This window comes from Myotis daubentonii, chromosome 17 (genome assembly GCF_963259705.1).
Source record: "Myotis daubentonii chromosome 17, mMyoDau2.1, whole genome shotgun sequence".
NCBI lineage: Eukaryota > Metazoa > Chordata > Mammalia > Chiroptera > Vespertilionidae > Myotis > Myotis daubentonii.
In genome coordinates this window covers 12,138,450-12,210,538 of record NC_081856.1, presented here as the reverse complement: position 1 = coordinate 12,210,538, position 72,089 = coordinate 12,138,450, and the positions used below count along the sequence as shown (strand labels likewise).

At 38.0% G+C, this 72,089-nt stretch overlaps 1 long non-coding RNA gene across 2 annotated transcripts; it reads left to right on the top strand.

The window, feature by feature from the left end:
• Positions 1-45,765: 45,765 nt before the first annotated feature.
• Positions 45,766-63,545, top strand: LOC132219987 (uncharacterized). 2 transcript variants are annotated; one of them, XR_009449659.1, is made up of 4 exons: positions 45,766-46,089; positions 52,223-52,313; positions 58,602-58,669; positions 59,196-63,545. It is a non-coding gene; the product is annotated as an uncharacterized LOC132219987 (long non-coding RNA). The 2 variants fall into 2 exon arrangements; XR_009449658.1 differs by lacking the exons at positions 58,602-58,669; positions 59,196-63,545 and adding an exon at positions 53,160-53,421 and having other exon boundaries at positions 45,772-46,089.
• Positions 63,546-72,089: the final 8,544 nt, after the last annotated feature.

Here is a 72,089-nt window from a genome sequence, read left to right as displayed (position 1 = left end):
CCCAGTGCACAAAATTCATGCGTGGAGGGTGTCCCTCAGCCTGGCCTGCACCCTCTCCAATCTGGGACCCCTCGAAGGATGTCCTACTGCCAGTTTACAGGGATCGGGCCTAAGCCGGCAGTCGGACATCCCTCTCACAATCTGGGACTGCTGGCTCCTAACCACTCACCTGCCTGCCTGATTGCTCCTAACCACTCTGCCTGCCAGCCTGCTCACCCCCAACTGCCCCCCCTGTGCCAGTGTGCTCACCCCCAACTGCCCCCCCCTGCCGGCCTGCTTGCCCCCAGCTGGCCCCCTCTGCTGGTCTGCTTAACCCCAATGGCCCCGCCCTCCATCAGCCTGATCACCCACAACTGCCATCCCCTCTTGGCCTCTAACCACCTCTACCTCGGCCCCGCCACCATGACTTTGTCCAGAAGAATGTCCAGAAGGTCTCCCAGTGTAATTAGCATATTACCCTTTTATTAGTATAGATAGAGGCCTGGTGCATGGGTAGGGGCAGGCTGGTTTGCCCTGAAGGGTGTCCCGGATCAGGGTGAAGGTCCTGCTGGGGTGACTGGCCAGCCTAGGTGAGGGTATGAGGGCCATTTTCAGGCTGGCCACACCCCCTTCAGGCTGGGGTTCCCCACTGGGGTGCCTGGCCAGCCTGGGTGAGGGGCTGATGGCTGTTTGCAGGCTTGTCAAGCTCCCCAGCGGGACCCTCACCCCATGGGGGTGTGGCCAGCCTGGGGGAGGGAATGAGGGCTGTATTCAGGCTGCCCACAGCCCCTTCAGGGTGGGGGTGTCCTGCTGGAATGCCTGATCAGCCTGGGTGAGGGGCTGAGGGCCATTTTCAGGCTGTCCACGCCCCTTGGTGACTCAAGCTCCCAGCCTCTCCTTTTTAACTTTTTTTTTTTCCAGCCCCTCCTTGAGTGGAGGCCAGGGCAGGCTGGAAGCAGGTATCTGGGATTTATTTATCTTCTATAATTGAAACTTTGTAGCCTTGAGCAGAGTGCAGGGCCGGCCAGGGCAGGCAGGAAGTTTGGCTTCCTCCATCACCGGGGGCAACCCAAGCCTCCTGCTCACTCCAGCTCCATGGCCACAGCCATCTTAGTTGGGTTAAATTGCATACTCTTCCTAATTGGCTAGTGGGTGTAGCAGAGTGGTAGAGTGATGGTTAATTTGCATGTTACTCTTTTATTAGATAGGATATATATACTTTTTTCACAATGTTTTTTTCAGAAACATTTTGTGTCAGTCATTGAAAGCTGCTGAGCACATAGTTCTTGCCATCTTTGATAGCTGAATGGATTACAGAAGATGTGGTAAATATATACACAATGGAATATATCTCTGTTTTCTGTTCTCTTAACCCTTAACCAATGCCAGCCATTGTCCACTTAAACTATTATTTGTGTGTTTTTTTAGCTCTCATTCTGCTGGCATTCTGTTCTAAAACAATTAATCTCATTATTTATTATGAGAAACTATTTATTTTCATAGCACATTTGTAAAAGTAATTCACATTTTAAAATAAGATTTATGTCAGGGCTCATAAAAAATGACTTTTCATTACACTGAGAGAAAACAAATTGTAAGCATTGTTCATTCAACAAATATGTGCCCACTCCCCAAAGATAACAACTTTTAATTGTTCATGTTCTAATTCTTCTAAAGTCAGTTTTTAAAAAGCTGTGGATGACAGCTAACTTTTAGATTTAATCATCAGGCACTCTGATAGCATTGAGTTCCCTTTCTGTCTCCCACTCCTTCCAGTGCAGTTTCAACGCCCTTTTCCACCTCTCTATTGGGAAATATTGTTTCTTAAGTAATTTACATGTAAACAGTCATTTTCTATTTCTTCAATCAAAGGCATTATCTTTCTTCTTAACTTTGGATTATAAAGATAATAAAATCTATCTCTCTCTTATTGCTAAAGCAGTTTAATTTAACCATATTTACTTTTACATTTTAAATGACTTGTTACAATAATTACTTATATGCTTAGGCTATCGGTTCATTCAACTAGCTAAAAATCAACAAATATGTATGCATGATTATGTTTGGCCATTGTTATTATAGCCTTAGATGTTTGACTATTTAATATTGCAAAACCAAGGATTAAGATTCATTTTCTTTATTTTAACAGGTTTGTTTTTCATTTTCTTGGGGTTCTAATTGCCTTCTGTTAGTGCATTCTCATACTATTTCTGGAATAAATTAGGGTATTTCCTTTATCATCCACTTTATATTCTATGAGAAATATGGATTGTAAATTTGGGTTGGATAACGGTGGAAACAAGAACAGTTAGGAAGCGGCTGTCCTGTACAGGCTGAAATATAAAGGAAGCTTGAATGACAATAGCGGCAGTAGGATCAGCTGGAATCCATCATTATTATGCGTAAAACAGCTGGAGGCCCATGCTCTCCATCTAGTGTGGCAGTAGCATCCTTTTGCATAGAAAATATTGCACAATATCATTCTATTTCCTCTTATGCAGGTCCTAGTTTAGAGATTATACAGCCACCCTAGGTCACAGGGATTTCACAACTGACAAATGTGGTGAGTACGCGCCCGCGCGCGCGTGCGCGCGCACGCGCGCGCACACACACACACACACACACACACACACACACACACACACAAATTCACACCTCTATTGTATTTTTAATAGCTGCACTAACATTTTATTTGTTTTTTTTTTTAATTAAGTTATGGGGATAAAAAAATCCCTGAGTTATCATGGAGTAGGTGCTTTTTACAATATGCATCCTTCATAGAGAGTAATTAATTGAAGTATGTATGTATTGGCGGGTGTAGTGGTTAGTATTTGTAAAGGATGACCTTGACATGGTTTATGAGGCCTCCAAAGCAATTACTCTAGAAACTGAAATAGAAAACAATGGCAAAAAGCAGATAGAACTGCGTGAGTTAGTCTGAATCCCAGACACCGCTCCACAGCATTGGATGACAGTTAACTTTTAATGAGAGAAGGCATGAGGTAATTAAAACTTGCCATACAATTATGAAAGAGAATATAATGTAGCCATCTTGCTATGCAATAGAAAAAAAGAAAAGACATTTTCTGAAAACTTGCCTGATGCTCTGTCATCTGAAACTATTCTTTATGAGAGCAGGGTGAAGGTCAAGGAGGTATCTCAACTCCATCAATCCTTTGGACAGTTACAAATGACCTTTCGCTTTCCATAAGACATTCAATATTCTGAATTGGAGGGATACATTTTTCTGTGTTTAGAAAATGGCAAAATTGAAACCTTTCCCATTGCAGGAGGTGCACCTAGGTAGACTCTTGAACAGCCTGTTCACTCCCAAAGCTTGTTCAAGCTATGACCTCATTTGCATTAACCACCTAATCTACAGGCAAATGTCAGTTTTATGTTCATCAACAGAAATTGTTCTACTTGTAAATAATTTTTGCTCAAGTTTTAAAAAAACACTACATTGGCCTGTTAGCGAATGATAATACCTCCTTTAAAATACATGAGTCATTTTTGACTTCAGAAATATAGTCCACAAGTATTGAATTTACATTAGAAAACTAATAAGGGGAATGGAAGCAAGTTCTTAATTCTTGAATCTTTTTCATGTCTGTTATTCTTTTAAAATGGTTATTTGGAGTAACAAAATACATTTAAAATTTTCAGTTCAGAACTAAGAATTTTGCTCTAACGAATTCAGATTTCTACAATACTTACTTTTCCTTCGTTTTCCATATAAAAGGTCACAGTAATCAAACTGTCATCAACTTCTGAAATATGTAACAGTACAGCCACTGGCTAAAATTTTCTTTACAGGTACCTTATGATAACACAAGACTTACACTATACTTATGAATAACTGCCCTGCGACATGTAGTTACAAAGTTATAAGTATTAAAAATGTGTGTGACACCAGTTCAAAGAGTAAGACACTTTGTTTTTCACTTATTTACTTAATTATTCCTTTAATAAAGAATTATTAGGTCTCTTCTATGTGCTGGAGATTGCTCTGGGCACTGGGGTATATTCAGGGGACAGGATGGAGAGCATCCCTGCCTGTGTTGAGGTCTCATTGGGGACAGATGAAGAAATATATAAGCAAACACATAAAGAATATTATTCCAAATACCGCTCAGTCCTTCGGAAAACATGGAAGAGGGTAAAGGATAGGTAAAGCAAATTCAGAGCAGAGGAGTCCTTTTTACACAGTGTGGTCAGGGAAACTTTGAATAAAGTGTGTACTCTTGCCCGCAAGGCTATTAGAATTGAGAAACAAATGTATGCCATCTAATGAGTAATTGATTGAGGTTTTGGTCACTGATTGCATTCTTCCCAAAGCCATTCATACTGATTTTTACTTATTCTCATTATTTACTCTTTTAAAAGGAGAAGGTAGTTTTTGGTCATTGATTAAATCTTACAGACTATAGAACATACTAATTTCCTTCAATTGTTACATAGTCTGCAATACAACTGTACAGAAATTCATTTTTTCATGGGATAACTCTCTAAGTTAAACTTTAGAGGTCAATGTAACAGATGAAGGTTTTCATTTTCTAAATGTCTTTTGTTTTGTTTTTAATTATATGACTTATTGCAAAATTGTCATAAAATTATTCAACATCTCATAATATATTTTACCAAAGAACATGCATTGCTCTAAAATTGTATTTTATTTTTTGGTGATTACATGGTAATTATGTCCTCTTCTCTTAGATTCCTATGTGATATAAAGTCTTCATTCTGAAGGGCAGAGAGAATTTTTGTTGGCCTATAAACATATACAGATAGATAAGACAAACCAAGCAGAATTGACAAAGTAAAATTAAAATATTGAAAAGATTGATGATCATTGATATTCTTAAAAAGTTAAAAACAGTTTTGTAATTTCATTCAAGGAAAATAAGTTTACTCTATGATAAACTGTGATGAGTTCTACTTAGAGTATTGTTGGTTTTATGTTATTTGAGGCAAAGATTGTGTAGAATTATGGATGCAAAATACCATTAGTTGTCTCAGCTCAGAGAAAAAAAAACACTTAAAGTTTCAATGGCAAATTAAATCCAGTTAAGAAAAATAAACTTGAGGATTGAGACTTACTTGTAGCAAGGTCTATTTTCAACAGGAAAAAGTACCAGTACCTCACTCTTTTGTATTTCAGATTGCCTTCCAACCGACAATAATGGTTTTGATTTTTACCCATTGTTAGCTGAGATACAACACAGTCTATTGGCAAACCAGACTCAGGTGATCAGAGATCTCAGCCAGTACCCAAATCTCCTAGTAAGTTCAATGATGCACATCATGAGGCACGAGCAAAACAGTCCTCAGGGATCTCCAGTGCGTTAGGATGCTCTGCGACCCAGATGAAGCCGTGAGATCGTCAATGGGATCATAGAGCCACATCATTTACACGGAGGGAGCCCTTTTGGTTATGACCTGTCTCCATTTTTACTTAGTAACACAGCTCATGTAACATTCTCCGCGGAGCCAGGCAAATTCACACCACAAGCATTTGCAGGTTCCAGGTTTGCAATCCCAGGAGGCATGTCCTGGTGTATTCATAGCTAAGGATCCTCCTGTTAGCAAAACTGAATTTTCTTTTAATGGGAGGTCTATAATTAGCCCGTTTCGAAGAAGATTTGATGGAATCAAATTCTTTCTATCCCTGAGACATCACCGTTCCACTCTCCTCCAACAGGAAGTGTGTGTAAAACTAAATAAATAAATATTTCCCATGAGCAAACTGCTATATTCATTTCAAAGTCTTCATTTCTCGCTCATTGGTAAAAAACAAAATGAGCAAGCAAACAAACAAACACGCTTTTAACGTGGGATACTGGGGGTATTCTCCCAGCATCTATGGGAAGGGCCAGAAATTGTCCCCCTGCACTTCCTCTTGTGCATCAAGAGGGGATCCCATCGCCATCTCCAAATAGGAAGAATCGTTGCAACAAAATCATTAGTACATTGTAAGAACGATAGTGTCATTCCTGCTCTGATGTATTCATCTTGGAGTTTATGAAAAGGGAAATGAGGAAGATAATTTCATCTAGCTACATTTCTGCATAGCTGAATAAAACCTCAGAGAGTGTGTATTGGTCAAGGGTCCAATTTTGCAGTTACAGCACCTGGATTAAAATCTGGCTTTGCTCCATAAACTATGTGATGTCAGAAAAAGCCTTCAAGCTCTGCCTGCTTTCATTCCTACAACTATAAAATGAGGATTATAATTATACTTTATTGATAATGTCATTGCAAGAATTAATATATGTTAGGGCTTTAGAAGCAGCTATTCTAGCAACTAGAAGCCTTTCACTATTCAGTTTTTCTTTCTTTTTATTTTTAAATATATTTTTATTGATTTCAGAGAGGAAGGGAGAGGGAGAGAGAGATAGAAACATCAATGATGAGAGAGAATCATCAATTGGCTACCTCCTGTATGCCCCTATGGGGGATCAAGCTCACAACCCAGGTATGTGCCCTTGACAGAGAATCAAACCGTGACCTCCTTGTTCATAGGCCAATGCTCAACCACTGGCTGGGCTATTCAGTTTTTCTATTTTAACATACAATTATCCTCAGGGAACTTACTCCCACTTCACTTACATGTTGTTGTTTACGTTTCATAAATTTGTTTCTTTATTTTTTCTATTGTGCTATAGTTCTCATTAATAATAATGGGTTAATGACTCTATGGTCATTAACTGGAACATAATATTACTGATGAAAATACTAATATGAATATCAAACTTCATAAAATAATACCATAAGTGTCAATAAAAACATGTCAGTAAAGCTGTGAATTTCTGTAATGATTTTGCAATGAACATAGATTGTAATTATTTTCCGAAAGTAGCTGAGAGAGAAACAAGGTACAAATAAGAAATATGAAATTAGAATCAAACGAATGTATTTTAGCAAACTAAGAATCTGTGTACTCCCAATGTCAAGCATGTCTTAACTATAAAATGTTAGTCATACTTTTTATCTTCAAAGTGCACTTTCTAGTAATCTGATTGAAACACCTAGAACACTTCAAAAAGAAAGCTTTTCTATATTAAATGAATGTTGTCCAAAAAGGTAAAGAAGAGACCAAAACTACAGCAGCATCATTAAAAGCTGCATTTGCTGTAGCTTGTAAAAAATGGCAGACACAGTGCTTCTGGCCTAAGAGGGGTTTGTTGTTTTCTTCATTTTGGTGAAGGTACGGGTAATTATCAATACTTCTGTTTTTGGAGTCATGATACTAAGAACGGTTCTTGGAATCCATTCAAACAGGGCACCAACCACTCAAAAAGAGTCTGTCCTCAATGAGCTCTCTCGATTGCCCTCCAAACAGAATATCCGGAAGGCACCAACAGAGCTTTTACGTATGGTTTTAATGTTAAAAGAAATAGTAAGTCTAGTGTATTAGAATGGACTAAATTTCAGCCACAGCCAACATGAGTACATTTTTCACCTTCCAGAGAGCTCAAGGTTTTGCTTTTCCATCCTAAAGTATGCCTCCTATGGAAAGGCCTCATGCTAGTATGTAAACTGGATAAAATATAAACATTTCTACATGACACTGATATTGTCAGGAAATCCCATTTCTATGCTGTTACACCCAAGTGGCATAACTCAGTAATAAATACAGCATCTCAAAATGCCGGGATCCATACTCTAGGGTCAATATATTATGCTCCTAATGTTGACAATTACATCTGAGCATTTTAAGGAGACAAGCAAATAGCTTGATCAATGACAGCTTAACTCTTCCAAAAAGTTAATTCCATCTTGCAATCTCTGGAGGAAAAACTAAACATATATCAATAGCATATATAGGATGTCCAAAAAAATGTATACACTTTGAATAATGATTAATTCCAATGAGTTAAATCTGAAAAAGAAAGAAACATCAATTGAACTATCAGCTGTTAAGTGTGCATACATTTTGGGGGATACCTAATTTACTATATATGCCATCAGTTGCTGCTAACAAATTACTGCACACCTTGCCAATTAAAACAAAAACTCTTGGTTTCTGTGGATCAGGATTCCAGGCAAGGCTTAGCTGGGTGTCCTGCTGAGGGTCTCCGAAGGCTGCAATCAAATGCCCTCTACCATTTCCATCTGGAGGCTTTACCAGGGAAACATCTGATTTTGAAGTTATTCAGGTTGTCGCAGAGTGCATTGCCTTGCAGCTGAATGACTGAAGTCCTGGTTTTCTTGCAAGCTGTCAGCAAGGGCCCACTTTCAGCTCCTGGGAGGTTACTTGTTCAAGGCTAGCTGGAGGATCTCTCTTTTGACTAATTTGCTCTATAACATAACCTAATCATGAGAATCCTAGCAAGTCGTCTTGAAATTCTAGTGGTTTGAAACAAGTCACACACTCTGCCCAGACTCAAGGGGAGGAGATTTTTACAAAGGTTTGGAGATGAGGCTGTGAGAGTCATCCTAGAATTCTACCTGCCAATATATTATTGGATGTACTAAAAACTGCACCCTTTAATATTTCAGAGTTATGATTTCAGAGGAAGTTAGCAGTTGGATACTCAATTCTTTTTATACAGACTTCTATTATGGTGTTTGCACCCACTTCCAATACTGTCTATCACTTATTAGAACATGCCCATGTTCTAAATTGGGCTATGCAGCGGTTCTCAACCTGTGGGTCGCGACCCCTTCACAGGGGTTGCCTAAAACCATCGGAAAACACATATATAATTACATATTATTTTTGTGATTAATCATTATGCTTTAACTATGTTCAATTTGTAACAATGAAATTGGGGGTCACCACAACATGAGGAACTGTATTAAAGGGTCGCGGCATTAGGAAGGTTGAGAACCACTGGATAAAGTCTCAAAATACTTATTCACTGGTTAAATAAATTTGGACATGTTATTTCTTCATATCTCCCTCTTGGAAATTCATACTTCACATTAACCTTTAAAAGCTCAAGGAAGTTCTGCTAGGAATAAATGAAATAAGTTATTTTACTTGTTATTTTCCAAATTGAAGTGACCATTACACATTAATATCCCATAGGCCTATATGTTATCTTCTTCATATAATCCTTTTATCAAGGTAAGTTAAAATTAATACAAATGTCACAATACTTTCAATAAAGTTATAACTAAGTTAGTTTTGTATAATTCCCCTGCTCCCTGCTTTATAAAAGTTATTTCCTTGATTTAAATGTTCCTTTATCTGTCCTCATCATGAGATTTTATATGTTTATTTTTTAAAGTTATGAAACTTGTGAGACTTATCTATCTTAGGTTGACAGTTCCATAAAAAAAGTAGCCCAAGAGGTAATTATTACACATAGATCTTTGTTAGGTATATGATTGTCTAACCACTATTCTGTACATCTGAAAAGTTAAAACAATAGTACTGAATGTAAACCGCAATTGAAAAATAAAATTTTAAAAATCACATATTTCTCTATACAGAGCTATTTCTGGTAGAAACAAAGTAATGAAATCATGTTTAAAACCACAGGAACAAATACAAATATAAAGGAATAATGTAGTGTGATACATGTCACAACATGCACGAACCTAATAAAGATCGTGCTGAGTGAAAGAAGACAGTCAGGAAGGAACACATATTGTATGAAATGGACAGAAGAGGCAAAGAGATTATTGGTTGCCCAGTGCTGAGGGGGAAAAGGGTATGTGGTTGTCAACAAGCACAATGTTCCTTTCAGGGTGATGTATAATTTTCTAAAATTAGATTGTGGTATAGTTGCACAATTCGAAAAATATACTAAAATGCAACAAACTGTACAACTAAAACAGATAGATTTTCTGGTATGTAAATTACATCTCAATAAAAGGCATATCAAACCCTCCTAGCCCTCCCCCAGATATCATACACAAATAAAGGCATTAGAGCCCTAGCAACTGTGGAAATAACTGTTGATCTAGAAGAAGAATGCCAAAAAACCAGTACTTGAATATCATTTTCTCTAACCATAAGCTCTCTCCATGATTCATGCTTGATCATATTCTCAGCTGGAAATGGTGACATTGAATTATAGATGAACACCTTGAAGCTATGGAGTAAAGAGACAGAATCTCCAAGGTTTGAAGGTGAAACCCAATATTTGGTACAAAAGTTAACTAGAAACATTTCTTAGAAAATACAAATCTATGTTTGTATAGCTTGTATTATTTGTATTTATTGATGGGGGGAAAAAAGCTTTTAAGACTTTCAGTTTTTCTGACCAATTGTCTGCAAAGAGCTCAGGATGTAAGGGTAATAATAGATGTGCTGAAATTCTGTGATACTTTATGAGGACTGCATTCTACTACTTCATTTGTGAAAGTCCATATCCTAGTTTGCCCAGGGAGGTAAGCTGGTATAAACTTAGTGAACTGATGAGTAGGCAATGGAATGGACGAGTGACTAATGCAGAATCTAGAGCTGTGAAGGTAGCTAAAATAATGTTTATGAAATGCCTTTCATTTCTCAAACCAGGTGTCCCATGAATATAGGGTCCTGGATTTGACTGGGCAGTAATTCCACTCTCTGGTGAGAGCATTGCTCACCAAAATGGGTGAATTATCTCTTCCCCAAATACGAAGGTTCCAGCGCAGTAATGTGCTGACAGTGATTATTTACAAAATGTTGTTCTGATCCTTTGAAGTTAATCCAATTCACATGGTTAAAATGTGTATCTCTAGTGACTATTTACCTTGGCTAATACAATCTTTTCATGTTAAATTTATATTTAAAACATTTATGTTAGTGGATTTGTGTAGCTGCTGTTTTACAACCACTGGCTATATGCATAGTAAAAAATGAAAAATGTTAATAATTAGGAAGGCTTTTTCTCTTAATACTCTTGAAAAGATACTTTACACAGATTTTAAAAGTTAACAATTGCAACACTGGCAGAAAGAAAAGAAATAAAACAACTTAAAAAAATGAAAACAGATCTTCCCCAGAAAATATCTGGTTACTTGTTCCCCTATAAACTTTGCTCCTTGGGAGTGTCGATCGTGTTAATGGAGGGAGCAATTTTAAGTTGTAATCAGGATTAAGCCTCCATAAGACTCTTCATTTTTCTTTTCCATTTGATGACAATTTTCTGTAATTAATATCAGAGTTTTTATGTTGTTGTTTTTACATCAACCAACTGCCCTGATATTACAAATAGAACATTGTGCTCTAGCTTTAGGTAAGGAGTAAATTAGGAACAGGTGATTTCTTAATGCCAGTCTTTGCTCACAAAATGTTCGAGATTATGAAACAATATGAGCACATAATTAACAAGGATGTGGAAACACATAGGAGAAAACCCATCTTAACAATGTTTGGTGATTGCTCTGAAATTCCAGTAATTTAAGTGCATCTGGTCCTATGCATTGGCATGAGCACGCCTCAGAATCTAAAAAATTCATTGCAACATATAAGAATCAAGTACATGCCCATTTTCAGATGAATATGTATCTGTTTTACTATTAAAATAAGATTTTATAAAGCACAGTAAAAATCAACCAAATTTTTAATTTTTAAATGAGGTTATTAGTCACAAACATGTATTATTATTTCTAGTTTATATAATACAATACACAACACAAAGAAAATGTTGAATTTTGGCTTTTGTTGCTATAGAAAATAAATAAATAAAAACATTTATATCAAAATATTTTCAGTGGTTATAGTTCATCAGGAGATAAGAAAAACATGTATATTTACTCATATTTCTTTGTTTTACTCATCAATACGTCTATGTTATTGTTGTATAACACAAATGTTTCTGTGATATTTAAAGACAATAAATGTACCCAAATACAGGTTTTGTGATAATTCCTATTTTGAGAACTTTGATTTGACAACTTTTAGAAGCACAAAATAATAGAAATATGAATTTAAAATTAGATATTTTTACTTTTGTCTGAAATAAAATAGTTAAGTGTTTAAATGGATCTAACTGAAAATGAAGTCTAGCTTTTAATAAATAAATGTAATTAATGTATTGACCAATTAAGTATAACTAAACTAAAACAAAGTAATAGAAATCAAGGAATGTTGTGATACAAAGATAAAAAATATCGTTTATTCTGAATTAACAGTCGGAACATGGACATCCTGCATCTGGGTTTTCTTTCAGTAAAATGGGATAATAAACCTAATCATCCACTCAGTCAATATCATACACATCACTGGAATATTTTGATTGTGTGTTAATAGGAAATGAAGGTGTTTTTTTTAAACAGGAAGCAAAATTCATCACTCTTTTTTTTCTTAAAAGAAGCCTTCCTTTGAAAACAAACACTTTCTACTTCTTAAAGAGAGTAGCTTCACCACTTAAAACTTAATAATCTCGAAACAGGAATTATTACATTCATTAAATAAAAATGACCAATATAGAGACAAAGGTGTGAACGGGTTATTTTGTCATAACCACCAAATAAATGTTACTTTCTCCCATAACAACTTTTTAGAAAATAACATTCATAGAAGCACAAGTGAATCTTTTATTAACTTAGTTTAGACAATCCTATTGGCAGTGGCATTATGATTCATTAAAAAAATTTATATTTTTAAAAATTTGTTTTGTGTTATGTTGTCATTTGGCCTTGAACAAAACTTGCTCAGTCTACACATATTTTAACATTTTGTTTTACCAACATTTTGAAATCCCTGCCAAGATTTTTGTTTAAAAATGATTAAATGATTCTAAGTTTGGGGTTTTTAGAATTCCTGAGAGGCCACAGAAGGAAAAAAAAGTCTGAACCTTTTAGGCTTATAAAAAGTTGAAATTTATGCAGTACTTAAATTCGGAGCAGACTCAGTTGAATAGGCTCAGGTTACTGCCTGAAAGTAGTAGAAAAACAAAATATTGCTACTGCAGAAATAAGTTACTCAGTCACTAGGGAATGCCAGGAGAATTTACTTACATTTGAAAGAATATCAAAGAAATCAAACTCAAGAGTTGAAGCTAAACCTGAACAAAGAAATAAATTGCTTCGTGAAAAATAAATAAACAGGTGAGAGGAAATAACTTAACTATGTGTTTTATTTGTTTTTTATAATAAATATATACACAAAATAAAATATTTCTATAAAGTGAACAAAATGTTTTTGTGTTTTTTTCCCCCAGTTCAACTAAACCCTATTTTAGGCAGAGAAACTCATTGTGTGGAATGACCTAAATATTGGAATTGAATTCCAACACCTCTTTTTATTTATTTAGGTGGTATTCAGTAAGCCTTTAAAAGCATCAGTGTAGTAATGATTATATGCAAAACTTTGTTGAATAACTGTTAAAGCTGCTATTTAAATCAAGTATGAATAAAATGTCTGTCCATTCAGTTATACATTATCCTTTAAAAATAATTTCAAAGCCCAACATTTACATTTTAAGGGTTTACATTTAAAGTTCTGAAGCCCTAGCCGGTTTGGCTCAGTGGATAGAACCTCAGCCTGAGGACTGAAGGGTCCCAGGTTAGATTCCAGCCAAGGGCACATGCCAGGGTTGCAGGCTCGATCCCCAGAAGGGGTTGTGCAGGAGGCAGCTGATCAATGATTCTCTCTCATCATTGATGTTTCTATCTCTCTATCCCTCTCCCTTCCTCTCTGAAATCAATAAAAATATATTAAAGTTCTGAAGTAGAACTAAAGATCATAATGGTCACATGGCTAATTTATTAGTTTCTCCATTTTTTTAAGAATTAAAGTCATTTCCACTGACCATGAGCTTTATTACTGAGTAAATGCATTCCAGTTTTGTATGTGGGATTACTCATGCTCATGAAAAAGAAATTCACATTTCTATGTTCACGAACTTATGGAGGAAGACTTCTGAGTTAAGGGCAGACATTTCAAAGGAAATTGACTTTGACAAAGGTATTTGACTTATCATTCACATGGGTGCCCACTGTGTTGTACATTATTAATCCTTTAGATAACATTTGGACATTCGCATTCTGTCTTGTAACTATATTTGAAATAATCATTTAGAGATTATTGCCATGTTGAACTGGGTTCACTATTTTTAATTAGTCCTTTTTTGTGATGGGCTTTCCATTCGTTAGTTCTTTACTTTTTTGCTATCCCAACTGAGGAAGTATTTTGGTTGCTAGGGCTGCTGTAACGAGACCACATCCTGGGTGTCTTCAACAAGAGACAATTGTTGCCTATGGGTCTAGATCAGTGGTTCTCAACCTTCCTAAGGCCGCGACCCTTTAATACAGTTCCTCATGTTGTCGTGACCCCCAACCATAAAATTATTTTTGTTGCTACTTCATAACTATAATTTTGCTACTGTTATGAATCATAACGTAAATATCTGATACGCAGGATGTATTTTCATTGTTACAAATCGAACATAATTAAAGCATAGTGATTAATCACAAATACAATATGTAATTATATATGTGTTTTCCGATGGTCTTAGGCTGTGAAAGGGTCATTCAACCCCCAAAGGGGTCGCGACCCACAGGTTGAGAACCACTGAGAGGCTAAGAGCTAGAGACCAAGGTGCTGGCAGGGCTGGCTGAGATGGGTGAAGGATCTGGTCCATGTCTCTCTGACCTTCTGGTTATTTGCTGGCAATCAATTGCCACATTTAGCCTCTGGTGCTTCACTCCAATCTCTGCCCCTTAATTTTCCACGGTGTTGTTCTTATATTTGTGTCTGTGTTCAAATGTCCCTTTTATAAGAATACCAGTCATATCAGATTAGGAGCCCACAATACTCCTCTCAAATAAATATATATTTAATGATCCAATTTCCAAATAAAGTCACTTTCTTAGGTGCTAGGGGTTAGGACTTCCACGTATGAATTTGAGGGGTGACACAATTCATAGTCACATAACAGTAAGTATATATTTAATTTTTTAAAAGCCTATTGGTGGAGTAATGTAGATCATGTATTTCCTAGTCCTATCCCAGCTGAGAATGTTTTTTTAGTTCCTTTCATATATAAAACAACGATTTTGCTGGTTATAAAATATTTCAATCATATTTTGGACAAAAGTAGTTGAAGAAGGTACTCCGCAATCATTTGATTCTGAAGCCAGAGTGTTTGTACTTCCTTTGTGGACATGGTTTATCTTGCTTATCTTTCTGAAGACTTTGTTTTCCTGATCATAGGTAATTATTTTTAAATAATTTACCTGCTACATAGTAAACCAATTTCTGCAAAATCTGTTGGTAATAATTAGAATATTGGTTTAAGAAGAAGTTAAACTGTCATTATTTTAAGATGACATGATATTGTACGTAAAAAAACTACTAGACTTAATAAATGAATTCAGCAATGTAGCAGGATAAAAAAATTAACACCCAGAAATCTATGGCTTTTTTATACACCAATAATGAACTCACAGAAAGAGAAACAAACAAACAAACAAACAAAAAAACCCAATCCCATTTACCATTGCAGCAAAAAAAATTAAGATACCTAGGAATAAACTTAACTAAGGAGGTAAAAGACCTGTACTCAGAAAAGTACAGGACATTGAAAAAAGAGATAGAGGAAGACATACTAGTAAACAAATGGAAGATTATACAGTGTTCATGGATTGGTAGAATCAACATCATTAAAATGTCCATTTACCCAAAGCAATCTGTAGATTTAATGCAATCCCTATTAAAATACCAATGGCATATTTCACAGACCTAGAACAAACTCTCCAAAAATTCATATGGAACAAAAAATGATCCCAAATAGCCACAGCAATCTTGAGAAAGAAGAACAAAGTTGGAGGGATCACAATACTAGATATAAGCTATATTACAAAGCCACTGTTCTCAAAACTGCCTGGTACTAGCACAAGAACAGAATATAGACCCATGGAACAGAACAGAGAACCCAGAAATCAACCCAAACCACTATGCTCAATTAATATTTGACAAGGAGGCAAGAGCATACAATGGAGTCAAGACAGTCTCTTCAATAAATGGTGCTGGGAAAATTGGACAGATACATGCAAAAAATGAAACTAGACCACCAACTTATACCATACACTAAAATAAACTCAAAATGGATACAGGACTTAAACATAATATAGGAAACCATAAAAATCTTAGAGGAATCCATAGGCAGCAAAATATCAGACATATGTTGTAGCAATATCTTCATTGATACAGCTCCTAGGGCAATGGAAACTGAAGAGAAAATAAACAAATGGGACTACATCAAAATAAAAAGCTTCTGCACAGCAAAAGAAACCATCAACAAAACAATAAGAAAGCTCACTGCTTGGGAGAACATAGTTGCCAATGCTATCTCAGACAAGGGTTTAATCTCCAACATTTATAGGGAACTCATACAACTTAACAAAAGGAAGATAAACGATCCAATCGAAAAATGGGCAACAGACCTAAATAGATAGTTTTCAAAAAAGGACATTCAGAAAGCCAAGAGACATATGAAAACATGCTCAAAGTCACTAATCATCTGAGAGATGCAAATAAAAAGGACAATGCAGTACCATCTCACACCTGTCAGAATGGCTATCATCAACAAATCAACAAATGACAAGTTTGCGAGGATGCAGAGAAAAAGGAACCTGCAGGCACTGCTGGTGGGAATGCAACTGGTGCAGCCACTGTGGAAAACAATATGGAATTTCCTCAAAAAGCTAAAAATGGAACTTCCATTCGACCCAGTAATCCCAATTCTAGAAATATATCCCAAGAAACCAGAAACACCAATCAGAAAGGACATATGCACCCCTATGTTCATAGCAGCACAATTTACAATAGCTAAGATTTGGAAATAGCCTAAGGGTCCATCATCACATGAGTGGATTGAAAAATGGTGGTACATCTACACAATGGAATACTATGCTGCTATAAAAAAGAAGGAACTTTTTATCATTTGCAACAGCATGGATGGACCTGGAGAACATTATGCTAAGCGAAATAAGCCAGTCAGAGAAAGATGAATATCACATGATCTCACTCATTTGTGGACTATAATAAACAACATAAACTGATGAACAAAAATAGATCCTGAGACAGAGAAGCATTGAACAGACCGTCAAACCTCAGAGGGAAGGCGGCGTGGGGGAGGCAAGAGATCAACCAAAGGACTTGTATGCATGCATATAAGCATAACCAATGGACACAGACACTTGGGGGGTGAGGACATGTGCTGGGGGGTGGGGTGGCCGGGTGAGGTCAATGGGGGGAAAAGGAGACATATGTAATACTATACGTAATACTTTAAACAATAAAGAATTTTTAAAAATAATCTTATATCACAAGAGCTTAATCTTTGTAAAAGTTCTTTATTTATTCTCTCTTATGCCTGAGTTCCTGTGTTTTCAAGGCTTTGCTCTATGCAGTCATAAGGGCCCAGACACAATCACCTTGTTGCTAGTCACCCTTAATATCTAGCTTCCATTTCCTGGTCTGAAATGTTTATCCCAGCTGCTGCCATTTCAGCCCTGTTCCAGCCACAGATAGAAGAAATGGGAATGTGGTTATTCATGATAAGGCACTGCCTAGAAATTGTACCCATAACTTCCTTTCTTTGCAATGGAACAGAAGTGAAGACATATGACCACATTTAGCTGCAGGTAATCTTGAGAAATGTTGTCTTTCACTGGGGATTCCATCTAAAGTTTTTATTGATATAAAAGAAAAATAATAGATATTAGGGGAGAAATAGCAGGCTCAGCTACACTTTGCACGTTTCTTCTTTTAAATATTCACTTGAAAACCTTTTTCTCATGTATTGAGCATCTTTCCCCTGCTCCTCCTCAGCTGTGGTGTGGATGGTTCAGAAGTAAGACATGATGGTCAGAAAAATTCTCAAAGTTGCTTATAGGTCAGGCCGCTGGGCCCTTTGCACAGGTTCCTGTTGTGCAAGAAGGTAATATTATAAAAGTTTCAAGCACACCCACAACAATTATAATCCAGGGGCTGGCCTTAGTGGACATTGATTTGAGAAACTCCAAGACAGTGTGATCTGCATGAGCTGCTTGGGCTACACAGAGAGAATTAGTCAAATTTCACAAGTTATTATCTACATTTAAAAAATAAACACATTTTCTTCTCCTTGGCTATAGACACTTTCATAAATTGGGTTCCTTTACTTTTTTAACTCATACATATTCAGCTATGTGTTCAACTACTATTCTTTGTGTGTTAGTTGACATCGTTTGCCATTTAAGACCATCTGCTGATCAAAAGTTACTTTAATTCATTTAATTTTAGACTGCCATATATTTTAAGTTATCTTGATATACTCATTATTTCCTACATATTTTTAAAAGTGTGTATCCTAATATGATATTGTTGTAAACAATGTGTATATGTTGAGGGGTGCTGTTTATTTTGATACATTTTCCCTTATTCTAAAACATGTTAATAGAAAACTTCACTCATTTATTTATGAACTTTTACTAACGTTTGGGGTTTTACATATAACATTTCTGCAGGGCTTACTATTTGTTAGAAATGTTTTCAGCATTTTAAGATGTTACTGCATTTTATTTTCATGAGACTTTTGTCATGTAAAATATTATTACACTCTTTTACATAGAGTGTGGGAAGTGAGGGTCAAGGCCACACATTTGTAAAACAGAGACCAAGCTCCCTCAGATGTTTCAAAAGACAGTGAGGAATTTTATAACCTCTGACCTTGTAGAAATGCTATAAATAATAGAGATAAGACTAGAAGGGGACAGAAGGTAGACAAGAGAATAAATTGTCCCGTTTTCTTATATTTTATAATCAGTAATCATTTTATGATCAAGTATCATATCAAAGTGATCAAAGTATTAATACAAGAATGACTATCTATACTAATAAAAGAGAAAAATGGTAATTGGCGTACGACGATACCCTTTTCATTGGCTAATCAGGGCTATATGCAAATTAACTGCCAACTAAGATTGGCAGTTAACTGCCAACAAGATGGTGGTTAATTTGCATATGTAGGCACAATGCAGGGAGGCGAAAGGGAAAGCAGGAAGAAGCCCCCTGCCACTGACAGTGATCGGAAACCCAGGGGGGAGCTAAGAGCTGGGGGGCAGGGCAAAGGCAGCCCTGGGGCCGCCTTTGCCCTGCCCCCCAGCCATGAATCAGGTGCCTTTTCCGCCCTGGCGAGTGATAGCAGGAAGTAGGGGTGGAGCCAGCGATAGGAGCTGGGCATGGTCGAAGCTGGCAGTCCCAGGAGCTAGGGGTCCCTTGCCTGGGCCTAAAGCGAACCCCACGATCGCGGGGCCGCTGCAGCTGTGGGTCCCCGCTGCCCGGGCCGGACGCCTCAGCCAGAGGCTTCCTGCAGGGGCAGGGGTGAAGCCCGCGCGATCGCAGCACCCCCCGCTGCCACTGCAGGTCCCCGCTGCCCGGGCCGGACGCTTAGGCCAGAGGCGTCAGGCCTGGGCAAGGGGCCGATCCTGCGATTGGAGGGTGATGGGGGTCAACGCCTGAGGGCTTCCCAGTATGTGAGAGGGGGCAGGCTGGGCTGAGGGACACTCCCCCCTGCCCCCCTCCACACCCAGTGCACGAATTTCGTGCACTGGGTCCCTAGTATGTATGTGTGTGTGTGTGTGTGTGTATATATATATATATATATATATATCTCAAACAAAATAAGATATTTGGAATCATGTATTAAGTATTATAAGTACTACTCATATCTCACTCACTTTTCATTCTTGGTGCCTACAAGGAATACTTTCTCCTTCCTAGAACTTGGTTTATGGCAAAAGGGATGCCAACAGAAATGAGTGCTGTCACTTCCAGGCTGAGGCACTGGTTCCTTCAGCAGGAACTCAGCTCCCCTCCCTGCAGAGGGGCCCGGACCATTGTGTGGCGAGCAGGTGCCACAGGGTCCAAGCAGCCTGGGATCTGAGCTGCCGCAGGAACAGCTGCTCGGGGGAGAAGCCGGGCTGCCGGGCACTCTGAGCAAGAAGCCAGCTTGGCTGTGACAAGGCCCTGAAGTGCTGCTCTTTTTCACTGCAGTACGGCCTGGTCTGTGCTGACTGACCCAAGGTAAGCAGTGGTTCGGACACAAGTAGAAGAGGAAGTCAACAGAACCTGTCCACTGATTTGGATAACTAAGTACGCTGCTAGAAGTAATGGCTACAAAGAAAACTCGAGGATGATGTATAAACATTCCAGATAATCAGGAGAGAATACAATCATACATAAAAGAAAACAAATATTGTTTATCGAATGAAAGATTAAAAGGAAGCAGTGGGGGAAAAATAAATGACAATTAACCAAGCATATGTATTATTTAAATAAATGTAAATGGGCTTAACTCAACCATTTAAAGTAAAAGATTTTCTATTGGATCCAAGTACAAAACCTAATAATACACTGTATACAAAAATACAGGCAATACAACATATCTCAGAAAAGCCAGATATAGAAAAAAAAAATGAATACTGTAGAGAACCTTAGAAATATGCAAATAAAAACAAAATAGTGGGATTTAGCAATGGAAATCGAAAATAATAATAATAATAATAATAATAATAATAATAATAATAATACAATTTTTGATGAAGGTAAAGGGAATATACATTCATTAAATAATAGTCATAGAACTAAATCATCAGGAAATCCTAGGAGAAATGTTACACATTTGTAACAGACTTATTTTTCTTGTCTATTTTATGCTAAATTAAATTAAAACAAGAGTGAATATGTAAAATGTCTAATACCATTTATATATAATAGTAATTTTTCAAATTCTGATAGTAATCTTTCAAACACTGATCATAGAAAATATTCTTTTTTAAATGCTATGAACTTTTCAAATTGGCACATGTAATGTCACAAAAACACTTTAATCAGTTTTGAAAAGTCAAGCTAATATAAACTACATCCTATGACAGGGGTGGGCAACCTTTTTGTGAGTGCGTGCCAAAACCAGCAAAATCTCTGACTCAAAATTCTTCTGTGTGCCAACCCTAATTTTTTGAGAACATGTTACACCTACTTGATATCTCTTAAGGTGTGTGTATGTGAAGAACCCTGAAGAAATAATAAAATTCATTCGAGCAACAAAAACACAGTATATGATGATGAAAAATACATTTATTTTTTAATGTATACATGTACACTGATAGTCCGACAGAAAACTTTATGACTCCGTTTGATATTATCAGTGGGACTTTTGCTGCTGCATCACTGATGACAGAGATTTTACATCAGGTTTATATTTCGTGACCTTCAGAGAGATGCACGAGCTACTACTTTCATCCGTCAGGCTACTCCTATTACGAGACTTAACAAAATTAATCACTGAGAACAAAGATTCACAAGCGTATGTGGATGAAAACATGGAGAGTAACGCTGTTGCAAAGTTTTTTAAACAGAAAAAAATTTCTGGAATGGCATTCCAAGTCCTCAATAGTTCGTTTTCGACGCTATTGAAATTGCTCTTCCCCTCTCTCGTCAATCCATGTCTATGGTCTTTAAGATAACTTATTATGTAAAATTATTTATTTATCTAAGATGCACCTACACTGGATTTATCTCAAAAATAAAAAAGTCGATATTAAGAAAAAAATTGTAAATGGAAGATTATAAGAGAGGGTTTTGCGTGCCAGCAAAAGTTACTGGTGTGCCATGTTTGGCACGCGTGCCAGGGGTTTCCCACCCCTGTCCTATGATTTGATATAAGACAGCACAAAATTATGTAGGGAACTGTGAAAAGCAACAGTGTGTAAATTTAAAAACTATGTGAGTGAACATGTTTATGTAATGATTTTATTGAGATATATTTTAAATATCTTAAAATTAACCTATTTCAACTGTGCAACTTTATCAATAGGTGCAACCACCACCATAAATTAGTTTTAGAACATTTTTATCCCCTACGAGGATTTCTCATGCCCATTTACAGTTCAGCTCAATTTAATCTATCTCCCTTTCCCACCTCCAGTCCCAGGCATCCATTAGTTTACTATCTCTATAAAATTGCCTTTGTTGGAAATTTTATCTTATTTTTTAATTATTTTCATGGTGTTTTTTAAAATATTTTTATTTATTTCAGAAAGGAAGAGAGAGACAGAAACATTAATGATGACAGAGAATCGTTGATCAGCTGCCTCCTGCATGCCCCCTACTGGGGATTGAGCCTGCAACCTGAACCTGAGCATTTGCCCTGGACTGGAATCGAACCCAGAACCCTTCAGTCCCCAGGTTGATGCTCTACCCATTGAGCCAAACCAGCTAGGGCTTTGCTGGGTATGTTATATGAATGGGACCATCCAACATGTGTAGTCTTCTTTGTCTAGCTTCTGATATTTAATATAATGTTTTATGAAGTTAATTCATGTCCTAGCAAGCCCAGAAATTCCTTGCTTTTTATTACTGAACTAGAGGCCCGGTGCATGAACTTTGTGTACTAGAGGGGTCCCTCAGCCTGGCCTGTGCCCTCATACAGTCCAGGAGCCCCATGATTGATTGCCCCACAGAGGGAGGCCCTGCCCACCCACTGCAGTGCTGCTGGCCAGGTAGCCCGGGCCTCCCTCTGCGGGGCAATCATGGGGAGATGGCCAGGCCCACAACCAATAGCATTGCACTGACTTGGCTGGCCTGGCGCCAGTGGGTGTCATAGCGTGATAGTCTGGATGGTCGTTCCACTGTTCGGCCATTTGGTTGATTTGCATATTATCTAGACATATAAAGAGGTAATATGCTAATTTGTCCATAATAGTGTCCCAGTCACCACCAGTCTGTGGGCGGGGATGGGAGTGGGGATTTCTGCCCCCAGCACTAAAGTCACGCTGCCTGTGTGGATCCCTGTTCAGTGCTGACGTGACACTGCAGGGGGGCTGGGCTTGACGGGGGGCCGCAGGCTGTACCCCCTTCCCGGTGGGGCTTGATAGGGACCTCAGGCCACACCCCTTGCCTGGTGGAGCTTGATGGGGAACCTCAGGCCACAGCCCCCACCTGGCAGGGCTTGATGGGAGACCTCAGGCTGTGCACCCTGCCCCTGAGCTGGGCCAGGAGACCTCATGCTGTGCCCCTTGCCCCAGCGCTGGGCCGGTGGACCTCAGGCTGTATCTCCTTCCCAGCAAGGCTTAACAGGGTGTGGCCGGCTGGGTCTGGGTCTCACCCAATGGGGGTGGGGCTAGCCAGGTCTGGGCCTCCTGCGTTTTTGAAGTGCATGCGACTGGTGGGCAGGGACTTGACACTAGGTCCTGCGGCGCTCCCCAGACTCTGACAGGAGGGAGATTTTACATACATTTTACTAATTTTCTTTCATCTCTGACACTTCTATTATAGAGAAAGGGCAAATAGCAATATTAAAATATTTCTTCTAATTAATTCCCTTTTAATGTGCACGAATTTTGTGCACCGGGCTACTAGTGCTTTTATTATAATAGATAGTATCCTAATTTGTGGATATACTATTCTTAGTCTATTCATTCATCACTTGATGATATTTCGGTTGTTTCCACTTTTTGGTTATGTAAAGCAAAATTAATATTACACTTCAATAAAGAATAAAAAGCATTTACTTGAGCAAAAAAGATGCTGCAGCTCAGGACACAGGTTCGTCACAATCTAAATTGTTTTCCACTGAGACCAAAGAGAGGCTGCCTTTTACAATGAAAGTTCCCACCCAGGTTCTCAACTAGGTTTATTTTATGTAAATGAGGTATCCAAATTGTGCAGTTGGGATTGGACAAGGCAGGTCTTTGTCCTTTGGCAGAAAGACGGAAACCAGGGCTTTCCTGCAGTGGTTGACTCAGAAGGTGGAAACAAATGAGGTATAGTGCAGGCAGCTGGGAGTTCACACTGAGGTTCTTCTAGTATACAGAGCACCCAAGGAGCCATTCCTGCAAAAGGGCCATTAGGCTCTTATTATTCATAAAATGTGGGTCCTTGGTTGACCATGGGGAGTCATCTCAGCAGACAAAATCTTCTCAGGGTTCACATCTCGAGGTTCACAGCAATAATGAATAAGGCAGCATTGAGCATTCACGGGCAAGTCTTTGAGTGGCCATATGCCTTCATACATCTTGGAGATATATACCGAAGAGTTTTGTATCCTATGATAGCTTATGTCTAACTTTTTGAGAAACTGCCAAACTGTTTTCCAATGTGGTTGTATGAAGTGTTCTATTTCTTCATGTTGTCACCAGTGTTTGTTATTGTTGGTCTTATTTCCTGTAGTTGATCTAGTGGGCATGCATTGGTCTCTCACTTTAGATTTAATTTGTATTTCTCCAATGACCATGTCATCATGTACTTATTAGCTCAGATATATATATATGTCTGTGTTTTTCCAACACCAGGAAGCAATTAACTCAGTTCTTACACTGCCTACCTATAGATAGCATCAGATGGCACAATTTAAGACTCAGGCTTGCCGTAACTGGTTTGGCTCAGTAAATAGAGCGTTGGCCTGTGGACTGAAAGGTCCCAGGTTCAATTCCGGTCAAGGGCATGTACCTTGGTTGCAGGCACATCCCCAGTAGAAGGTGTGCAGGAGGTAGCTGATCAATGTTTCTCTCTCATCGATGTTTCTAACCCTCTATCTCTCTCCCTTCCTCTCTGTAAAATCTCAATAAAATATATTTTTAAAAAAAGAAAAAGACTCAGTCTTAGGAGACTCCCCGCCCCACCCCACCGCAGCCCCGCACTTCAGAGGCCAAATCAAGTCCAGGTTGTCACCTGTGCTTCTGACCAAGGGCTACACATAGGAAGTTCTAGAAAACCTTTTTTTCGAGTTCCTTTAACTTGCTAGAGCAGCTCACAATACTCAGAGACACATTTTACTTACTGGTTTATTATAAAAAACTGTAGCTCAGGAACAGCCATGTAAAAGAGGTGCTATGGCAAGGTATGTGGGAAGGGGTATAGGGCTTATTCTCTGGTTCTCTGGTTGTACCAATCTCCCCACATCTCCAAACCGTAAACTCTCAGTACCCCATTATTTTGACATTTTTTACATAGGTGTGATTGATTAAATCATTGCCCTTTGGTCATTGAACTCCAACCCATCTGAAGGTTCCAACTCACTAATCATGTGATTAGGTCCCTTGGCAACTAATCCCCATTCTAGCAGCTTTCCAAAAGTCACATAATTAACATAAAAGAAACCTTTTAGTTCTGCTCACTTAGGAAATTCCAGAATGTGGAGGAAGACCAAATATATATCTCATGAATCACAACATAACCATTTTTATGTTTTTGTTAGTGGAATGTCTGTTAATATCTTTTGCTCATTTTGAGATTATATATAAAAGCCTAATATGTTAAGTGTCCAGTTGTCCAGTTGTCCATTCAACCAATCTAAGTGTAATATGCTAATGATATGCTAAGGCTGCTCAACCACTTGCTATGATGAGCACTGACCACCAGGGGGCAGATGCTCCAACAAGTAGGTTAGCTTGTTGCTAGGGTCCCACCAATTGGGACTGAATGAGACAGGCCCGACAGGCCCTGGAGCCCTCCTGTGGTCCATCCCCAGCTGGCCCACCTCTCACGTCCTTCCCTGGCCCCGATTGTGCACCAGTGGGGTCTCTCAGCCTGGCCTGTGCCCTCTTACAATCCAGGCTGAGGGGACCCTCCCCCCCCAAGTGCAGAATTTTGTGCACTGGGCCTCTAGTATATTATCCTATCTAATAAAAGAGAAAAATGGTAATTGGCGTACGACGATACCCTTTTCATTGGCTACTCAGGGCTATATGCAAATTAACTGCCAACTATGATTGGCAGTTAACTGCCAACTATGATTGACAGTTAACTGCCAACTAAGATTGGCAGTTAACTGCCAACAAGATGGCGGCTAATTTGCATATGTAGGCACAATGCAGGGAGGTGAAAGGGAAAGCAGGAAGAAGCCCCCTGCCACTGACAGTGATTGGAAACCCAGGGGGGAGCTAAGAGCTGGGGGGCAGGGCAAAGGCGAATCAGGCACCTTTTCCGCCCTGGCCAGTGATAGCAGGAAGTAGGGGTGGAGCCAGGGATGGGAGCTGGACACGGTCGAAGCTGGCAGTCCCGGGAGCTAGGGGTCCCTTGCCTGGGCCTAAAGCGGAGCCCACGATCGCGGGGCCGCTGCAGCTGCGGGTCCCCGCTGCCCGGGCCGGACGCCTAGGCCAGAGGCGTCCTGCAGGGGCAGGGGAAGAGCCTGCAACCGCGGGGAGCTGGGGGTCCCCTGTCCAGGCCTGATACCTCTGCCGGAGGCCTCAGGCCTGGTCAAGGGGCCGATCCGGTGATTGGTGATCGGAGGGTGATGAGGGTCAACTCCTCTGGCCGAGGCATCAGGCCTGGGCTGGGGGCAGAACCAGTGATGGGGGGAAATGAGGGTCCCAGAGGCGTCAGGCCTGGGCAAGGGGCCGATCAGGTGATCGGAGGGTGATGGGGGTCAACGCCTGAGGGCTCCCAGTATGTGAGAGGGGGCAGGCTGGGCTGAGGGACACTCCCCTCCCCACACACATCCAGTGCACGAATTTCGTGCACCGGGCCCCTAGTAAAATATATTTCATATACTGTATCATATATACATTATAATGTATAATAATTATGTTTGTGTGTGTAATGAATACTTCAAAAGTAATTAAAATTCCTCTTTACATTTGTTGAATGAAGTTAAAGCTTTTAAGAAAGAAAACTCATGGCCTAATATACATTAATGGAAATAAAAAGAGTGAAAATAGGTGGGTTAATTGTGCTACTAAATATATTGAAAATTACAAAATTAACATAAAAACTGAAACCGAACAATAAAATGTATAACTCATTTTTGAAACTAAACAAGGGGATAATTGATCGCTCACAAACACATGACATACACACTGATAATAAACATAATCACAGATACAGGAAATGTTCACTAAGTCTTGTGTGAATAATTTTCTCCATTCCATGCCAACACATTGAAAACCTGAAGGACATATCATTATATTTTAAAAAAATAAAAACTGCCACCACCAATCACAGAAGAAACAGATAATCTGAACTGAATCATGCCATCAAAGGAACAGATTTGTCAAAGACCTGTGCTCAAAAGATGAACTGTTTCCCAGAGCCATTCATTAAGAAAGAGTTAATTTCAAAGCTATTTGAAATTCTCTGGAGTGTAGAACAAAGAGAGCTTCCGTCTTTTTATGAACATGGAAAAATATTAATACCACACGGTGATAAAAGACACACTCCATCTGCAACATAGCCCCTTGCCTCATCCAAATGAAAGGAAAATAAAGAGGACTCCAGACCAATCTCACTCATGAACCAATTTACAAAAACTTGAAATAAAATTTAGTCAAACATTACCCAGAGCATCCTATATAATAAAGAGCTAAAATGCTAATTAGACTGGACAGTGGAGGGACCTTCTGGAACCACCAGTGGGTGGGGGTGTAGGTGGGCAGGGCCAAGAGGCAGCCGGGCCTGCGAGGGCCAAGCCTCTTGCATGAATTTCGTGCATCGGGCTTCTAGTATTCAGTAAGACAGAGTCTTACACTGTGTATGCTCCTGTCCTGCCAGCTGCCTGAACCGGCTGCTCTAGCCCCTCCATACAAGACAGGTTAGCTTTTAAATGCTATTAGATATTTGGTGCTTATTCACCTGTGGTCATGCAGTGTCTAATACGCACAGGTAACCGTCAGGTGTCCTGAATCTCAGTCCTGAGTACATGACTTTGTGGTGAGTAGTTGATTCCAGAGGTCTTCTTTCGAGAAGTCTTGGGACTGCCCAATGCCATCTTCTCCTTTGAGTTCTATTTTACAATTCATCTCAGCTTTGGTTTTGTGCACGGAGAGAGAATTTTTCCCAGACCACAAAATAAGAGTTAGGTCCTTCAGTTCTACCCTAAGTACTTACTTTTGAATAAAACTTATTTCACCAGTACTATAGTGTAGTTTTGCATTGAATGCAATGCATATACATTGGTAGTTTTGCATTAAAAGTAAACTCAAACAAAACACCAATATACTAGTTAAATGTAACAGATTTAAATTTTAAGAATTAAACAGAAAAGAAAAAGATTCAATTAATGATCAAATCCAGAGTGGGCTATGTTAAAAACTGGTACATGTACAGCAGAGAGCTAACAACTTTCTGTCATCTCTCTTTTCCTCTCTTATCTTTATCTATTAGGGTTATCTATGTCTCTTTCTATAGGGTTGTTATCTAGCCATTTCCTTGAATTTCCTTAAAATTCTACTCTCACAAAGGCTTTTAGGATAAGCTGTGCATTTAGATTCCTTTCTGAGGGCAAGAGACAGCATCTGATTAGCTTACTAATGGAGCTAAATGCCTGTCCTGATTGGGAGAAAAATACCAGGGCATTGCACCAATAGATCAAGATGTAATAAGAAAGGAGTATAATGCATTGCTTTCACGCATTTTCTGTTCTTATTAAAGGAAGGGATGAGGCTGGAATAGGTGCCTTAGCGGGGAACTAAAAGTCACGGCTGCTCTCCTGCCCGGCCTGGATGAGCATAAAGAGGCCTAGACAGGACAGGAAAGGAGCCACGTGTTGGGGAAAACCTCATTAGAGATAGGTGCCCAGAGAGAGTGGACGGCACACTGTGGTCAGAATGTGGAAGGGGCAAGTCCAGACTTCCAGAAATTCATACTCCTGAAGTCTGGACCAGTCAAAGCAGCTTGAGGCCATCTATCACCATAGCAGCTAGCGGCTACAGGCGCTGTTTGAACCCGGGATTCCTGGAGAGAGCACAGTACCAGGCTGACTGCCCTACAGAGCGGCGGGCCCTGAGAGCCAGTAAGTAGATGTTCCGAAGGCCAGGATCAAGAGGCCTGGTTCTCCCTGGGCACCGCGCTCTGACGGTGAACAGGCATTCATTAGAGAGGTACGGCTCAAGTGTGAGGGACAGGTCTGAAGTATTAGCAGGAGCCTATCTGGGGCCTTCGAAAGCAAAACAGCAGGCCACCCACCACAGTGAGAGGGCTCAGAGCAGGCGCAGCTGTGGCCGTCAGAAGGCCATGGTCAGGAAGAATTCGATCATAAATGCTCGTGTGTCCAAGGAAAGCCAAATATACTGGGTGAGATGCTGCTGAACACTCATTCTTCCTCTTCCTAAACATATCATTTTGTTTGTGTTTGCCTGATTTGAATCACATTTCATTTCTTGGACCTCTAAAAATTAGTATACAAAAGTTTATCTTTGGAAAAACTTGAGAGCTGGAAAGGATTGTAGAGATAATATAGTCTATCAGAGGCCCAGGAAAACCATTTCCAAATGAGAAGGGTGACCTTCGGGGAGATCTCCTCGCTGCCTGGAGTCAAGAGTGGTAATGAAAGAATTAACTACCACCTTGCTGCTTCCTAGCACCAGCTTAGTCCCATCACACAATGGAGAATCCTTCTGCTAATGAGAGTGAATTGGCTAAATGCAATTTCAAATATATTTCCATTTTTTTATAACATCGATAACTAATGGTTTGCTAAGTTAGGCTTGCAGGAACACTGTTCTTTAAAGAATAAAAAAGAGGCTGCTTATGGATATAACTCATAGGCACTGGCACATTCTATACGAGTACATAAAACATATATATAAAGTCATTACATATTCATTGCATATGTAGGGATATATATCTTTATATGTAAGTTAATGCATGTAGGGATATAGCAGCATACATACATATATGTGTATATGTATATATATGTTATGTCAACGTATGTAGGGGTATATATATAAATATATACATAAATATATGCATAAATATCTACACTAATAAAAGAGAAAAATGGTAATTGGCGTACGACGATACCCTTTTCATTGGCTAATCAGGGCTATATGCAAATTAACTGCCAACTAAGATTGGCAGTTAACTGCCAACAAGATGGCGGTTAATTTGCATATGTAGGCACAATGCAGGGAGGCGAAAGGGAAAGCAGGAAGAAGCCCCCTGCCACTGACAGTGATCGGAAACCCAGGGGGGAGCTAAGAGCTGGGGGGCAGGGCAAAGGCGGCCCTGGGGCCGCCTTTGCCCTGCCCCCCAGCCATGATCGGAGAATCAGGTGCCTTTTCCGCCCTGGCCAGTGATAGCAGGAAGTAGGGGTGGAGCCAGCGATGGGAGCTGGGCACGGTCGAAGCTGGCAGTCCCAGGAGCTAGGGGCCCCTTGCCTGGGCCTAAAGTGAAGCCCACGATCGCGGGGCCGCTGCAGCTACGGGTCCCCGCTGCCCGGGCCGAACACCTCAGCCAGAGGCATCCTGCAGGGGCAGGGGTAGAGCCCGCGCGATCGCGGCGCCCCCCGCTGCCACTGCAGGTTCCCACTGCTCGGGCCAGATGCCTAGGCCAGAGGCATCAGGCCTGGGCAAGGGGCCGATCCTGCGATTGGAGGGTGATGGGGGTCAACGCCTGAGGGCTCCCAGTATGTGAGAGGGGGCAGGCTGGGCTGAGGGACACTCCCCCCCCACACACACCCAGTGCACGAATTTCGTGCACCGGGCCCCTAGTATATATATAATATGTATCCATTCCTTGAAGATACAATGCATGGCTATATGGTTAGCCACTATATCCTTGGAACTGCACAGTCAAAGTCCCTTCACCTACCAGCTCAGCAGTTCCAATACCATCCGAAAAAAGGGTGCTTTAAAACCAATCCAGGCTGCTGGTGATGGCAAAATGGCCAAGCTGCTTGGTATAAACCTTCTGAGACTAAGAGTCTCAGGATTTCTTTAATATCCATGTGAAAATATTGGTCCCTGTCTGCTTTATAGGTGAATCCATTCCCATTACTAATCTACTTTTACTATACCAAGAAATAACTATCTAGACCAGCCGTGGGCAAACTACGGCCCGCGGGCCGGATCCAGCCCATTTGAAATGAATAAAACTAAAAAATAAAAAGACCATACCCTTTTATGTAATGATGTTTACTTTGAATTTATATTAGTTCACACAAACACTCCATCCATGCTTTTGTTCCGGCCCTCCGGTCCAGTTTAAGAACCCACTGTGGCCCTCGAGTCAAAAAGTTTGCCCACCCCTGATCTAGACAGATACTAGACAAAGACAGGTGTAAAGTCCTTTTCTAGGAACATGGGAAAGGGGACGCCTTTTGATATTTGTTAGGAGGGAAGAATTGTCATAGAGGGTGCAGAATTTACAATTTCTAAAGTTGACAAAGACAGTATGGGTTAAAACAACTCACCCTACCCAGCATGATAGTTGAGAAAAAGGAACTCTAAACACTGCATTATTGACCAAGAAAATTTTATTATAAAAGAGAGAGAATTGTTGTTCCATTTATTTATGCATTCATTGGTTGATTATTGGATGTGCCCTGCAGCTGCAACCTTGGCCTATTAGGATGGTGCTCTTATCAACTGAGCTACAGCGCCAGGACTGTCCACACCTGCTCTTTTCCATCTAAGTGCCAATGGAGAAACTTTCCTCTCCCCACCCTGGTGTTAGGGGGTGGAGCATGGAGTCAAAGTTTTCACCCCCACCTCACCCCCACCTCACCCCCACCGGCAGTTGTTCTTAGTAGTTGGGCCAAAGAAAGAGATAAACTTTGACCCCAAAAGGCAGCAACGTGGTGGAATAAGGCAGTGCAAGTTAGTGCTATTCAGCAACCTCCTCCCTCATCCCCCAGTGTCAGGGCAGCCAGCATGGAAATGAACTTCACCCTACTGTCACCTGTCACCGTGAGGCAGTAGGAGGAGGTGAGGAGGTGGGAGACAGTGCTAGTTGGCACTGCTTCCCTGGTAGTTTCAGTGGAGTCAGCGGGGAGCTGAGTTGCTATCCCCACCCAGCAACTGCAAGGAGGCTCAGTACTGCTCCCTGCCTTTGCAGACGCAGCATCAGTGGGCCCAGGGGGAACCTGCACACCCACCTCTGCCCAGACCTGCATGCTCCAGCTGATCAGGGTGCCTGCCCGCAGGGAAAGATGAAGTAGGATCCAGGATCCCACCACATAGCCCAGAAGTCCTGGATACAATCCACAACCACACATCATTCTAACAACCAGAACAATCACAATCTGATTGAAAAGACAAAAGATGCCCACAATGATATAGCTCAGGTATTGGAACTATTTGATAAGACTTTGAAAGTAGAAATCATTAATTTGCTTCAAGGAATAATTATACACTCTTATAATAAATGAAAAGCATTAAAAACCCCAGCCAAAAAATGGTATACATTTTTGATAAACAAAAAGAAACTATAAAACTTGTAAAAATATAGATATAAAAAATAAAATCTCACTGGGTCAGCTTACTAGTAGATTGATTATGACGAGGAACAAACCATGAGCTTGACAGAACAATAGAGATGACCTGATCTGACCAGTAAAGAAAAAATAACAGAGTTTTGGTGACCTGCAGAATGATTTAAACAGATTTAATATTCATGTTATTAACATCCCAGGTAAGGGAAAAAAGAGCACAGGGCTGAAAAACTATTCAAAGAAATAATGACTGAAAATTCCCCAAATTTGGTTAAATGCATAACCATTAGATTCCAGAAAGCTGAATAAAACCCAAAAGGTATAAACCCAAAGAAATCTACATTAAATATATCAAAATCAAATTTTGAAAGCTGAAGACAAAGAATTTTCCATTTGAAAAAAAGGACCAAATAATGATGACACTTCCACTCTGTTAAAGGTACTTTTTAGCCGAAACCGGTTTGGCTCAGTGGATAGAGCGTCAGCCTGCGGACTGAAAGGTCCCAGGTTCGATTCCGGTCAAGGGCATGTACCTGGGTTGCGGGCACATCCCCAGTAGGAGATGTGCAGGAGGCAGCTGATCGATGTTTCTCTCTCATCGATGTTTCTAACTCTCTATCTCTCTCCCTTCCTCTCTGTAAAAAATCAATAAAATATATATATATATATATATATATATATATATATATATATATATATATATATAAAGGTACTTTTTAATTGAATTATAATTTGTGTCTAGATAACAAAGCAGGTTTTTAAAAATTTCATAAACTTGTTTTGGACTTGTTTTGTTATTATAAAAAACATATAAAAGAAAGTTAAACACATGATTGCACAGAAAATCTTTGAAAGATTTTCATACAAGAGCATAAGGAGAAAGTCAACGTTCAGAAAAGCAATGATATTTTAAAAATATATTTTTTATTGATTTCAGAGAGGAAAGGAGAGGGAGCGAGAGATAGAAACATCAATGATGAAAGAGAATAATTGACTGGATGCCTCCTGCACACCCCACACTGGGGATCGAGCCTGCAACCCGGGCATGTGCCCTGATCAAGGATGGAACCCTGAGTTCCTGGTTGATAGGTTGATGCTCAACCACTGAGCCATGCCGGCCAGGCAAAACAATGATAGTTTAAAATATAGTGATTTTTATACATGGTGGTTCTATAGTAATTTTAATTTCCTACACTTAAATAAACTTTTAAAGTAAAAAGTAATTACCCAGTATAATAATATTAATAGCTTTTTTATTGAATGCCTACCATGTCAAAAATGTACCAAATATATTATTTATTTTTATTTTACAGCATTGTATGAGGTAAGTATTATGTCCTCATTTTACAGGTGAACAAACTGAGACTCAGGGAGGCTGGTAGTTTAGCTTTACATAGCTAATGACTACTGAAGCTTTCATGGAAACTGAGATGGCTTGGAAGCCCTGTTCTGGGTTCCAGTTCAACATGGCCATATACTAGCTTTAACCAAATATTATATTTTGATTAATTTATGTTACAATAGAAAAAAAAACATTCAATTGGCACAGAATTTCTAGTGAGAATAATTACTGCTTAAGATACAGCCACAAACCCTGAATATAAATAACAATGAGTGTTTTGTTTTTTTAAAATACATTTTATTGATTTTCTACAGAGAGGAAGGGAGAGAGATAGAGAGTTAGAAACATCGATGAGAGAAACATTGATCAGCTGCCTCCTGCACACCTCCTACTGGGGATGTGCCCGCAACCAAGGTACATGCCCTTGACCAGAATCGAACCTGAGACCTTTCAGTCCGCAGGCCGACGCCCTATCCACTGAGCCAAACTGGTCAGACATAAGTATTTTCTGAAAACACATGAAGAATATCACTTTTGAACCTCAAACCTATTTATGAGGTTTTCATTTTGTTTTTAAAGGACTCGGATGTTCTTTGTGAAAGATATGCTCAATCATCATGTTTGTGCCTCATAATTAAAGTAGCCATATAGTCTCACAAAATTTACGGTATATTTAAAAAAGAATATTGTAGATCATAATTGTAATAGCAGTTGCTCATTTAACCTACTCATTTTCAGATTTTGGAAACTATGTTATTTATTGATTTTTATTGCATAAAATTCCAAATTGGTGAATTTATCAATTTTTATAATGTACTATCTTTTTATGAATATTGTTCTTTTACAAGGTTAAGGTATTTTTTACTGAATACTCCTTATTTTTTAAATTTTAATATCATTTTGTATTGGTCTCAGGTGTACAACATAGTGGTTAGACAATCATGGGCTTTATAAAGTGTTCCCCTCAATATTTCCAGTACCTGCTGGGCACCTTAAATAGTTACTTCAATATCATTGACTATATTCCCTATGGTGCACTTTACATCCCCGTGACAATTCTGTAACTACCCTTCGTACTTCTTAATTACAAGCTGAAGGTTTGTGGCAAAGTCTATCAGCGCCATTTTCCCAACAGTATTTGTTCACTTTGTATCTTTGTAACACATTTTGGTATTTCTCAAATATTTTAAATTTTTAATTATTATGTGATGTGTTATGGTGATCTGTGACCAGTGATCTTTGATGTTACTCTTGTGATCTTGTGGTGAAACAAACCACACCAATTTAATGGCAAACTTAGTGAATAGATATGGTGTGTGTTCTGACTGCTCTATTGGCCAGCCAGCCATTCCTCAGTCTCTCTCCCTCTCCTCTGGCCTCCCTATTCCCTGAGACACAACATTGTTGAAAGTAGGCCAATTAATAACCCTACAATGGCCTCTAAGTGTTCAAGGGAAAGGAAGAATCACATGTCTTTCACTTTAAATCAAATCTAGAAATGATTAAGCTTAGTGAAGAAGGCATGTTGAAAGCCAAAGTAATTTTAAAGTTAGGTCTCTTGTGGCAAACTGTTAGCCAAGCTGTGAAAGCACAAGAAAAGTTCTTTAAGGAAATGAAAAGTGCTCCTCCAGTGAATACATGCACGGTAAGACATGAAATAGCCTTATTGCTGATAGAGAGAACATTTTGGTGATCTGGATAGGATAAACCAGCCACAACATTCCCTTAAGCCAAAGCTTAATCATGACCAAGGCCCTACCTCTTCAATTCTGTGAAGGCTGAGAAAGGTGAGGAGGCTGCCGAAGAAGTCTGAAGCTAGCAGAGCTTGGTTCGTGAGGTTTAAGGAAAGAAGTCCTTTCCCTAACATAACAGTGCAAGGTGAAGCAGAAAGTGCTGATGTAGGAGCTGTAGCAAGTTATCCAGAAGATCAAGCTCAGATAATCAATGAAGGTGACTACACTAAGCATCAGCTGTTCAATGTAGATAAAACAGCCTTACATTTGAAGAAGATGCTATTGAGGACTTTTACAGCTAGAGAGGACAAGACAATGCCTGGCTTCAAAGCTTCAGAGAACAGGTTGACTCTTGTAAATGCAGCTGCTGACTTTACGTGGAAGCCAATGTTCCTTCACCACTTGGAAAATCCTAGAAAAATGAATCATTGGCAATGTACCTGGTCATGCAAGAGCTGTGATGGAGCTGCACAATGAGATCAATGCTGTTTTCATGCCTGCTCACACAACACATCAACGATTCTGCAGCCCACGGATCAAAGAGTGATTCTGACGTTCAAGTCTTAGTATTTAAGAACGTTTTGTAAGGCTTTAACTGCCATAGATAGTGATTTCTCTGATGGATCTGGGCAAAGTTAATTGCAAACCTTCTCGAAAGGATTCACCCATCTTAGATGCCATTAGGAACATTTGTGATTCATTTGCAAAGGTTAAAATAGCAACATTAACAGTAGTTGAGTAGTTGTTTCCAACCCTCATGGTTGACTTTGTGGGTTCAAGACTTTAGTAGAGGAAGTAACTGCTGATGTGGAAACAGCAAAAGAACTAGAATTAGAGTCTGAAGATGCCACTGAATTGCAGCAATCTCATGATAAAACTTTAAAAGATGAGAAGTTGCTTCTGATGGATGAGCAAAAAAAGTAGTTTCTGGAGATGGAATCTATTCTTGGTAAAGACACTGTGAAAATTGTTGAAATGACAGCAAAGGATTTAGAATATTAGATTAATTTAGTTGATAAAGTAGCTGCAGAGTTTGAAAGGGTAGGTTCCAATTTTGGAAGGAGTTCTGTGGGTAAAATGCTATCTCAGCATCACATGCCACAGAGATACTGTTCATGAAAGAAAAAGTCTATCTTTAGTTCTGTATTTTGCAAAAGAATTAAACTAGATTAGTTTGTGCCCATGTACAAAAATTAATTCAAAATGGATCAAAGACCTAAATATAAGGTCTGAAACAATAAGATACATACAAGGAAACACAGGTACTAAACTTACGGACCATGTTCTTAGAGAAGATTTTATGAATTTGACCCCAAAGGCAAGGGAAGTAAAGGAAAAAAAATCAGTGGGACTACATCCAACTAGAAAGCTTCTGCACAGCAAAAAGAAACCACAAAAATAGCAACCAACTGAATGGGAGATGATATTTGCAAACAGCTCTAACAAGGGGATAAAAATCCAAAAGATATAAAGAATTCAGGCAATTTAATGCCAAAACAAAAAATCCAATAAAAGATGGGCAGAGGCCCTACACAGACACTTCTCCCACGAAGACATACTAATGGCTAACAAATATATGAAAATATGTTCAACTTCACTAGCTATTAGGGAAATAGAAATGAAAACTACAATGGATACCACCTCCCACTGGTTACAATGACTGTTATCAAAACATGTAATAGCAAGTGTTGGAGAGGGTGTGGAGAAAAAGGAAACTCATTCACTGCTGGTGGGAATGTAACCTGGTACAGCCACTATGGAAAACAGTCTGGAGGTTCCTAAAAATATTAAGAATAGAGTTACCATATCACCCAGCAATCCCTCTCTTGGGTATCTAGCCAAGGAACTCGAAAACATTTATTTGCAAAGATATATGCACCTCTATATTCATTGTAGCATTATGCACAGTGGCCAAGACATGGAGACAAGACAACCAAGGTGTCCTTCGATAGAAGACTGTATAAAGAAGCTGTGGTACATACATACTATGGAATACTACTTAGCCATGAAGAAAGATGAAATCCTGCCATGTGTGACGATATGGATGGCCCTTGAGAATATTATGCTAAGTGAACTAAGTCAGAAAAAAACCAAGAGCCATATGATTTCACTCATATGTAGGGCATAAAACTGAAACTCATAGACACTAACAACATTGTGGTGGTTACAAGGGAAGGGGTGGTACTGAAGGGTAAAGAGGGCCAAATATATGGTTACAGAAGATTATTTGACTTTGAGTGGTGGGCACACAATGCAATAGACAGATCCTGTATCACAGAAACATACACTTGAAACCTATATAATCTTATTAACCAATGTTACCCCAATACATTTAATTAAAAACAGGCTATCAAGGAGGTAAACTTCATTGTTGTCTTACTGTAAGAAATTGCCATATCACCCCAACCTTCAGCAACCACAACCCTGATCAGTCAGGAGCTATCAACATCGAGGTAGGACCCTCCATGAGCAAAAAGATTAAGACTCACTGACGGCTCATCTGATGGCTGGCATTTTTTAAACAATAGATTATTTTTTAATCAAGGTGCATACATTTTTTAGGCATAATGCTATTGCACATTTAATAGACTACAGTGTAGTATAAACATAAATTTTATATGTACTGGACAACCAGAAAATTTGAGTGACTAGCTTTATTATGATATTTGCTTTATTGCTATGGTCGGAAACCTAAGTGGCAATATCACTGATGTATGCCTACACAGGAGTTTGGTGTGTGTTTAACATCCCACTATCACTACCATTATTTCTGTTGAAGGCATCAGTTCAATCCAGCATGCATTTGTGTGTGCCTACTACAAGCCAGAACAGTGCATCAAAAACAAATAATATTGTTCTTGGCCTCAATAAAGTAACATCCTAATAATTGTAGTATAATGTATAGAGCAACAACTACAGAAGAAAACTTTTGAATCACAACAATCAATAATAATCACCTAACTCCTGGTAACAGTACTGGCCAAATTACAAATTTTCTGATTTTATGACACATTAAGCAGTAGCAGGCTCCAGTGAAGTCCCTTTGAAAACTGAGATTTAGAGAAACTATCATTTTACTCTGCACCTTGTAACACCTGGTATTCACCTCCCACATTCTAGTATCTCTGGATTTCGACTTATAACCTTTAGTGTGTGTGATTGCAGTCCAGCATTCCATGATTCCATCTTATAATCTTTGTGCTAACTGCATAGATTCTAGCTTCCTGAATTCTACCTTAGGATACACGGGGCTGACAGCTTACAGTGTGGTACCCCCAATTCTTCAAGTCTCTTAGAATTATTCTCTGTTATTAAGCACATTTCCATCTCTCCTTATCTCCTGTCCTACCATCCAATCCCAACATGGTCAAACTAAACATTAATAGCTACCAGTGTTATCTGGTGTTTGATAGTGATTGCATTTCTGGTTCTGGAAATCCTCCACTATGCACAATTGCTTTCTGCCGATGCAAATGGTAAAATGCAACCTCATTGGGTGGAAAAATCAGAGGGATATTTATTTTCCATTGCTAAGCAAGTATTGCGATTATCACCCAAAATGAGTGGATGACTTCTAGAGATGACTTTATTTAGAGGCAATGTACTGATTTGTGATTCAATTTGAGAAAAATATTATCACTATCACTAGGTATATTATAATTATTCTAATATGAACACAATTTTTTCATTTAAAAATCAATTTATTGACCAATTAATGTATACTATAAAACCCCAAATCTCTCAAGAAAAAGAACAGCATGATATAGGAGGAAGGGTAAAGGATTTGAAATTTTTATTTTTTTTTTATTTTTATTGATTTCAGAGCGGAAGGAAGATAGAGAGAGAGACAGAAACATCCATGATGAGAGAGAATCATGGATAGGCTGTCTCCTGCAAGTCCCCCACTGGGGGTCGAGCCCACAACCCAGGCACGTGCCCTTGACCAGAATCGAACCCGGGACCTTTTAGTTCATAGGCTGACGCTCTATCCACTGAGCCAAACCAGCTAGGGCAATTTTATTCTTTTATATGGAGTGAAAATACTTTACAATAGGGATGGGAAATGAGAAAATACGTATGAAATGCTTTTGCAAAATGCAATAAAAGTTTCAACTTAATTAAGTATCTGGTAATTAACTGAGAAAATAAGAAATCAAATTGACCAAGCATATTGGAACAATTCTTAAGAGAAACATCTTCATTATATAAAACAAGTGTGTGGAAACCTGCTTTTAGACTTCTTGCAAAAATATGAAAGCTCCCTGATTCCCTAGGATGTCTAAACAGCCTGTGTGACACGACCCAGGGCTGGGATCATTGGTCTCACTGTGATATTCCTCAGTTTCTACATTTACACCAGCTGTACTACCGAAGAGACGCGCTTGTTTGTTTGTTTCCCTAAGCAGGTCTTTAATAATGTTTAGAGAATATAATGAACAGAATAGACCTGGCATCATGCACATTAATTGCTTGTTATAGCCAGGATCTCAAATGCAATGCAAACATCGATGGAAGTTTAAGAATCTGAGTTGATCACAGAGGAAGAAAAAGCGGAAACAGCTAATATACTTGACCAATACGTGGGGGAGAGAGCTGTTCCGGTGACAGAAATGCCAGCAAAGACCTTGCAGTCCTTGCATTCAGATGTAATAGCTACCTAACAGAAACACAAAATGAGACTTGCTCAGCTAGAACAGCAGATGACACAGCTTGAAAGCGACTTTACAGCTGCCAGGAAACTTTATAGTTAGAGAGATCAGCTACACTCTTGAGATTGGGGGGATGGGGAAACATATCTGTTCAAAAATCACATCGCTATTGAAAAGGAGAGGAACTCGAAACCCATTACTTTGTTCATTTCTTCTCTGAATTATTGAGAAATACCTATTTTACCTTAAATTTTGTGAATTTCTCTTTTTCTTGTTGTTTGTCTTTAAATTCAATATATACCGCAAGTGTTGGTGATAGAAATGCCATCAAGTTTCATTTATATAGAGATTAAAAACTAAAGAAAATCGTAATATTTATTAACTTGGGAGATGGTTGGAGATAAATCTGCCGACACTGTATGTGTAAATCCTTCCATGTTCACTTTGTGTTTCAGAAGCAAAAGCAAACGACACATTTTTTTTCCTGGAAAATGACACCTCTGACAGGTGAAATTAACACCACCTCTCCCATTCAATTCACAAGCGCTTGCTGCATAGAGAGCTAAGTATAGGCCCCAGTGCTACATGCAGGCGACACACAGATGCATAAATAGGGCAGAGTCCCTGTGTCCATGGAGTGCATATCGGGCGGGAGCTCTGAGTGGACCATGGTGAGGCACAGTGTGGGACCTACTATGTGGTTCACTGAAGGGTATATTCACTTTACAAGGTATGCAATTTTTACTATTCATTAAAAGTATGTTTCTGTTTACAAATGAACCAAAAAGGCAATTATTTTGAAATCTGATCTAAACGTATGTGTGGATACATCCTAAATGTTCCAATTTCTGATTCCTTAAATATATATTCATAAAACACAAATAGTGAATTCTACTACCTTAGGCTTTTTAAGCTTAGAAGATTATATAAAGTTCTGCTTTTCTTTTTAAAATTTGGATATTAATAGAGGCCGCTCAGAATGAGGAAATGAAAGAATTGGCTGTTGAGAATTCTAAAAATTTTAGGTTTTCCATAAACAAACAAACAAACAAACAAAACCATGTAACTGTAATGTTTTTAAGAACTTTGAAGTGTTTCATTGTCTTGAATTATTTAAAGGCTATTGGCAATAGTGATACCAAGACATTCTTGAGTCTGGTTTTGAATTTAACAGTTCGTAAGGGAAAAGCCATTTAGAATCGAATGGACCTAAATCCATGCCTTTTATTAATAATGATGGAAGTAATGAAATACTGAAATATATGACCATAAGAAGATATTACATGGCATTTCCTGGGTTTTCCACACCTGAGAAAATACTTTAAAATAAATAACTGTTTTGTTCAAATTAGAGCCAAACATATCTTCAGGTTTTAAGCTGCCTACAGTCATTCCACATTCTCAATGAGTAATGTTTAACATTTGAACCCAAAACAGTGCGGCACGAGTAATTAAAGGCTTAAGTTAAATACATAGACAGTCATTTAAATTTAGATCTGCAATAACATTTACTATTATTCTCTGAGGCTTTCACTGCTTGACAGAAGCAAAGTACTCTGGGATTAATTTCAAGAAATGGTGCCAACTGTGCCGCAATTTGCTGTAATTAAGACATGAAAGAACACTAAATATTCAGATTAAAGGAAGCATGATGGAGCATGATAGAGAGTCAAGGTGTGGCAAGGAGCCAGAAAACAAACAAACAAACAAAAAAAAATTGCAACAAAAATGAAAACCACCCAGGCAGGAATACCTACCATACTGATGGATATGAAAATAGCACCAGGAATGCTTAGTGAGTTTTCTTTTGAAGAAGCACATTCATTTATTAATTTAGTCTCCCATTCTATTTCGTGTCTTTCCTCACGCAGATTTAAAGCGGAGACACGGTGTGTTAGAAAGATAATAAGATTGAAGAAGAAAGTGACAAACATGGTGTTCCCCCGAAGCTAATTAGCTGAGGTGGTGTGGGGAAGTCACCAGGGGATCATAATTACCTTTACGGGGAGGGATTTTCCTGTAGGTCATATTAGGCCAGTTTGCTTTGGAGCCGAATGAAAGCGTTCTACAGGTGGTACCTCAAAGAGATTAAATGCACTTTTTGTATTCATTAAATTCCTCTTTACATTTTAAAGAGAAAGAATTCATTTGGAGCCTACTCGTCTCCTTTTTAATTCCCCGGGAATCATGGGAAATGTTTTCTTTAGCCTTTGAACTTTCATCTATTGATTAACGCTGCATTTAGGCTAATGGGGAGTCTTCCTTCCAACTGACTTCTTCTTCTCCTTTTTTTTTTTTGAAAGAAAGTCCCTTTAAGGTTTTGATCCCAGAAAAGATGTGGATACTTGACCCAGTTGCTAATGAGGGGCTGTATAATCTCCAGGATCCTCCAGCCCAAAATAGCAGGACGCACTCTAAAAAGTGCACCATGAAAGGCACTGGTGGAATGCTGCTTGCCTTCACAGGCTGCTGCCAAGGCTGGGGCTTTCTGAGGAGGCAGAGGCTGGCCCCCTGCAGGCACGTGCAGCCAGCAGAGCCACAGTGGGTGCGGTGAGGCAGCTTGAAAGTGAGGTCAAGAGACAGAGAGCAAGTGTCCGGGATGTGCAGGGAGGGTGGAGGGGGAAGAGCAGGCCCAGTCCTCGGGGGGACACCTGCAGACTCCGCAGAGAGCGCCTCTGTGCCAGGGACCAGCTCACCCAAAGCGTGCTCTTCACCAGAATGGGAATCAGGCTGTGCCTGACAGATGGGAGTTTCACGTGAGGGAGCTGCGAGGAGAGGCTCAAAAGAGGAAGCGTGGCTCTTTCCAGGCTGCGAGGTAGGCGCTGTGAGGAGTCGGTGTCTTAGGAGAGCCACACAAACAGATCTGAGCTGTTGCCACGCACAGAAATCTCCACGGAAAATGTAGAATGTCTTTTGGATACAGGCGGTACCACCTTAGCTCTTTCCCTGATGTTGCAAATCTTCACTTGGGGAAAAAATGAAAAAAGAAAGAAAAAGCTTGGGGGAAATGGGCTTATGGTGCAGTGCTCTCTTAAAGAGTTCAAATTGATCATCACTCTAGAATTTGACCATTCCAGCTAAAAGAGTAGTTGAAGACACATCAAAGTATTTCACAGACACTAGCATTTACCTAATTTAGCTATAATAGAAGCAATATAATTTATTTCACGGAGTCCATAAATAATCAATATTGCTTATAATCTGTGCTACCTGATATTCAGGTGACACTGAATCTCTGCAAAGTCCACGTTTGTTAAGGTTTTCTTTCCCATATAAACAAACACTATGAGCCCTGGCCATTATTATTATTACTATTCCCTTTGAGCTATTGTTTGGCTAGACTTTGTGGTGTGATAATACTTTTGTGAACTAAAACATTAGCGGTGTCACTGGGTCCCTAATAGACAGCCTTTGTCAACCCCTTAATTTTTCCTCCCACCATTCACAACATTGGTAGATACGTGTCTCTGGACAAAAACCCCCAGAGGTCTCCTGCAAATTCTTTTTCAATACAACCAGATCATTGCAGATAATTGTATTACACAGTGTATCGATCCCAAATCGTTGTGCACCGGAAACATCTGAAAAAACATGATTATAGCTTTCTGTTTATTGTTCGTACATCATATAAGCAGGCTTTTGTGTGAATCACCTGTAAAAAAGGCAAGGTGGAAACATCAGAGAAATTACCTCTTTACAAGAATCTATTGATCACTTTAAATCAAAGAAGTATGTTTGACATAAGATTACCTGGCAGTTTGAACATTAGGTACACTATGTTATAGCCTGGGGCAGTTGTAAGTCTGACAAAGGGATTGTAAATAAAGCATGCAGCTGTGAGCGCCTCTGGCTTGGGATCAACTCAGGCTCAAGTCCAAGGCATAGGTAAACTCGAAATAATTTACCCCTTTTTAACCAGCATATAATGAATTAAAGTAGACTCTTAGGAGAACCGAGAGGCATAAATCTCTTAGGCATTTGGAAATGGCAAACTTCACAGAAAATTCACTTCCTGTAGAGTTGATAAGAGGTATTTTATGTGTGGGTGCCCAAGTTGACTAAAGTAGTCTTGAAGTCAGTCTATTGGTACAAGCAGATTCTTAAAAAAAAAAAAAAAATTTCCTGACACATTCTCGTATCTATAATTATCTGTATGTGGCCTGATTGCTCAAAGTCCTTTTGAGCTTAACAACCACTAACCTCTCAATTTCAATGTCTGAAAATTCTCCTTAAAACTAGTTTTAAAAGTTTTGGTGTAGTTTTACTTTTTTCAAAAGAAATATATATTGTGAAAGGTTAAAAAATCATATAAAGTGAAAGCATGCACTTAAGCTATTCATGCAACTATATTAAAACTGCTGAAAACATATCACTGTAAAGATATTTTTTTCATTTAATTGCATTTTCTTATTGGTCAAGAGCAGGGACTGCTCTAGTGCCTTTACATATTTTTTAAGCTTGAAGAATATTTTTCTTTAATTTTGAAAGTAAACTTGTAGTGAATTCTTGATTGGATTTCCTCCCCCACTCCCACAGTGTTGGACATGTATTGAAATTATTAAACATTTAACTCATTTGTTCAGAGAGAATTCAATGTCTTTGGAATTTAATAAAGATGAGCTCTGGGTGATGCATTCTTCCTTGTTAAATATTTAGCTGTTTGCATTAGCTCTGTGGTTTCCTAAGGCACAAATTTGAACTGTTAATGTATAGCATGCTTAAGCTATAAAAGTAGTAGGTGCTATGATTTCTTCTGGGGCAAAAGTGGTCATTTTGAACACTTGCAAGAAAACAATGCAGACATGCATGCACATATTTAGAAAATATAAGCACTCAGTTGCTCAGAATCTATAAAGGAGAAACTGAGAATCAGGTTTTCTTAGATCTGAGTTATAAGGGAGACATCATTCAACTTCAAAGATGAGTGATAGATGCAGAATATTTATATAGAGTATCTTTTTTATGAGGTTGCTGGTAAAAGATATCTCTGATGTAAGATGGTAATACCTTACTTTCCAACTTTATTGAAACTTAATATAAACACCAGATTTTAGACATGAAATGAGAATCATTAACAGGGAAGATTATCTTTTTATAAAAATATAGCCTTCTCCATTTCTATTTATATGGGCCAGGGGATTCTAAAAGTATTTTTTCCCCTTCATTTAAGACTGCAAGATTAAAATGACAGATTTTCATAAAACACCATTATATTCAATGCAATAGATTATACATCCAGTTAAATTTCAAATTACCTTGAAAAAAAAGCACTGTATACCATCATATGTATAAATATATATCCAAACATATGATTAAAAACTAAAATAAAAACCTGATAACACTTACATTTGATGGTCTATATTTGAGGCAATACATAAAACCCCCATATAAACACTTTTATAAAAGGGAAGTATTTGAACAAAATGTACAGATATATGTCTCTAGAAATACGGTCAACAAAGAACAAAGGAAAAATGTCTTTGTCTTAAATCACTTATTTTTTGAGAGCTTGAAGCATACTGCCTAAGACTTCTTTGGTCTAATGAAAGAGTGCCACCTATTGGATGACCTTGAAAAAGAGCTTAAATTTCATAAATTTACTCATGAAAGTAAATCAGTGGCAAGCCATCATTTTGACATAATTTATAACATATCAGTCTTTGTGTATGTGGATATATGTGTGTGTGTGTGTGTATACACACACACACATATATATGTGTGTGTATGTATACACACACACATACATATCTGAGATCTATGCTAAAGAAAAAACATGAATGCTATATACTGACATTATTCTTTTATAAATGTAGGAGCAGAAGTCTCACAAATAAGCTCACTCAATGTTGTCTGATTAGACATCTAATTGTCGAATTTAAATGTTTTATAAACTTGAGATTACTGCTCTGCATCTTGTATTCCTTCATACATACCTTTGTTTACTTGGACTTTAAATGAAGGGAACTGAAAATTGAATGCATGAGCTTGTATTTTGACAAGAAGGATCTGTTTAAATCTTTGTCAAAGTTGCATTGCATACAATTTAAACCCAAAAAAAGGGGGAAAAAATACATGCTCTTGGCTTTTTAAAAGGCAATGTTCTTGTTTTATCTTTCAGCCCAAGAACTTGCCAGTCAAGATGAAAAACTTCTTCTAATGGAATCCAGCTTGAAAGCTACTCCAGAGTAGCTAACTGAGCAAAGAGCAGAAACAGTTCGCCAAGAACAGAACAGTAGAAAACCCCAGGCAGAGCTGAAGACAGTGACAGAAAGGATTATTGCCTCCGAAGAAGAAAAAAATGATTGCAAGTGAGTTGTTTTTGAGTATTTCAGAAAGTTTTACTTTACGTACTGAAATCAAGTCAGTCCTTGTGACTTTAGTGGCTAAATATTTAACTCTCCGTGTCTTGCAAAAGGTTATGTGTAAATGTGCTAGCTTGTTCAAGGAATTGTTGGTTCCAAAACAGATAAACTTTAGATTTGCAACATTTCTTAACTGAAATGGCACATGTTGAAACTTGTAACTGTCGTATTCCAGATTCTAAATAATGAGGTGGCAGCCAGCTTTCTCGTTAACTATCGAGAAAGGCTCAAGGTAGGAGCAAGAGAAAGAATACAGCGTCTCCGCAGCCTCTATCTGCCATGGTCTTCTCGTCCTCTTTCTGGAGTCCAAAGGTTACACATGGCTCTTGTTGCCTTTCTTTTTGTTCAAGTAGCAGCTCTAAACAAGACGCTATTAAACTGAGAGACACTTAGAGTAGAATTTTTGGTCAGACTATTGAGGCACGTAAGGAACTATGAAGAAGAGTAATAAAGATCTATGCTGTTTTCAAAGGTTCCTGAAAACTGTTCTTAGTGAAGCACCTTGTATTAAACCTGTTTTCATCTAAGTCTTTATGTAATTATTATACCTGATCCGATGTTTTCAGATTTTATCATTTGCTTTTCAAATAAACATAATATGGTTTCATTTTTGAGTGCTCTGATAAAGTACTCTATCCTCTCTGATTTTTGCTTGATTTTTTTAGTCTGTTTTTTAAAAAATAATTATGAAAGTAGCATAACCCAGATGAATCAATCTCCCTGCTTCTCTCTCTCTCTCTCTCTCTCTCTCTCTCTCTCTCTCTCTCTCTCTATTTATTAAAAATTACACTTACCGAACTTTGGTTATATTGAGTAATCACAGTTAAATAAAGCACACCATTTAAACTTTTCCCCCCTGTCACTCATCTCTTTGAACACAATCCTGAGGCCAAAATTAAAATGTGCATTTGATATTAACTGATCTTTGGAAGCCAGCTTCTAAACTTACATTACTTACTGCACATTTTGATATATCTATCAATAGGATTTCAAAATATTATGTGTGATGAACATAAGTAAAATTCTTTTGTGATTTATAGTTTGTAATGTTAAAAGTAAAATATTTGAAATTGTTCATGAGGAATTTATTTCTGTGTTTTAATCTAATGATTTAATATTATAAGACACTAAAATAATTACACAATCTAGGGTGACATTTTACATGCTTCTAAATAAAATTAAACACTCAGATACACTCTGTTTGCAATTAATGTTCCTTTAGTCAGCTGCCAGAATTCAGACAACGAAAAAAACAGATTTAACAAATATTAAAAGGTAGAAATTTGTACCAAGGATTAAAAGCATATTGGGCACGTTTCTTTTGGAATGGCTATGGTATTGTAGTATTGTTAGAAGTACTATTGTCTTTTTTAAAAGCTTAATTATATTAGAAAATAATGTTTAAGGTATATTTAGAGAACAAAAAATACATAAAAATGGTTTTGAACACTAATATAAAACTAATGATAGTGTTTGATGTTAACTTAATGTTATTAAAATAAGGCCATCATTTTTTTCCTACAGTTAAACATCACTAGAAAGGTACATTATTCTGTATACCCACAAAAAATATCATCTTTGATCTAAAAACTGGCATGTAATGACCTGCTTTGAACCTTAAATTTTATCAGTAAATAAACCAGTGACCCATCCAGTTAGATTACAATGAAAGCTCAAACTCAGTTTCTCTATGCTTGATCTAGATTCATCCGCTTTATTTTCCAATAAAGCTTGATCATGATAGTAAGTAGAATATTCTCTCTTAATGTGAAATTGAGAGCAAGGCATATACCTATCATGCGAGAGAGTAGTTAAAATAGTATCAGACTCAAAAAAATCTACTTACAATGGCTTTTAGCAATTAAATATCTTACAGGTCATAAAATTGTAAGTACAGGGTAGGCATAAGCATGTTAACAGTTGTAATACAAATGATATAATCATTAATCAATAATAATGTCAGAATAAACTGTTTTGCATACTCACAACTGTACACCTTCTCTTGCTCACCCATGTATTATTATGCCATGTTATAAGAAAATGTTATGGTTGAATTTTAAAGAGACGGATACATGATTATTATCAAAGCAATGATGGTGCCTTAGGAGAAACAGCTTCACCTTTAAAATGTAGCCTCAAATACCTGGTCACGGGATATGCTGGTACTAGGTACATGTGTTTTACCATGAAAAATATATAGCACTCTTTAAATGTGAAATAAAATCAAAGACTTTTGGCCTGGCAACCCAAAGGTTGGTTTATTTATTTACATTTTTCCCCACTCAATCGACAGGTGGCATGGATTGATTAAATTTACCAATTGATTCAGGACTGGGCAGTGCCAGACCTCATGGCGTGCATCACTCAGAAGAAAGAAAAGGCACTTTGGGTGTCACAGACATGACAGCCTTGTAGTGAGTTCCGCTAGCCCACCACACCCTCATTTGGAAAAGTCTTGGAATTTGATGCAGGGACGCAGAGGGAAATGTATGGAGCATAAAGTTGAGGTCAAAGGCTTGAGGGGTTCTGGAGTTGAGAATCTAGAATTACACAAATTTTTCTGCCAAGAACAGAGGATCTCACTAGAACAAAATGTTCTGGGACTTTTTTTAAAAAAAATTATTTCTGGAATTACACATTTTTTATTTTACACACAAAAAAATTGAAAAATCTGAAACCTGATTTTTAAAATGTGGGACTAAACCATAAAAATAATAACATGAATATATATTTTAAGGGATCTGATAGAATCTGAGATGTACACCAGGGTCCTGCATTTATCTTTGTGCCTAAGTGACTTTGTGATAAGTAATTATCTCAGGATAATTTTCTTTATTCATTACTTTGGAATAGTCATTCAGAACTAGCTAGGTTCTTATGCCAGTAAAATCTAGGTTAAGTCATGTATTAACTAAATAAAGAAACAGTTAAAAAAAGAAGCACACAAAAAACTGGCAACCAAAAGCAAGATTGTTTTTAACATTAAAATATGACCCATAAGTTATTGGTTCCATAAAGCGCAATTTTTAAAGAACACGAAGGCTTGAGATTTAATTTCCCCCCTCCTCTTTTTGAACTAAATGTAGAGAACACACGCCATATACTCAGTATAAGCCTGTTACACTTGAAAGATTTGTTCTGAATGTCCAGTGGGAACCTGGAAATCGTAATAATTTGTAGTATCGATTGAGCGAAGCTATGCAGCTGCGGCCTCCGGTGAATAGACAGGAATAGACATTTTATTGATTAACTTTTACAGTCATATTTTCAAGACTCCGCTGCAACATAATTTTCACTTCCCAGCTTTGTGTTGCTGCATCATGAAACTTGAATTCTTCTCTCTTAACATTTACCCACTTGAGGAAAAAAGTATGGACATGTCTGGCCAGGGTTGTGATCTACAGAGATGCAAAACTTTCTGGAAAAGGATTTCTCTGAAATGCTATTCGACCACAAACAGTAGGAAGGAACTAACTGCTCATAAGAGGTTTTGGAAATATCATTATGGAAACTATTTGGTAATTAAATTTCTTCATATTTTCCTCATTCTGTTCATGTTCAGGAACCTTAATTTTCCTATCCTCACTTCATGCAGGTAACTATGAAAATGCATTATCTTGTGATGGGCTGTTTTTATTCATTTATACTTTACATCATTCAATGCGAGCAGGAGAAAATTATTGTAATAATAATCTGTAATATAGTCTGAAATGAAAGGTATTAAATACTAAATAATTTTGGCCAATAAGTTAAAAGTATGAAAATGTAAATATGTATATGTATATGTATTAAATATATGTGATATATCTCTAGTCCTGTGAGAGTTTTAAACAATTGTCTAGGTAAAAAATGTAATTGCACAGGTGAGCATATTGCAAATATTCTGTGTATAATCATATGTTTATGTACCTCAAGTTTTTTACTGCTTGAATGTTTTGGGCACTGAAGCAAACTGTAGATCTTATATTCTAGTATACATAACTGGAAAATATTTCACTGTAATTTTATTCTAGAGCTGGTAACAGATATATTTAGACTTGGATTGGATTTGAAAATGGGAAATTTTTAAAAAACAATGATATCAATTCCTTTTATTAAAATCACACCTGCATTTCTTTTATTTATGACTTTGAAAAATTTAATGTTAGAATCAATTGATTTAAAGATAAAATTCAGGAGCTTCATGTGACTACACCAGCCCAGAAGATATGATATATGATTAAACTAGATAAGAAATCTAGCAACAAGTTTTAATGGTTATATAATTCATAGTCCATAAACTTTATGCCTTAAATAGTGACTTTTAGAAGTTTATTTTTATTCTAAAATCATTGGTTCTTAAATTCATAGATTTGATTTTAAAAGTATTCACAGCATTTCATATTTCTAATTTATTTCTCTTAATCCAAAATAAAAAAGTGGAGTAAAACATTCAGTTTTAGTAGTGGGGGTGAAACTGATAAACTTTTCTCATTACACACATTGAATATTAATTTTTTATGATAGCCAACAGGTTTATAGTTTGTTTTTTATTGATTTATAAAGATACACATATTTAGAATTTTACTTTATTTTATGGAGTGCTAATTTATTTTATAAAAAGTGATACAAGCACATTTATGTGCAAAATATATGTGTAGCAAGCACTTGTTGAACTTCCACAGTTATCACAATCAATATAGCATATTAATGTGTGTCAAGATTTTTCAGTTATTTAAATATATGTAACTATGTTTTTCTTCTAATGGTCTTTTATTTATAATGCAAAGGTGTTTGAATAAAATACCTAGTAATTAAGCCTTTCCTTTTTCATATTATAGGAATGAATAAAATAATGCATAAAAATACAGGGTATTTTTAAAATATGTGTAGATCTTAGAAGATTCTCGTCTGTATAATAAAGTATGTGTTTAAACTTATTTACCTAAATAAGGAATGCAATTAAGACAGATCAAGTAATAAACATAAAAAAGAAAAAAGTCTGAATTGAGATTGATTTCAACGTAATCCTGTAGAGGAATCCCCACGTATTGATCAATGTTAAAGCCCGTGCATAGCACTTAGAAAGATAAAGTAAGCAAGGTCAGATAATCAAAGCATTTAAATAGTAAAAACAGCAACTGCCACTGTAGACTGCTAAAATAAATCCATAATACAAATTGCTTTGGCAAAAAGTGGATGAGCAGCTGATCTTCCTATCGAACTCGGATACTGTTCAGTGACCACACTGGGAAAAGGATTGGGAGAAAGGCCTTAGAGATCAATATTGAGTGAGATGTAGCACGGCTTCATCTTCAGCAGGAAAGCATTGCAGGAGTGAGAGTACAGACATCTTCAGGAGATGTCATCGAGTGGAGACTGTGTCACACAGTTAGAAAATGCTCTCTGTGACTGATATGGCCACACAGTCACAGAAATGCTTCCTTAACTGTTTCAAGAAATTGTTTAAAGGGGGTTTCAAATAACTCTCAGATTTGAAAGTATAGAAAGTTGATGCTATGCCAAAAAGGTGGAACAACTACTTACCAAAGTAAATTCATATATCTATAAATATGTTCTACATAAATCCATGTCTCTAATGAATATTTGGTATATCAAATACTCATGTGATGGTCTTCCCCGGTCCTATATAGAGGTATAAAATTTAATAGCAGAATAGGGGATAGAAGAATGATGTTTGGATTTCATGGAAATGACGTCCTCTTGTTGTGGGTCCCTTTTTAAAACTGGTTGCAACTTGGGGAGTCCTATTTTTAATGAGTGTTTGAATTCTACTGGCTAATTATATTCTTGGCTCTAGTGAACTCCAATGGGAGTTTTCAGTATGTAGATCTATGATCAGCAGAATTAGGTTTGACATAATTAACTGCTTCTTTTATTTACTTCTTAACTACTTTTGTTATAAAATTTGAATTTAACTTTTACTTAATGAGACATCTTCATGGCTATGATGACGTTTTGTGGAAAGTAGAACAGGATTGAGTGTGAGGACATGCCGTTATATTGTATTATGGAATAAAGTGGTTCTTCAGTCAAAATGGACAATAATACAGTTGACATATTCTCTCCCTTGTCTCAGGTTCCCATAGGTGTCATCCTTATGCCATTCTCTCTTTGGAAAGCTTCTAAATTCATCATCATGTTCATCACATGGGTAGCATTATGTCTTGGTAAGTACAACAATAGGATTTTCTATGCATATTTTTCCTCCAGGTAGTTTTCATGGACTATAACCATAGTCTTCTAACATTTGAATGTAGTATTCAGAGCTTTGCAGCAGTACTGCGAAATCTTTATTTACTAAAACCATTCAGTATCGAACCTCTCAATTAAGTTACATAAAGAACTGAATGATTTTAATTGTTTTTCTTCCAAAATAGAGAACTAAAATGAAGACGGGGTTACATTTAACACAGAATGTTCATATCAAAATGAAGTATTAAAATCAGACTCCAGGCTTAAAAGTTGCATAACGAAGACTTAGTGTTTTTCCATTCCTTTCTTACCATAATGAATAGTTATTTACAACTATTGTAGCTTCCTGTTTGCTGTATGAATTGCTGATAGCAGCGGTTTTAATGGTAAAATTGTGAAACAATATTCATAGTTGTCAGAAAAAGGTCATTCTATTTGCATTCATTAGGAGCCTGGAGGACGGTGCAATGTGCATTTCCTTTGAGATGTTGTAGCTATTGATTTATACACAGCTGTAGGAAAAATTAATTAGGATTATATTTCACTTATTACTGCAGGCTGTGTAATAAGAAAGAAAAACATTTTTTTTTGTTGGAAAGTTGAACAGAAAAACCTAAATGGAATCATTGTTTCTTAACTCACAACTACTTGATCATATGATTTTTCTTTTATAATCTGGTTAGAGGCTTAGTGCATTCATAGAAATTTAATTAGCACTTTGAAAGAAATGTTTTAGTACACATCCCATAATAATAATGATAATGCAAATTAAGCAAAAGACACATTTCCCCCTTGCTAATTGAAACTTTCCTTTCTCTCAGCTAAATCAAAGTGGATTTATCTACTGTGAGTTTGAAGGTTTGGGGAAGCTTTGGCCAACAGAGTTAAATCAAAAAACCAAAGAGGGACCAAGATCAGGTGCATTCTCCAGGTGAAGAAACAGATTCCAGAATAAGAGTTTTAGGTGGAAAACAACGAGAGAGAAGTTCACTTAGTTTTGCATTTTCAGTCTCAGAAACTTGATAATTAAGTTCTTCTGTGAATTTAATATTTCAAATAAACTGGAATGTGTTACACTGACAATACTCTCAGTGTGATAATACTAGCTTTTGGTTTATAAAAACATATTTGGCTTCTTTCAATGAACACTATGTATATTCTTAGTGGAAAAATATTGAATTCAGTTCTCCACGTTGTTCCTATGTGACACATGTTTGAAATTAATCAAATTGTAGTCACTTCTAATTAATAGCAGAGAATAATTTTTGAAATGGGGCAGAACCAGATGACAAAGGATAGTTTGTATGTGTTCATGACATACTTTATGAATGGAAACACATGTCTGTTGTGACATTTCTAACTTGAAAATGTTATTAACTCTCCTATTGTCTCTTAAATATGAAGCATTTTAAGAGAAACTTACTGCCTGGCTTATGGTGGACACTCAGGCGTAGTGTCAGCATTTAAGGGAAAACAAAATCAAAGAGAAGTCTTTTGATGCCCCTATAAAATCTATAACAAATGTCTTAAAATCCACTTCTGCTATTGGAAGTTCTTAGGTTTTATAAAAAGAGTTTATAAGAGGTCAGTGGCAACACTAAGTATAAATATGGGATTCTTCCTACATTTTACAGATTAAATATTGTCTATGAAATTAATGACTAGGATTAAAAATACATTACTTCCATACCCAAAACTTTTAACTTTCTTAGCTATGACCCTAAGGATCTATTCCTCAACGTACTGAGTAGAATATAAATCAAGTCACGTTCTGTCCTTTGCTTCTCTGCTTTAAATGCTGGGGCCCCTCAAAAGAAAGCAAAATTTCCCCAAATATTATGGAACTTTGCCTTCCAGGGTGATAATATTTTCCACCCTGGCACATTTTGTATTCTGTTGCAAAAATTATATGAGTTAATTATACTGAGATTCATTGCAAACCCTTGGCATTTTGTAGGGAGTCTAGCTTTTCCCAGTTTGTTTTCAGGATAGTGCTATGTTAGATTAATCATGAGGTAACTAAGAATTTTATAAAATCATGAATTCTAGGGCTCAGATTTTTGAATTGCTTTCTTAACTAAAACAGAAATGTATTTCTTAGGAACATTTGTTGCTTGAACTATATATTGGCCCACAATTAATTGAAAAGCTAAAAGCACTGTTTCTATAGGTTGTGAAGGACACACACACACACACACACACACACACAAAGAAACTAAGATGTGTTCCTTCACCATGAAATGCTAATAAGCTAGTGAGGTAAAAATTAATGGAAACAGATGTTCACAGAACTCAGTAATGTGTGATTTGTCCTTTAAAAATAAAGAAAACTTATTGTAGTACAAAAATAATTACTCCAGAAGGGGTAAAGAGGCAAGAATTGGTAACTATATTTTCCAAATGTGTCATATTGGAAGGGGTATTTTACATGAACAAGAAGACCAGGAAGCAAAAAGCACAATGAGAAAGGATATTTTTGCTCTAGAAAATGGTGAGCAATTTATTTTGTAGAGACTGGGTGTCTACAAGGCAGGTTGAAACCACATTGTCAGTGGTCTCTATGCTTGTTTTAGGAATGTAATGTGCTTAGAAGTAACAGGGAGATAATGAGGAGTGTTGGACACTCTAGTGCCCATGCTTACAGTCATGTTAGAGAAGCAATCGTCCGAATATCTCACTCTTTTCTCTTAACATTTCACCTGGCTCATTTCTAAGCATCTTGAAATATTGACATCTTGGGCCCAGCTCCTCCTGGGCCTGCCTCCTCCCACACTCAATCCAGATAGAGTTGATTTCTACATACCCTGTGCCTCCACAGCACCCATCCAAACTCCACCACAGCCTGCATCTACCCTTATTATACCTGTGGGTGTCACAGTAAAGGTCCATGCCCACCACTGGATAGCTTTGTGTGCGTTGCTATCTTCCTGGGCCATTGTCAGCACTGCCATATTTGAACTAATTTGGGTTAGCAAGAGAATGAACTTTGCTATGTTCCTGGTCCAATGCTTCTTCGGTCACCTAGGGAGGTATGCTGAGTTGCTGGCCTAGCTCTAGCATATACTGAGTGTATCAAAGAAAAAGTTAATTTTTATCAAAGTTTAGTACCAGTCTTAAACCTCTCACTATGTATTGCGTCAAGACTGAGAGAAATGGGTTTGGAAATGGAAGCTTTAGTGAAATACAATGAAGTGCTAGATTGTGGGGGAAGTAAAGAAATATATGTGTATTAAGCAAGAGGAGGTCACAGGTGGTGCTATGGTCTGAATGTTTGTCCCCAACCCAAATTCAGAGAAAAGACAACCGTGGGCAGACATGGTATAGGTGGGCCTCTTCCTCTTTGATGGCCCCACCTCCAGAACCATGAGAAATAAATTTCTGTCACTGATAAGCCACCCAGTTTATGGTGTTTTGTTACAGCAGCCCTAACAGACTAAAACAGGTGGAGAAAAATGAGAGAGATACGGCAGAGTGGTAGATGGAAAGTTGTGAGGAAGGATCATGTCCTTATGCAGCAGAGACTTGAATTGGAGGACAGACAGAAGATATGAAGCAAGTGGACATAGAGGATACTAGAATGAACATAGGCAATTGATAGGGAATCAGACAATTCAGCAACGATTATTACATGCAAAGGTGACTCTTAGCAGGGTCTCCTTTACATCTGAGAAACCATATGGGTGGGTGATAGGCAAGGATATAGAGACAATTTGAGGGCATTTCAGGAAAATAAGAATTGTTTTGGAAATAAAATCATCTGACAAAATGAGTATAGCAGGGGTTTAGAGAACAGCAAGAAGAGCTGGAGTTATCCCACCTGGTCAAGATATTTCTTACATGCACACATATATACTACATACAACCTACATACAACCACATGGTAGCATATTAGTCAGGGGACTAATACAATTGTAGAAATCAGAGGAAAATGAGTTAACAGTGAAAATAGTTCCATATATATTAACTTAACATTTAATAGAACTAAGACTCTATGATACTAAAAAAATTCTGGATATTCACCATTATAAATTTTCTCTAATATTCTTACGGGGTGAAATGACATTCACAAATATGTTTTCCAAATATATATTAACTCCAAATAGGATTTGGAAAAACCTTAAATGAAAACATAATTTAAAAAATAGAAATAAATGAATAGCAAAAAAAGAATAAGGCAAAATTAGGCAGAAAGCATTATTCTAGGAGGCACCAGCTTAGACAATCACTGACTTTGTGCACCTGACATCAGCAAATTCAAACTTGGGCTAAAATATGTGTTCCCGCTGATTCAATTAAGGATGCTAGGATTTTCCTTCAGAGAAGAGATCTGGTCAAGCCAGGAATGTTGAGGTGAGAAAGACTGAGAGAAAAGAATGGAGATCCACCTCCCCCCTCCCCTCATCGTGCTGGCAAAGGGGCTTCTTCTGACCTTGCTGTGGGGACCCATTGGGTTTTGGAAAAGAATAGTTATTTCACTGGCAAAAAGGGGAATAGAGATGCATTTTCAAAGGCCAGAATAACTGTCAAATCATCAACTTTCCTTATTGGGGAGAAAACGAGTAGGCAGGGCTTTTATTTCTCGAGGTTGCAATAAAACTGTGCTACCTTCATGGCCTCAAAGGCTGGGTGAGTGCCATCCTCTAAAAGCTTTGTTGGGACGCTTGCTTTTATTCTCAAGTTAAGCGCTGGAATAAATACATACTGCTTGGCCTAGATTTATCATCCATTTGATAAATTAGACAGGATGTCTGACCTAATACCTTATTAGGATAACTTTTTTTGTGAGAAACAGAAAGAAACTTGTGAATCCACTGTGTGGGGATGAGTGGATTCGTCATGACAGGTCCAGACACCACGTGAGCCTTTGTGGCAAAGGAAGACAATTTAGAAAGACAGTGCTTTCTACAGAAGAGATTTTACTTTTTTCCCTGATGGATCAGGAAGTCTAACCCAACTTTTAAAGTCAACTGTATACTTCCAGGTGCTCTAGAACTATGCCATAGTAAGGGGCCACTTACACAAGCATTTAAGAAGAAAGGAAGGAGCAAGGTTGAAAAAATTTGCATTGGGCACAAAAGGAAGAAAAGGAGGGAGCAAGGTTGAAAAAATTAAAGATGCCAACTTGCATCTGTATTGTATGGTCGCCTCATATACACACTGAATTTCAATTGTATTACCCTACTAGAAAATTAATATATTTCAGCTTGAAGGAGGTTCCATCCGCCTTTTTTTAATTATGAAAAAAATCAAAATAGATGAATTCTGTGACCTACCCCAGGCCTTGTGGTGCATGTGGGGTTAGACCATTGATTTTCTGATGAAGTTTCAATAATCTTCTATTTAGGAGTTATAGTAAATGAAATCTGAGTTTTATTAAAAAATATATTTATCAAAGGATTCTATATTTCATGGCACATGGTTTAATGTACATCTGAGCATTTAGGTTCAGTAGGTAAATAGCAAGAATGTGAAGTGGGACACAATCTTACCCTTAGGTGAATATTTCAAATATGTTATTCTGTGCTTGAGGTTAAAGTAAATTTTTGCTCATGCAAGAAATAAATTCTGCTTAGGTAAAATGTAAGGTCTGAATTCCCTTCTTATAATTAATAAGTAGCCTTGAGGAATCAGAATCGCTGAGTAGTATGGTAAAGCACTTGTTAATGGAGACACATTTACCCTAAGAAATACGTATTTTTGTCTGAAGTGAAAACCTCTTCAGCTAAATGGTATCACATAGACAATCTCACCCCCGCCAGCCCACGCTAAGTATCAGACCATGAGCTTGACTCTGCTCCACAGAAATGCTGCTTTGCACAAAAGAAGCTTTTTAGATGTCTAGGCGCCTATGTTCTAGCTGCATTTGACTAAAGCAGATAAAGGAACCAAGCACTCAGCCACTTAGATATGGAAGTAGACAAAAGATGAGCACATGCATTCTTTCAGTAGTAATACAGGAACTGTTCTTAAATGATTTCTGCTGGATGTCATTGTAAGCAATATGTCTGGTTAACTCCACATAAAATTCAGAATTATGAAAAAATACTTAAGATTAATATATTGAATATATTACTTGTTTTTTCTTAAAAATAATAGAGTACACACATCGTTGAGCCACATCGCATAAATGCATAATGGACTGTTGAGTCAGATAGAATTGAGTTTGAATCCTTATAAGCTATCACCACATTGAACAAATTACTTCACTTCCAAGACTCAGTATTTCTATCTGTAATTTTGAGAGAACCATGTCTTCCCCATAGGGATGTTCTGACAAGACAGACAATTTTGGAGAAGGTGTGCTGGACACAGTTGTGGTTCTCAACAATTGGTAAACATTATCAAACTAGAAACAGGTTCGTCTTTAGTCAGATAAAAGATGCTACAATTTTTTCAATGACAAAACTCCACCATTAACTATTGCGTTGGGACAGAATGGATACAAGATTAAACAAGTTAATGTGCTTAAAAATAGTGCCCTTATTTATATCTTGATAAATATATATATAAATTAGCCTCTAGCAATCCCCAAATGAAAATTATCTGGGGTGAGGGGGTGCTACTTTTAAGTGCACTTGGGTTACTGCCTGGAACCAGCTCTCGAGAAAAAATAACCAAAAACATTTTGTTTCAAGCCCAGCAGCATATTTGCAAAATAATTATTAGTCTCTTTAGAGGAAAAAAAAATCTGCTTCTCTTAGAATTGTCTAAAAGTATACCATTTAAGCTTATAGGCTCTTCAAATTTAGTATTTGCCAACTAGAGTAGATACAATTTTAACATAACCCTTGTAAGAAGAAAGCGATTGATTCATTGGCTGCTGACAAGAGTTCACATTCTTTTTGTTTTTCTCCGAGGATGCATCTGCTTCCTATTCGGAACGTGGTTCTACTTACAATCTAATTGTGCTACCCTACACTGCTCTATTATTTTCTGACTCTGAGCCTACATTTTAGGCCAATCATCGAAGAGGACAGGAAGACTTGGAAATTGAAGGCTACACGTAGACATACTCGTCTGGTTTCATATGTATATATGTCTGTGGAGCTGCTCCATATTGTGTAAGCATGCCGTCCTATTCTTTAGGCTTGTCCTCACAATTTCCTGGGATAGGTCAGAATTATTGTCTCCATATGAGGTGTGATATGTGTCATCTAATGATAAATGGTTGAATGATTTAAGTACTTATTTTGGCTTCAAACTGACTTTGCTCCTTTCACTGGGTCTCGGGCTATATAGTTAGGATATTTTGTCCAGATGTATAGATGGAGACTTTAAAGAAAACAAAAAAATCATTCAGACGCTACTAAGCTTAACTACTAAAATATCACTGTGAGTAGTGATTAAATGTGTATCCACGAAGTACTATAGTGAATGAGATAACAATGTAAAGCAACTATTACATATGTAAAAGCTAAATTCAAGTTCAGATCTCATCTTTTCCACATTGACTGAGTATATGTAAGTTTTGTTGTAATGTCATCCCATTCCCTAGAAAACCATCAATTTAGTAACATACACATGTATATATGCCATCGTCACTTGGAGTTAGGTGTACCTGGACTCTTGGAAGCAGCTGTATATTTAAGTTTGATGCATACAGCTGAAGTCTTTTGAGTTTCTTATTCTTCTCTCTAGAGATCAGATTGTTAATTAGGAACTTACCTAATCACTTCTGCTTAGCATAGGAAAACCTTACTGCAAAGGCTAGGACAAAAGATGGCTCCTACCTCACAACTAAATTAATGCGTATTCATCTTAAGGTGTAAAGCATAAAAGCCAAGATTATAAAAATTTAAAAAATATATTTTAAATATCCACTAGAAAATACTCAAGTTCAAGATAAACTTGTTGGCTTGTGGATCATAGAGAAAGATGTAGAATCTGAAATGAAACAAGTTATGGTTTTCTATGTCCTGAAATGCAGGGCCAAGAACATCTTATCAGGCTTAATGTAATTTGCAATAACATTGGTTTCTGGAAGAACCAAAAACTTTATGCAGTAAATTATAATATTTTTAATTGGGAGGAATATTAATGTAGAAGTAAAACAAAATTCTAAGTTGATATCAACAGAATAATTTATATTATCTTTTCTATACATCTTTGAAATTACTGATACATTTGTAAGTCAGAGATAGACCTAATTCAGGGAATCTTACATTAATTTCTGGGATCAAAGAGTGTCTTGAAGATTAAGCAAGCAGAATATTATGCCAATATCTTCTTCTAATACAGGTGGCTATCAAATTAAAGATTTGTTTTATGTTGGTTTCTATTTATTTTATTTTGCTTATAATTCCTATATAAATGTAAATATACCAAAATACATTTAAAGCCCTATCTAAAACCAGTAACTTTTTCTGAATTTAAAAACACAGTTATAATGATTAGTTATAAAAATAATATTTATTGTCAACAATCGCATACTAAGTAGTTCAGCAAATTCTTATTTCTAGAACAAAACAATCACTCACTACTTTTTCTTACATTGTCCTGAGATTCTGCTTTAAAGTGTCCCACAAGCACCCAGGCTTAAAGAGCAACCAACGTCTGTAGGATTTTTTGACAGGCTATATACTTCCTTAAGTCATAGATCTCATCTATGGAATAAAATGGTTCGACTAGATCACTTCTAACATCAGACCCCTGAGGCATGATCTGGCTCTAGGTCCATTAAGGGACTCTCTTTCCTGTGATTAATGCATATATTCATACTCTGTTGTTATTTTTTATCCAGTAGAAAATTTTATTTGGTATCCAAACACCAAATTTCATTTGGAAATGATAATGTGTGTATGCATGTAAGTGTGTGCATATGATCAAACAAAACCATATAAATGTCCCCCTGGAAGATCAAGATTAAAATGAATCTCATCTATTGCAAACTTCCAACACAGAATCCAGTATTTCCTCACTCTTGCACTTCTACTCTGGACAGCAATACCTATGAAGGCTGGACAGATCTCATTTATTAATTATTCATCTCTAGCTCACATCTCAAACTTCACCCACATACTCTTTATCGTTTCCCATAACACTTCCTAAAACCTACTATTAGTCTTTGAAATATCTATTAAAGGTCATCAGTTTCCAAAGTAATTGTGATTTAATTTCCCCTATTTTTTAAAAACATATTTTTTCATTGATTTCAGAGAGGAAGGGAGAGGGAGAGAGAGATGGAAATATCAATGATGAGAGAGAATCATTGATTGGCCGCTTCCTGCGTCCTCCCTACTGAGGATCAAGCCGGCAACCAGGCATGTGTTCTGTCTGTGAATTGAACTGTGACCTCCTGGTTCATAGGTTGATGCTCAACCACGGGGTCACATAGGCCTGGGTAACCCTCCCTATTAATAAACTCACACTGATGTATTAAAATAGATTTCTGGCATCATAATTGGGCAACTGTTTAATACCAAACATTGACCTCCATTTTATATTCCCTGTAATGATAATACCCTGGCATATTGACGTTTTATTCTGAATTTTCTATGCTAAAATATGAGATTCCAAAGTGACTGAAATGGTTTTCGTCAAGCACCTCCTGCCACATGAGGGAAATGGGATATGAACTGCTGCATAATTGAGTCTTGTGTGGCTTTTCTAGTCTGCCACACAATTCTGGAGTTATATTAAAGAAGAATATGATTTTGATCTTGAGCAAAGTACCCCAGAATTCCTGAGTCTATCCTTGGTATATCCACTCTGACCTTCAGAATTATACAAATGAAATAAACTAAGCCTTATTATTATCTAGGAAACCCAAACTGTGATGTGTCCTTAAGCTGGATATGTTGTTAAGGGAACACACTTTTCTTTTCAAAGCTAGAAGTCTAAATAATATTGCTCCTACGTGAAACCTGAACCCACAATGGGCCCCTCCAATGAGAGAACAGCCTATCTGCCGGTGTCATAAGGAATGGAAACAAAGGACAAACATCGGGTTTGCTCTTAGGCCTCATCCTGCCAGCACCTGCCACAAGGACTTGCAGGCTAGGATTGTTGCTCCTCATCCCCCTGTTGTGTGAAAAAGTCACAGTTCTTCACGTGGCAAGGAAAAGCAGACAGACGCTCCTCTTGCCCTGCTGCCGGGGCTGTGGCGGACAAGAAAGAAGTTGGTGCTTCCCAGCACGGAGTTCTCACTCACTCTGAAAACTCATCTCCTACCAACTACCATCAGTTTCCTCCAACTTCCTTAATTCCTGTAATTCCTTTCGTCCTTGGAAGGTGACAGTCCCTGCATAGTTGATGCTGACCAATTCCTAGACTTGGTTGTAGGGGTTTGTGGCAGGTGGAAGGAAAACAGGGGAATGTGAGAAATCTTGCACTTACCCTGGTGGTGAAAAGTATTGATTTATAATTTTAAAGTGAAAAAGTCTCAGTAGTTTTGATTTGTTTTATTAAATGGCAGATGATGTACTTATGAAAATACTGTATTGGTGGACTTAAAAGGCTATGATGTTGAATGGAATTTTCATTTGCTAGTTTTAAATAGGACTTTACCTAGTATACTAAAAATATAATTCACTCATAAATATAACAAACCTATCAATAAATGTTATTAGTAAGTTAAGACAAACGTATAAAATATAGAGAGACTTTTACTTCCTAATTAGATATGAAAATGTTAAAGGCCATCTAATTAACTTTGAAACTTGTTTCTAGAATGTTAAGAATAATTGAAGATTAAATTGAATAGTTTGACTATTTTTATCTTGTAAAAGTGAATGAATATTGATTTTCTTTAGAAATAAGTGGAAGAGGTTTTATTTTTGAGAAGAAAGGTAGATTTGCTTTTTTCTTGTGGTAAAAGTCACAAAACCCAAAATGTACCTCATAACAAATATTTGAGTGCATAATACAGTATAATGAACTATATGCACACTGTTGAACATCGGATCTTCAATCTGTTATATAGGCTCTTCATTTCTAAATTCTTTTGTTGAAAGTTCATGTAGCCTTAGGATTCTTTCACATTCTTCACATTTGTTCTTTGTATTCACCACCGTAATGTGGCTAAGACCTGGTACCAGGCCCCTGTGCTTGCATTCCAAGGCTCTCATTACTGCTGGGTAACTTGTATTCCAGTATTAAACGAAGACAGTGATTGTGTTGACTCCATAGGATTTTAATGAAGATCAAATAGGATAATGTGTGCAAAGTTATAGACAAGAACTTATAAATAATAAATAGGAGATATCTTACCAGGTCTATTGTTTTTAATAATACAGTCTAATGTAATGATAACTGCTGAATTCAAGCTCCAGACCAACATGATTCAAAATACTTTTCTATGAAGATGAAAATGTTATCCAGCTCTGCTCTCCAACATGGCAGCTATTATCTACATGTGGCTAGTAAAGTGTTGAAACATAGCTATTGTGATGAAAGAGCTGGGTTTTTAATTTTACTTAATATAAATTTAAACAGCCACATGAGGCCAGGGACTATTATATTGAATAGCACAGGACTGCCTCCTTATTTTCACTTTTTCCAAGACCTTAAGTTCTCAAAGTTATAACATGTCTAACATGCTACTTTTCTGAATTCCCTATTTCAGTTAATGGCATCACCGTTCACCAAAGCAACAACATTCAAATGCTATGTGATGTATTAGGATTCATTCTGAAATGAAAAGAGCATGACCTTTGAATCAAACACACCTGGCTCCAAATAGGGCATCTCCATTTCCTTGCCTTTTGACCTTCGGCAAATTAAATAACCTGCAAGAGTTTCATTTTTTCCATTTTTAAAATAGAAATAAATATGTGTATCACACAAGGCTATTATCAGGATTAAATTGCATAGCATATGTAAAACACCTGGCAGAGTGCTGGGCAAATAAAACGTATATATTTCATACATATACATTACCTCTCTCCTTGCCTCCCATTTCAAATGGATTAACAGGTCCTATTGATCTCCTGCTGAAATATTTTATTAGTCTTTCTTTTCTTGAATATGTTCTCATTAAACTCCTTCTCATCAAATGTTGCTAGTAGAACAGCCTTTTATTCAATACTTCTTCTCCGGCTCTGTTTTAGTCATCTCTCTTATCTAATCCATTCTCTAAATTTCTACAATATATCTTTTGAAAACAGAGCCAGACTATCATTCACTATTTATTGCTTTACACATTTACTACACAAGTATGTACGTATGTATTGCATGGTTCTAACTGTTATAAAGGGGCATCACCAGTGTACCAAGGTGCAAATACCCTTCTGTAACATTGACACTTATTTCTTTGGAGTTTCAGGTACACATATTCACCTTTATTAATTTTTATTTTTATAGCACATTTTAAAAATTTATGATTGTAAGACACTTTCTAAATATGTCAAAAAGTTTTAAGGAAGTAACTTATGGACACTTTCAGATAGAAAAATAAAAATTAGATATTATAAGGATATGCTCCACATAATTTCTCTATTAAACATTAAAGCTCTAAAAATCTTAATGGCAAGCAGCTTTCCATGGATTTAAATATAGACAAAAGCTTATGAAGACCTTTGTGGGAGGGTCTTATCTCTAATGGAGATCATAAAAACGGATGTATAGGAGGCCCTCAAGTTTGCAAAGGGATTGCACCTATTTTGATGGAAAGAGGTGCCAAGAACTGTGAATGGTCCGAGATATTACTAACTAACCTGCCAAAGTTCCATGGGGACAGGTAGCAGTCATGAGACTCCTGAATCAGAAACAAAGAGTAGTTTATCACAACTGAGGACAAGAGTATCAGTACCAGTTCCCCAAGTCTCAGTTCCCACGGTGCAAAGCAAAGAGGACCACATGACATTGAACACACTGAGGATCATGTTATTGGAGAACGTGACTGAATTTAGAAGACTACATGTATCTTTTCTCATGGTTGGTAAACCCGCCTGATATTTAACATGGAGGGAGACAGTGTCTTTCTTATACTGATGAGTAAGCAAATCTGCCCTGTGGCTCCAAATATAGAAACTATGGAGTCTTGTCAAGGTAAGCAAACTCGACCTTTGACCCAAAGAGAGACACTCTATGTGTCTTCCTGGACTGTTGGCTATACCCTTGAAAAGATATTCCTGAACAAACTGTCATGCCTCACTCACAAGACATTCAGAAGCAAAAGAGACCCACGAAGAGTTATCTCCTGACCGAAAATGGAGGCAATTAAAAATGAATATCATCCATTCAAAGACCATCATTTTATACATTACATTTCCAGAAATTTTGTTGAGAATTTTTGCATTGATGTTCCTGGAGGATAGTTGTTAGTACTTATAAATGTCTTTGGTTTTGAGACCAAGGTAAAGCTGGACTCATAAAATGAATTAGAAAATACTCCCTCTTCTTCAGTTTTTCTGAGTTTTCATAGAATTGGTAGCTTTTTATCCTTGACTGGCAGATGTGTTTCCTTCAGAAATCACTGGACCTTATGTTATTTTTGGTGGTTTGTTTGAAAAAGGTTTTAACAATTAATTTAATGGATATAAGGCTGTACAGATTATCTAATTCTTCTTGAATGAACTTTGGTAGTTCTTGTCTTTCAACATATTCTCCCTTTTATCTAAGTTTTAAAATTAATCAACATTAAAACATTTTTCATAATATTTCATTTTCCCCTAATATCTGAAGAATCTGTATGTCACTGTTGTTACTCATGATATCAGTAATTTATGTCTTTTATCTTTTTGTTCTTATTGGTCTAGCTAAGCATTTATCAATTGATCTCAAAGAACTATATTTTTTATTGATTTTTCTCTCTTGTTTGGCTTTCTATTTCATTAATATCTTTTCTGATTTTATTACTGCCTGACTTTTGATTACTTACAGTTATATTTGTTCATCTTTTTCTGATTTCTAAAGGTGGAAGCTGTAGTAAATGATTTAGTACAGGTAATTAGAGTTTTTTAAAATAGGGATTTAATACAGGTATTTAGTTATATGCTTGATCTCAGACATTCCAGTTTTCATTTCTAGAGACTTGGTTGAATTTTTAATACTATGCACATTTCTACTTAACTATTTGATCATATGGGATACAGAAATTATTCTTAATGTCTTTGCAAAAGCTAATGTCTATGTTAGTTTTGATTCAGTTTCAATGTATTGATTTTTCTCCTCATCATAAGTTTTATTGTTCTGCTTTTTGTATTCCTTGGTATCAAATGTTTGGCCCACCGGCCTAGGGTTTTCTTCTCTCTTGACTCTGAGTGCCTCGAATCCTTGCTATCTCTGGTGATCTCCAATACCTTCAAACATAATCTTTCCTCAACCTCACTTTTCTAACTGTTCTAACCAAAAATAACATTACATGCAAAACATATAGAGAACTCATATAACTCAATACCAAACAAACAATGCAATTTTTAAAAAATGGGCAGAGAACCTGGACAGACACTTCTCCCAAGAAGACAGGAAAATGGCCAACAGGTGTGCGAAAGAATGTTCAAGTTTACTAGCTATTAGGGAAATGCAAATCAAAACTACAATGAGATACCACCTTACACCCATTAGAATAAGACCAGTAATAACAAGGGTTGGAGAACTTGTGGAGAAAAGGGCACCCTCATTCACTGCTGGGGGGAATGTAAACTGGTACAGCCACTATGAAACACAGGCTGGTGGTTCCTCCAAAAATTAAGAATAGAGTTTCCACATGACACAGCAACCCCTTTTCCAGGTATCTATCTGAACAATTTGAAAACACTTATTTGCAAGAAAAGTGAACCCCATGTTCACTGCCACATTATTCATGATGTCCAACACATAGAAACAACCAAAGTTTCCCTCAATAGATGACTGGATAAAGACGATGTGGTACGTATATACAATGGAATACTTACTACTCAGCCACCAGAAAAGATAAAATACTTCCAATTGTAATAACGTGGATGGATCTCGAGAATATCACACTAAGCAAAATAAGTCAGAAAATGTCAAGAACCAGTTGATTTCACTCATATGTAGGATATAAAACTGAAAGCAACAAATTAATAAATAAGAAAAACAAGCAAATGCTCATAGACACAGACAACAATATGGTGGTTACCAGAGGGAAGGGGATAAGGAAGTAGTAGTGAGTAAAGGGGTTCAAGTATATGGTGATATAAGAAGATTTCATTTTGGGTGATGGGCACGCAATGCAATATACAGATGATATATTATAGAAATGTATACTTGAAGCCTATATAATCTTATTAACCAATAAAATTAATTAAAGCATTTTTAAAACACTTAATATGTGCTGAGCATTGTGCTAAATCATCCTATATAATGAAAGGTTAATATGCAAATCAACCGAATGGCAGAATGACAGGTCACTATGATGCACACTGACCCCCCAGGGGGCAGAGCTCAACGCAGGAGCTGCCCCCAGTGGTCAGTGCACTCCCACAGGGGGAGTGCCGCTCAGCCAAAAGCAGGGCTCATGGCTGGCTAGCACAGTGGTGGTGGCGGGAGCCTCTCTCGCCTCCGTGGCAGTCAGACATCCCCCGAGGGCTCCTGGACTGTGAGAGGGCACAGGCTGGGCTGAGGGACCACCCCCAAAGGCACAAATTTCGTGCACTGGGCCTCTAGTGTAAGTATATTATCTTATTTACTCTACACAACAACAACATTAAGACTGGGTAATTCAAATCTTGCCACAAAGACTGTGTCATACTCTCTTCCCCAAAGACAACATATTTGGTTTTTGTTTTGTTCATTAGAAATCATATCACAAATTACATGTTTTTGTATCCTAGGAGTTACCCTTGAAATGAGATGATTGGGTTTCTGACAATTTTATTTTCATTTGCAATTATGGAGAGAATGCATTTTAGAATTAGAGGTTGCTTGCAGGTCCACCCTGGGTCCTTGCTATAATATTACACATCCTATTCTCTGCCCAGTGGCAGTGAATAGTTCTGGCTTGGGAACTGCTATTATTTAGCCACCCCTCCTGCTGGCTGAATGCTTGCTTCATTCAGAGTGTACACCTCCTTCCCTTTACCTTCTTCTGTGCCTGCTCCCTCTCTGTGCCCCAATTGCCTACTCTGACAGCCCCAACGTAGTCCCTCATCACCCGCTGCTTACCTTGACCATGAGTTCCATCACTACCCAACACAATGCTTTGCCTGCCATGATTCCCTCAAAAAATGACACCATTTCCTCCCCCTGAGGAAGGAAACTAGCCCCGAATCCTGTCACCTCCACTCTTTCATCTGATCTGAGAATAAGACTGGAATTGCACGGCTCCTCTAGTGCAGGCTACAAACTGAAAGTCAGAAGAGGCAAGCCAGCCATCAGGGAAGGTCGCTCACTCAGTGGCAGCCCAGAATCCAAGCCCATGTCTCTTGGTTTGACTTGAACAGAATAACAGTAAATCAAAATTATACTGTTCACATCAGAAAAGAAGGAAAGTCTATTTCTCTATGCAAATCTACAGCATTATATATGAGTCTTCTAAAAAGCAGAGACCCAAGTAAATATATAAAGATGTACCATATTTCCACAATTCAAAGCTCACCACTTTTCAACATTTTTACATTCTTGTAGCTTACTGTGGTAAATATATGCATCATCACAGCACTATTTGCTTCTTTGTTTTTCCTGAAAAATATTTAATTAAAAATGTGTTTTGGAATCCAGGAAATTAGTATTTACCGAGTTGTCAATGGATATTTGTCTCTGTAGACATCATAGACTTCAGGCTCATTATGCAATTTATGCTCTTAGTACATAATTAAACCAGCTTCTATTGATAAGCTTTGGTCATAGCAAAATACAAATAAGTTCAGAAAGATAAAAATCATTCCTTTCTTTTCTCTATCTGTACACATTTCTGTTTTTAAAATGCCATATTTACTATAGCATCACACACTATTAATTGTGTTAACAATTTTTTACCTTAACTAATTGTAATAATGGCATTTTGAGTAAAAAATGATATATTTTATTGTAATCAATTAAACAATTTTGTATGGACTTATATTTTCTTGAGGAAAAAGTTCTTGTGATTTTTAAAAATATGTTCAGACCCTTGAAAGAAAGGTAAAACAGTTTTGAAATGGGTATAAATTATTTGTAGTACTTTTATTCAATTTTACATTAAAGCAAAAAATCAAACATATTTTTCTTTAGCCTTCAGGATTTGAACTCCTATGATCAATAACATAGGCTGTCATAAGGTATTTGACTTATTTCCCCTCAAAGTACATATAGAGGTCCTCTCTTAGGGCTTTGCTTCTTTCACAGGAAGAATTCCTGCACAGACTATGAAAATTATACTTAGGTTTAATTTTGTAACTATATAAACCCATCCTGTTGTAGTAGGCACTAAATTATGGATTCTTAAAGATGGTTTCATGTGATTTTATTTGCTTTGTTTTCAATATTTGGTATGAAATTGGCAATAGAGAATGCATTATTATGCACTTATGGTCTCTCTTCTGGGTGCTAGTTTTCTGCTGATGTTAAAAGAAATTCCGTCTGATAAACTGTCAGTAAAAACCATATCTGTAGTTAAAGTGTTCGAGCTACACTTTATATTCCTTTGAGTAAAAATAGAAACTTTACGTGTTGAAAAATTGCCATGCACCAAATGTGGCAAATTTGCAGTTTCTTCATATATAGAGAGTCAGGAACTCAATATACATGAACACTACTGCCTCAGTATCTATTCCAAAGAGTGAAAAATTCTCATTATGAAAGGTATGTTAGTAAAGAAGGCACTATCCATATATACAAAACCCTAAGCGACCATTACAACTGAACGACTGGAATGACTGGTTGATCAGTCGCTATGACACGCACTGACAACCAGGGGGCAGATGCTCAATGCAGGAGCTGTCCCCTGGTGGTCAGTGCGCTCCCACAGCCAACCTCCCATGGCCCCTTCCCCCAGCAAGCCAGTCCCCATCGGCCCCTGGTTCTAAACCATTCGTAGAGACCTGCTTCTGGGTTGGGGTTTTGTAGGTAGCAGAGCAGCTCCCTTGCAATCTATTGAAAGTCAGCCCTCAACACAAGGGTTTATCTTGCTCTGGTCCTCTCCCTTCCCTGGGAGCTGCTAGCCCATAGCGGTGGTGCTGCAGGCACCCCACGGTGAGGGAAGGAGGAAGTGGGGAGGCGGGGAACTGTGTGGTGTGCAGGGCGGTGTCTGGCGGCGGTGGCTGGCGTCCATTCCTTTTGTGCCTGGCCCAGCAACCTTAGCCTCCTCTCCCAACCCCGCCAGGGCCTTTGGGCCCGGGCTGAGACGGGGAACCAGGAGTTGGGTGGCTGTGGACACAGTCCCTTTCCCAGGGGGGCAAGGGCCAGCTACCTCCTTGGGGCTGGCAGCCAACCTCCTGTGGTCCCTCTCCTCATCCTCCCGACCCGTGCAAAAATTTGTGCACCAGGCCTCTAGTGTATATTTTATAATCTGACTCTAAATTTAAGATGCCCAGGAATTTAGAATGCTTTAACATTAAAATTGTAGTATTTTCCATCTCATTACACTTTAAAAATAGAGTATGCTAAATCCTTAACAGAGTAACTGAAACAGCATTGTTGCATGAGCTGATGTAATGTTACATATCAATGACCTTTGTCATAATTGTAGTTATTCTCCTAATGACTTTTTAAGCACTTTAATGTCTATGCAATGTTGCCCTTTTAAATTTTCTAATTTTAACCTTTCGCTAAATCATGAGACTAACATTTGACTTTTGTTGCATAGGAAACTTAACTTCAGTTACTTTTAACTAAGATATCAGATATAACACCAAACACAAACAATGAAAGAAAAGGTAGATATGACACTACCTTTTATAGAATAACTAGGGGCCGGGTGCACGAAAATTCATGCACTCAGAGGGGGCCCTCAGCCTGGCCTGCACCCTCCCACAATCCAGGACCCCTCGGGTAGGGTCCCTAGCCCTGGCCTGAGATCAGTGCCTATCAAGGCTTTCTTTCCCCCAGCTGCAGGCAGCTGGCCCCACCCCCGCCACTGCCACTGCTTGCCATCTGTGCAGAGCTTCCCCCCCCTCCCCCGTCCCCTGCCACCGGTGGCCTCCCTCTGCAGGCAACAGGCATGGGGTGCAATGGCTTGACTGGCCTGGGCCTCCCTCTGCGGGGCGATCACTGGCCAGCCACATCTGCCACAGAGTCGCCGCTGGTAGCCTATGACTCCCTCTTTCTGTGCTAGGGGGTGGGGCCAGCCCTGTGAGAAGCCGTCTGCCTACCTGATTGCCCCTAACCACTCACCTGCCTACCTGATCGCCCCTAACTACTCTGCCTGCCTGCCTGATCACCCCTAACCCCTTGCTTAGGAGCAGATCCAGCCCAGTGAGGGACTGTGGTGGTTCTGGTCTCTGGTCATTCCGGTCGTTACGCTTATGGTGGCTGGCCTTTTATTATATAGGACTAGAGGCCTGGTGCACAAAAATTTGTGCACTCGGGGGGGAGGGGGGCTCCCTCAGCCAGGCCTGTGCCCTCTCGCAGTCTGGGACCCCTCGGGAGATAACGACCTGCTGGCTTAGGCCTGCTCCCGGGTGGCAGAGGGCAGGCCCAATCCCTAGGTGCAGCCCCTGGTCGGGCTCAGAGCAGGGCCGATTGGGGAGTTGGGGCGCCGTCCCCTGTCACACTCAAGGCAGGGTCGATGGGGAGGTTGTGGAGCAACCCCCGTCACACACAGAGCAGGGCGGATCAGGGGGTTGGGGCACCGCCACTCTCACACTCAGGGCAGGGCCGATGGGGAGGTTATGGCTCTACCCCATCACACACAGAGCAGGGCCCGTGGGGGG